Consider the following 72,089-nt stretch of genomic DNA (forward strand, 5'->3'; position numbering starts at 1 on the left):
CAATTTAGCTAGGAATGACCTAGCAGGAGAAGCATAATCAGCACCCACCCGCGATGCCTACACTGCCACCATTCGCCTCGTGCAGACCTCTGTAGAGCTGGTGCCTGAGTACCAGTATTCTACGTGCACAGCTATARCAGCACAGGACTCAGCCGCAAAGGTAGCTTAGACACTTTGAAATGTCTCTGAAGATGTAGAGAAGTACCCAAAGACTAGAAGGAAGGGAACAGTGATCAAAGCACTGAGGTGTCTCTTTCCTGCCAAAATCAGTTCAGGCCTCTGAAATCATCACCAACACCCATGTGCCTAATCTGCCTTCACATGCTAAATGCTTCTGCAACTCTGACCCAAAGTGAACATCTAGGGATGACATCTTCACAAATACTATCCTCTTCTTCATCTGCTGACTCTTTTTTAAGGGGTGTATTCTCCTTAAAAATGTTTCTTAACTTGCAGGAATATAGCAGCATCTCTGTAGTTTGCCTCACACTACATATACTATAGCAATGAGATTGTAAAGCCTTCAGGCTCTAACCACAGCCCCCAGTTAACATTGTATAGGTAAATGTACCTTAGAAGGAAATGAAATAAGTTTTAACCAGAAGTTATCAATACCACTCTGTCATTTTTTTTAAAGGAGAGATGAGTAAACATCTCCATAATTTGCTTCTCACATTGCTTTCCATGCTTTTTCATGAAAGAAACTTAATATTTGGCTCCTAAAGTGGATCCTCTCTTTCAAAAAAGATCTGAGTGGCATTTTTCTGAGATATACATGCTGGTCCATCACCACTACCACTGAAGTCAAAGGCATGGGAAGACTGCTGTTGAAAAATCCAGCCCAAAAGGCCTTGCCCTTGAACTCCACATGCACAGGTTGTGCAAAATCAGGGCCCAAATAGCAGAACTTCAAARTAGGAAGGAAGTAGGTAAAGAAGAGACAGCAGTGGGTTTTGACAAAAGGGGAAGTATCAGTCTGTAGAGAAGCTACTAATAGAATTACCCAGGGAACAGCCTTGGCCCAGTCTTGTTTAATGTTTCCAAAAATGACTTTTATACACAAAGCAAGTGTGCTGCTCATCTTTGCTCATGGCATAAAGTAGAAAGGTCCYATTCTTCTCAAAGAGGCTTGCAAAGCCAAGAACTGGTGAAGCAGAGTGACTGGAGCAACAGAAATGGAATGAAATTCAAAGCTACTCAAAACAAGACCATTTATTTRCAGAGTAACAGTGAGAACTCATTAACTGGAGATGACTGAAGAGGAGAAGAAGCAGGGAGTATTAGTTAATTATAGGATGACTTAAGCTGCTAAGTGACGCAACTATGAGAAAAAGCAAATGTGATCCTAGGATAAGCCAGTTAAGGTATTTCTAGAGGAGATAGGTAATGGTTGTCTTGACATAAAACAGTGATGCAAAATGGAATAGTAGTAACATACAAATGGCCATATTGATTTAGACCAAGGGTCCTCTTAGCCAATTATTCTGTTTCCAACAGAGTAGGAACAGGAAGAATAAGAATAGGACAAGCACATATAAGACTTCCCTTCGATACTCTCACAGCCTTGAAACATTTTCATCTCAGGGGATTTCCTTAGCTAGTTGTGGTTTGRCTGTTAAGTAACCCACAATGGATGTCTCTTCCAAATGATTCTCAGTCCACCCCTGAATCCACAGTGCTTTTCATCAAGAAGTTTCTCATGTTTACTGCTCATCTGATGAAGAAACACTGCCTTTTTTTGTTTCAAATCAAGTTCCCAAGTGTTTCATTTGGTGGCCCCTAATTCCTGCGCTGGATGAAACATGGAACAGTCGACCTACATCCACCCTTTCCATGCTACTGAGGTTTCATAGACCTCTGTTATATCTTCCCAAGTAGCCTCTCTTGCAGGCTGAGCAGGCCCCCTGTATTTGGTCACTCCATATCTGTAATTGTCCCTGTTGCACTTTGCTGAACCTTACCCAGTTTCAACATACCCTTTCTAAGCTAAGGAGAGCAGGACTGCACTGACATGCACTCAATGTATGGTCAAGCCATGGATATATACAGTGACATAAAGATATTTTGTTCACTGTTCCTTTCCTAATAGTTCATACATTTGATTTGTGTTGCCTTTTTTTTTTTTTTTTTTTTTTTTTTNTTTTTTTTTTTTGGCTGTTGATGAACATGAAGCTGACATTTTTGCATGTTTTATTCTGTGATGCATGGCCAAGAAACATTAGCTTCATCATGAGAAGGTACCAAATCAGGATAAGATAAAGAGAGAAATTGAGAGTCTATGAGYTGAGGTTAAAGGAAAGCTTAGGATTCATGTCTGTACACATCAGTGAAGACATCAGGCAAGGAGCAGAGTTATATAGGTTAAAAGACAGTGTTAGGAAAAAGATGTGAACAGATGGAAATTAGGCTTGGATAAGTGCAGGGTGATGGTTAGAAGAAAGTCAGGGATTGAGAGACTATGGAAGAGACTTCCAGTAGGAAGGGGGTGAAAAATCAGATTAGTTCTGAGATAACGCATAATCAGTTTATAGTGGGATGGTTGCCTGCAGCAGCAGGAGATTCGTAACACAGGAGTCCCCCCCAAGAAACAGATTAAGTAATGTGTCAGTGCCTCATGCTAGCTCCCCCTGCGGCTCTGTTTAGGCCCTGCTGGGGCAATGTTACTTCCTTTTCTTTTAGGATGGAGAAAGTTCCTTTAAACATAGACATTCAGAGATGTACTGGAAGCGTTCAGAAAGAGGTGGAGAAGCCAAGGCAAGCCGGAAAGTTTGCTATTAGTTAAGCAGGGAGGCTTCCCTGTTTAAACAAGCCATTACCAGACTGAGAATTATCTTGTTAGGTCTATGGGGTAGGAAATGTATGATAATCCTTCTACCTCAGAGCAAAGAAACAGAAGGAGAGGCGGGTTATATAATTGCTAACTGCTTAAAGAATTCAATACTTAATAAATCCTTAAACCATTTAAATAATTATTTACGAATTGACTAATCCTCTCATTTATTACTCCTTGTGTAGACAAGCTGTGAGAGACCATAACTGCTAGGTGGGTCAGATAACAGAAATGTGGAATTAAGCACTGGATGGACAAACAAAGCATTTTGGTCTGGGATGAGCAGTTTTTTAGCAGGTATTTTTTCCAATCTCAGGATTTATGAAACCTGAAACATTAAGAAAAAAAAAAAAGCCTCCACTAGTCCTCAGGTCCATCAGATTCATTGTTTTTCTTATCACTTGATATGCAACCAAAATACTAGAGGATATGCTGGAGAATTAGCAAGTAAAAGGTAATACTGTATATACGAGCATAATGCAAGAGCATTTCAAAGAAGTGTAAGGTAACTTTGAGGTATTCTTTTCTCTTGGAAGTTCAGAAAACTGAGAGGAGGTTTTTCCACATGCTCAAAGAGAGCCTGTGTCACAGGCAGGAGCAGTAAAAAGGTGAGACCTTCCTTACTAAGTCTCCGGTAGTGATGTCCATTATGATGGTGGTTTCTTACAAGAACAGTCATTCAAAAGACTGAGACCAATCTTGTAAAACTCTCTTTACATCAGCTGTCAAACAGCTGCCAGTTTCTTTAATGTCATTAACAACCTCAGAAGACTCATACTACTAACATGGGTTAAAATGCTGTTTTCTGTTACCAGTCTCCAAAGTCATCCAGCCAAAATCCAGACCTAGCCCATAGATGGTCTGATTATTATTACTATTAAATAATCTTAATTTATGTAACTATTACATAACACTAAATGCTGTCCTCCATATTTTCTTTATATAGACAGGGAAAAAAATGTTTTAGAATTACCTTTTTTAATGTCAACTTTTTGTTGTAATCAAGAAAAGATAAAGAACATTCTAATAAGTTGTATGGAARATATCCATTTAAAGATTGAATAAAATTCTTTATGTGATTACTTGGTGTGCAGGCACAGTGTTTATATAATTTTTTCCCAACAAAATGTTAGCCATTAATCTTTTGCTAGCCAGAGAAGCACSCAAATGCTAGTTCAATATCCCCTCTCTCATTTTCCTCCAAGAATTGCTGCGAGATGGGTCACAGAGAAGGCTAGAGAGTTTCACAGGTCCCACTTCACACCACCTAGACACCTCTCAGAGAAGTCCCAGCTTCCAGGCAATGAAAAGATATCAGCACAGAACAAGGCAGCCTAACTGAAGTACAGTCCTAGTAAATTAAAATCCTTGAAATCTTGTGACTGAAAAAAAAAACCCAAACCCAAAACACCTCATGAGTTCTGCTTTATTCTCACTGGGTCTGTGTCACCTCATCATCAAGTATAACAATAAAATCAATTCATTATGTTTCATTGAAAATAGCCTCAGGAGAGAGATCAAAGAATGGAAGGAAATGAAAGCTGACTGACTTTATCACCTTTGGAGTCAGTCCCAAAGATCTCAAATTAATTTAGATTGGTGGGGCAGTGCATAAACCTGGCAAGTTCTTTACCGGTGCAGAATCTTAGTACAAATTAGAAGCTCTGAGGTCCCCAGGGTTTTTTAGCAAGCCAAACTTTTTTGTAAGCACTAAGTACTTCTTCCTTTGGTCATTTCAAGTTTATTATGGGAGGCCAGGAGACTACTTTCACATTTTCCTCTTGAATTCTGTAGGGAGCCATCTCTTTCTCCTGAAAGTAGCAGCAGTGACATTTTTGCATGGAAATGCCTGCTTCATGGGAGGCTGCCAGTCTTTGGCTTTTTCCAGTCCCAGCATCAACCCTCACTGGCCAACCACTCCATAACAATGTCCTGAGCCAGAAACAGCACCCACAGGAATCTGGGTCTACTTTCAGCTACTCTTTTTCTTTGCTAAATATCACAAAGCAGCCTCCCAAAGTTGCAGTTCAGAAGAGCTCGTCAATGTTGTTGCAGTCCAGAAGCTCACGGGGAAGGAACTGTATCCCCAGAGGCTGCTCTCATGGGGATCAGGGCTTGTCCCACAGCTTGTGCTCGCAGCAGAGGGGAGCACCGAGGATGGCCCTGTGTCTCGCTGCCCTCCTACCACCCTTGAGCTACCAAGGCCAGAGTAGGTTGCAGAGCTCCATCTCCCTTCTGATTATTTTTATTCCCTTTTTTAGGGAATTGACTTCAAATGTTTGAGAACAGCCCACTGGTTTCCCTCCTGCTCTTACCGTGTTTCATTTTAACGCTAGATCACTATACCCTTCTCAATCTTTGTTTTAATACCCAGGTGCTGGACTTCCAGACTCAAGATAAGCTCTGTGCAACTGCCCTGACTTATCCGAAGCCAAATTTCACAGCGTACATGGCACCACATGCCAAAGAGACAGGCAACTTCCCACTAGACACTTTCCTTACCTTGTTTTCATGCCAAGTGGCTGCCTGATGTGACGTACCCAATTAGTCAGTGGATCCCGTTAGTCCCTGTGATTCAAAGCTGTGTCATCTGCAGCTGCAGACATAGACTGTTGGCTTCCCCTCGTCTGCGTGCAACTGGCTGGACAGCGCGAAGATATTAAGCACGGCCTGATTGCTTAGCAGCCAGTGTTGTGGAGTCTGAGCCCACAGAGTTGGGGAATTTCCTATGAAATGAGACACACCTGCTGCCATAACACCCCCTATGTGAGCTATAGGATATTTTGAGCTCTCTATTTCAGACAGGAGGCAGGCTTTCAGGAGGCTGCCGTTCAGCTGGGCGTTCCTTATGGCAAAAGTGCCTCATAATCAAGCCCCCACCACTGAAACCAGTGCCCTATGAAAGGACTCTCTTCATAGCTACTCTCTGAACCTCCAGAAAAAATGAATTCCTTCATTCAGCCTCAATTCTACATTCATCAAGAGATGAAGCCTCATGAAAAATTAGATTTTATGGAACAGTTCCTGATCTTCCAACCTAACTTACTAACCAAGGACTCCCACAAGAAGTCCCAAAGGGATAGTGCATAGTTTGCAGATACTACTGCATTAGCCCRTTTTGAAGACTCAGCTCTGAAAGGAAACTGAGCTGAAGAATTAAGAAAAGATGCATTTATTGCCATCAAAATGTAGCCTCCTTACAAGCAGCTTAAAAAACACCACTTCTGTTTGCTCACCTCCTCACCATACTGGCTCACTGCAAGGCAGCTAACATTTGCAAAAGGTCTCATTGCCTGCTATTCCCAAAGCACGCTGGAAATGTGTTGTGAATCAACTTAGGCATGAAATGCATAAGCTAAAAAAAGAAACCCTGTCCCTAGTCCATCTCCTAATCCACAGGCATTTAAATTTATATTCAAATAAAAGAAAAAAATACCTTTTTTTTTTTTAGTCATCTGACAGCTGTTGGTGGACTTGTGAGGAGTCAGTTGTCTCAGCATAGTTCTTGATGGATAAATCCACACAGTCACAACCACTTCCRTAAGTAACATGCAGGGCAGCAGGAAAGAGAGACAGAAGAACTTTTCAACTGTTTTTCCTGGTCRTCAGTTCAGTTCAGTGTCAAAGTAGTCTGAATTTTAGATACTAAATAAAAGTCTAAAGAAGAGATGCTGCTTCTAGCAGATGCCAGCTTAGCCTGTAAATTGATAAAAGGCATCATTTTCTTCTGCTATGAATCTGGCACCTTTCAACAACACTAAATTGATTTAAAACCTTCCAAAGGAAAAGCCTCAATGTTTAATTTCTCTGACTGGCATGAGATTTTTGGCTCCAATTTTATTTTCCATAATATCCAGCTTATTATTTTTAACACTTGTTATTCTTCAAAACGCTATTGTAATTAGATCATGACACTCCACAACTATCTCAAGACTGAAGTATTCCCTCTCAATTAAGACAGTTTATGTGTAAATTTCRTAAGATTTTTAACAATGTTATCTTGAAAGTACACAGTATTCAGAGCCAGTGTGGAAGGAGGAAACTCATAGAAAATAAAAAGTAATTCAAACTTCTGCCCAAAAATTTCAATGAAACTCTTTTGATCTTCCAGAAAACTTACTTGATTTTATTTACTTTCCATTCTTCTCTGCTTCCTCTGCTCAGACCAGGAGGGAAATACTGAAATACCACGAGAAAAATATTTTTTACTGTATTTCCAGATCAGAGGGGATTGAAAAATCAAAAAGACAGCACTGTGACCTAAAAGTCATCTCAGTTCATTAACCTTAGAAAAGTTCCCTGGTTAAGGATAGTTTGGGGATATATTATCTAAAATGTGGAGCTGTCCATTACGGTCTGATACAAAGCCACAAACTCACCAAGGTTTACTCACTGCTAAAGCCTAATTCATTCGTCCTAAAATTTCTTTGATTTTAGCCTCAGCACCATCAAATATTTCTCTGTCTCCTGTTTTTTCCAGAGTAGTCATGGCCTAGCATCAGACAGGTTTGCTTCCTTTTCCTGGTTCAACTGATCAGCTGAAGCAACCTCAGCAAAAGCAAGTGAAATAAGAGTTGTTTTTTAAAGAGAAAAGCTTCATGTTCAACCCATGCCCCTTCCTACGTATCTGCCACCACTCTGGTGTCACTGGGACTGAGTGTCACCTCTCTCTAACTGCTAGCTGYCAGCCTTGAGGGTCCCTTTCCAGTACCAGTTCCCAGGGGTGCATCCTTACAGTGGCCAACGCTTCCCCCCCAGCTTCCATATKGGCCAAAGAGCCCCAAAAGACTTGGCTTGAGAAAGCTGCATGTCCAGGCCTAGTCACCTAAACACATCTCTCTGAATATGGGAGCAAATAAAAATGGGAGGTGAATCTCAGAGCTGCTGTCAAGCACAGTTAAAGAAAGAAGTGCCAGAAAAAGAAATATATACATATACATATATACATACATATATACATATATACACATATGAAAAGATATCAGAACCACTTCCAGTAAAGTTCCCATTGCCTTTGCATGCTGCAAGCCAATGATGATGTGATGAGTAGTGTTATACAGAAATCCCAATCAATAAGACAGACAACTGAGTTCCAGGGGTGGTTCCTTTGACCACATGCATGTTATTGGGATCCAACCAAAATCCTCAGCTGGCTAACTGACCTACCTGATCCAGCTGCTCCAAATCTCCCACAGAGACAAACAGCTGGCCTGGAAAGGTATTATGTAAGATGTTTTAACTGCTTTTTGAGGTATAACTTATCTCTTACTATTCTGGGCAGGACTCAGAGTTTCTAGTCATATGCTAGGCTTTTTTTTCTCTACACCTAACCTRCTCAAATTGACATCTAAGTCACAGACTTACAAAGTGGACTGCATTTCCTGAAGTTTCAGATTTTACACCAATGTTCCCAGCTTGCCCATCTCCGTATGTCAGACACCGCACCTCACAGCAAGGCCTCCAGAAGTCAGTGTCAGAGGAACCCAGAAGGACTACAAGGACTCTTTTAACATGCCAAGGAGAGAAGCATTACTAAAAAAGCTAACTTTTTTTCACCATGGGTGCACTCAGCTTTTAGGAGAGGTAAGTAGCCCAATCCAGTCTCCTGAGACATTTAGAACTGCAAAGAATTTAAGGCATYTGGCTTTAGAGCAATCACCAAAGAAATCTGTGGATCTGGTGGTGTGTTTCATGCTGATTGGCAGATATCAAAGCAGATAAAGATAACTCTCCCTTTTGACACATGCTGCAAGGGAAAGCAGCTTTCCCAGGGCTGCCTGCAACGTCACGTCCTTCCCCTCCAAAGCAGGTTGCCTTTAACATCAGGCATCAGAGCTGCCCCACTAAATTTGCCTCCTCTCCCCTAGTTACTGTATCCTCCCAGGCCAACAGGGTCGCCCTGGAGAGCAGCCCTGAAGGACTTCCATGATCAGGCTGAACTGATCTAAGCTCYCTGCAGTGCAAACACGTACAGCATCCCTGCCCTCCAGACAGTGGTCTACACTGGCTCTAACGCAGCAATATGAAAAGCAACCAGGTCCGTTCCTTGTTACCAGACATGCTACCTCACGCGTATCTTCTGCATTTCTTAAAACCATGGGGAGTGTTGATTCAGCCCATACCTGATACAAAAAATCCTTTAAGCATCAAAAACATACTAAATAAAATGCCCAAGAACATTATCCAAACATTAAGGAAAACAAATAGTTCCATTTCAGGCAACTTTGAGGCCCTTTCCTGTGAGAMACAGGTTACCCAGGGCAAGCTGGCATCAGAAACGAAAGCTGCTCAGTATTTCACAGGATCAGTTTCCTGAACAATTACAATTTTCCTTAGGCTAAAGCTRCCTCTGAAATCCCCACACATTTTACCTCAGGTGTCAAAAGGAGTATCCATTACAAGGCACTCCTGAAGGTCCCATCTTAAAACTCTTTTTTCTAGACCAGTCTAACCTCTGGGAGCAGACACACACTAAAGCATTAGTCCAGTCCTCCGCTGAACAGGTTTGTTTCCTTCTTTCACTAATGCACAAGTCCTAACTGTCAACATGCCGCTGGTAGGAAAGATTATGAATGAATGGTAGTACCAGAGTTACGTCTGTTCTCGATAGCACTGGGGGAGTCTTCAAAATGCTGGTCCTGTGTCTCCCAGATTGAGCATCCATCAGAGTGAATCCTAATTCCCACCTTGGTTTTCCTCTTCTAGGAAACCAGTTCACACTGGGAGGGAACAGCTCAGGGCTAAACACTAGTTTCCCAGTGTGAAACTTGGAAGCACTTTTGGTTGCTTTGAGTAAGGCAGAGGGGTTAAATGTATGTCTGGTATAATTTAACTAAACCAAAAACTGTGTGAAAAAAAAATAGGGTAAAAAGTCCTCGGGGATGAAATTGGCTTCTTGCTTCTAGAGTTAGAAGAGTTAAAAGGGATGGTCTTTTTCACTTAAGATGATAATACACCCAGTATGTCCCAGGGCCAAAATACTCCTTCAGTTCCCGCAAATATAAGATGGAAAGAATTTCAAGAGACATTATCAGAAAGAATTCACAGTGAGATAAACACTTACTTCTTCCATTTGTTTCCATTCAGACTTGACTTGTCACTAATAATTATGACAGAGGACGTGATAAATGTCCGTTCAACGTTTCTAAGAACAATATACTTTACCCAAACACAAGAATACACAGGAAAAAAAGCTAATCATAAACTAATTATTTCTTTCACTAATCATTACTGCTCTGAGTCATTGTTGCTATGAATTGCCTCACTCTTTTTCCTTCAGGAGAGAAGCAAAGGAATATTTCAACCTTGTTTTGTTCCTTACCTTACATCTTTTTGTTTTCATGTTCTTATGTATTTTAATTCTCCCTTTCRAATTTATGTTGATATTTCAAGCCTGTTTGAATGTTCCAACCTTTATAAATCTAGTTAATGATTAAGAGCAGCTAAAATAGCAAAATGGTGAAYCTGACTGTGGTTTCATACACCTAACAGGTAGTTCCTGTGAAGTTACTTTTTTTTCAAGGAGCTGCTTGGATGGAGTTTGAACAAGAATTCAGACTCRTGCCTTTCTCCTCATGCACCTACCATTTTCCCTGTGGACTGTATTTTTCATTCTGCCACAAAGATAACAGATATTCTTATTCTGAGCCTGTGCTTCACTTTCATTTGATGCCTCACTGTTGGGTAAAAATGTCCTGAACAGACCACTCTCCTACCATTCCTGCATGAAAAATGAGTATGATGGCCTCAGAGTCTTGACATTTCCTCTTTCCAGGAGGAATCAGAATTGCAACGATAGTCCTGAAGAGCAGKCAGCACAGGTTAAGAGAGAAAAGTGGTGAAGGAAAAAGCCAAAGACATGCAACTGGAAGATTACAATTGTTGATCGCAATACATYTTAAAAATTCAATTTTTTACTGAGTCAAACTTGTCTTGAGAATATGAAGGCTCCTTCGTGAACTATCAAGGTTCCCTCATCATTGGAGCTGTGTGAAACAGCAGAGCTGAAGTAATGCTTTGGGGTCTTTTAATCCCCAGGAGAGTGTCACAGACTCAGAATATATGCATTTCTTCTGAGTACTTTCCATAGAGCAACATGGTCTTAAAAACCCACTCCCATTCAGTCCGGAAATGGGATTGCAAATCATGCTGGACACYTTCAGGTTTTCATGCTGACAAGCAAGGGCTTCTGTATAGCTCAGGATTTCATCTGAAGTGCCACAGCCTGTCTTAAAAGACAAATTCCAAATCTTGCAAGTAACTATGTAACTCCTGTGGCACTGAGTGTTCTCAGCTTCTGTGGGCTTGCTAAAAGGTACAGGATTCTCGACGCTTTACAGTAGGATCATGCAGTATTTTCAGTACTTTACAGTGAGATCTGAGCAACCTGCATGATTTGACCCTTGACAGAAACACAAACATGCTGTTTCTTAGGTAGGAAAGTCAAGTCTATCATTTACTTAGAACTGAAGAGGGGAAAATGTGAGAAGTTCTGGATATTGCACTATCTCTTGGGGTAGGGAGGAACAGCAAATGAGCAGGGGAAAAATTAACAAATTGCTCTTTAGAAGCTGTACAATCTGACAGTTACATAGCAATTTGGAGTTATTATCAACAACCCTATCTCCTTGGAGACTGGCTGACGCTGCAGAGAAATATTAGATGGGAAATTAAGGTTAACAAAGGGTTTCCTACTGTTGTTCCTAGTAATATAAGCACTTTACACATCAGTTCTAATTCTGTTGAACTGAGAAAAAGGAAATGGGAGAAAAAAATTAAAACAGAGACCCTCAGAATGAGCTAACARAAACACTCATTAAAATTGGAGGTACTACATTCTGTATAGACTGATGATCACACCACTGAACTACTGGTGCAGGCTATTTGCCTTACCTGTCTTGTTTAGAGACAGTCTTTTGCATATAATTGCTTTAAAGTTACATGTGTTTGCCATTAATCTGTGCTCAATAACCGTTTTCAGCAAGGTGTTGTTTTTATTCAAGTAGAAACATGGCATGGTAATGCCCTTGGAGATCAGATAAATTATTTATCCAAAAGCTATCTCAGACCTTACACTGAGAGGCAATGGGCATGCATGTCAAGCTGTACTGCTGATGCAATGCTTGCTCAGCACTGTTCAGCACCATGTACGCCAAGCATTTCAACTGAATATAACTTTAAATCTTTCCTGATAACAGCTGTGCTGTGTTCTGCTTTCCAGCAAGGCTCTAACACAAACCAAGTGGAAAACACAAATTCCCATATCTCTTAAATCAATAGATATCAGCAGTAATGGAAATATTTTAAGAGGTCTGGGGATTCATTTCCAATTAGAGCCAATCTTTTCAGCTGTTTTCCCAATGAATTGCAATATTGCCATCTTACACTCAGTGGTTCAGAGGTTGTATTGCCAAAGCCACATTACCACAAGTGGTTATAATTCGCCAAGTTCTCACGTGCTTGGAAAAAATGGTGGCTATTTCAAAGTAGAAGCCGCACAGCTAGTCTGCTCAGTGGAGCTTTCATCAGGAACTCAAGAAACAGCTAACGTTTCACAGGTTAGGCACATGACTGAAGAGAACGGGTTTGTGCCCTTCTCCTGATGCACACAGGGAAGAACATACCCGACCTTGGACACTGAACACTTCTGTTGCACCAGGGCCAAATGGACTTCAARCCTTAAGTTTCGAATTCTGCTCGGACTCTAAAATTCATGGCTGTCCTGGGAGATCCCTTTGCGTCACACACAAACAGGTTTGCAGAAACCCAGGAGGGTAGAAACAAGATATTTGCTTCATTGGAAGGAAATAGGTTTGGTGCAACCTCTGCTTTACTGTGTGCGTAGCCATTGCTGCCATGCATTTTCCTGATCCTTTTATTGCACTAGCTTTTCACTTCACCTTGGTTTTGGCCTAAAAAAGAATTGGAGAAGGGTGCATCTGTCTTCACCAATGCTTTTGACACTGTCTCCCATAACATCTTCCTAGGCAAGCTCAGGATTAGACGAGTGGACAGTGAGGTGGATTGAGAAGTGGCTGAAAGGCAGAGCCCCGAGGGTCATCATCAGTGGCGTGGAGTCTAGTTGGAGGCCTGTGGCTAGTGGCGTCCCCCTCCCCCAGGGCTCAGTACTGGGTCCCATCCTGTTCAACTTCTTCATCAATGACCTGGATGAGGGGACAGAGTGCCTCCTCAGCAAGTTTGCTGATGGTACCAAGCTGGGAGGAGTGGCTGACACACCTGAGGGCTGTGCTGCCATTCAGAGAGACCTGGACAGGCTGGAGAGCTGGGCAGAGAGGAACCTCGTGAGGTTCAACAAGGGCAAGTGCAGGGTCCTGCACCTAGGGAGAAATAACCCCAGGCACCAGTACAAGCTGAGGGCTGACCTACTGGAGAGCAGCTTTGCAGAAAAGGACCTGCGAGTGCTGGTGGATGAGAAGTAAACCATGAGCCAGCAATGTGCCCTTGTGGCCAAGAAGGCCAATGGTCTCCTGGGGTGCATCAGGAAGAGTGTTGCCAGCAGGTGGAGGGAGGTGATCCTGCCCCTCTACTCAGCCCTGGKGAGGCCTCACCTCGAGTCCTGTGTCCAGTTCTGGGCTCCCCAGGACAAGAGAGACATGGAGCTMCTGGAGAGAGTCCAGCGTAGGGCTACAAAGATGATCAGAGGGCTGGAGCACCTGCCCWATGAGGAACGGCTGCRAGAGCTGGGCCTCTTCAGCCTGGGGAAGAGAAGMCTGAGGGGGGATCTKATCARTGTGTACAAGTACYTGAAGGGAGGGTGTCAAGGGGACRGGGACAAACTCTTTTCAGTTGTCCYGTGTGACAGGACAAGAGGCAATGGGCAGAAATTGAAGCACAGGMAGTTCCGCCTGACCGTGAGGGGGAATTTCTTCCCTGTGAGAGTGACRGAGCACTGGACCAGGTTRCCCAGAGAGRTTGTGGAGTCTCCTTCTCTGGAGATCTTCAAGGCCCGCCTGGATGCAACCGTGTCTAACATGCTCTAGGTGGCCCTGCTTGAGCAGGGAGGTTGAACTAGGTGATCTCCAGAGGTCCCTTCCAACTTTACTGATTCTATGATTCTATACATTGTGGTATACACGGGTGGAGAATTACACACTACACATTTTCAGAGAACAACACTAGCACTTAGCACTCTAGAGTTAGGAAGTCTAAAACTGTCTTGAATTTTTCTTCTTTTTGGACAGTGTGATTAAACAGAATTGTGATAYAGCAGAGATGATGCAGAGATTTTCTTCATTAACATATCTGACTTCCCTGCTCCCTGCCACTCACTTCCCTCTTTGCTAATTCCTGTGTCCACTCAAAACTGATTTTCCCCTGTTCAAACTCTGACACTGCATCTCTCTCCTCTTGTACCCTTGCAACCATCACCTCTGTTTGCTGAGGTCCTTATTTTACCCTGTCATAGCTGGATGAGACAGGTTTCTCCTCCATACTGCTGGGGTGCCAGGAAAAGACCAATGTCAGAGATTTGTATTCTTAAGAGACCTGAAAGTTTCTTCAATGAATTTCTGCAAAATGCAGATTCCAAGTGGCTTAAAGCTTGATAAAGCCTGGAAAGACTTTCATAGGGATGGRAAAGAGATATCTTCAATGGAAAAGCAAACAATTCCTATAGTCATTTGAATCTCTGCTACAAAGCACATGGAAATGACAGCATTCCAAAGAGAAAAAAAATCATTAAAATGTTAATATAATCAAAAAAATCTTGATTTCACATTGAATTCATTTTGGAGGGGGGGGGACTTTCTGGCTGCATTTGCCTTAACACTTACCTTAAGACAGCAGGCACATAGCATTAAAACATAGACAAGCTTTGAGAATGTGAGTAGTAATTAAAAATAGTCTTGAACTGCCAAGTATCACAGGACTTCAATGATAATCAAAGCTATCAGCCCCACCTGTAATCACATCTTTTAAAGAATAGAAATGAACCAGGCATTTCAAACCTCGTTATACTCATTATTGCTTCACTCCCCCCCCCTTCTGTCTGCCATTCTTCCCCAGCTCCTCCCATCCCAGCTCCAACACATTGTTAAARGACCACGGGCAGACTCAGGCTTGTGGTTGTTTCTGAGGACATGTATGCAGAAGATTTCACTGTAGCTGGCGGTTAAACGCTAAGGCACATTGTACAATTACATGACATTATTTTCAAGCAGCTATGTAGTACTCTGCTCTTTCTGAATCAGCCAAGAGTTTCTTTATCTAAATCCGTGTGAGAACACAGGAAACTGTGTTTCCCCAACTCCTGAAATATCTGCCTCAGGAAGGAAGGTATATTGTCTTTCTGATGCCTCTGTTTTGCTTGTGAGGTGGTTCTGTGTGCCTGTTTTGCAACAGCACTATAAAAGCAAACCAATTCAAATCTGCTGTGGAAATGCCATGTTTGCAAGACAATGTTTGCATCCTTTTAACTCAAGAATGACTGGATCTCGAGCGTATCTTTAACATTATCAAAACCTCCATGATCTAGGGAGCTGCAAAGCGTGATCTGTTCGAGTTGCAGTGCAAAATGAACAAAATGAAAATGATTCCCTGAATTTCAAATCGCTACATGTTTTTGTTTCAAGAAAGGGAAATATACTTCCTGAAAGTCTTTCACTAAGTCCAGGACAGAAAAAGAAAACCAACTCTAATCTTTCTTTTAAGTATGTGAAAAATAATATCTGCAGCAAGAGGTGATTTTTATGACCTTCAAAGCCACGAAAGCGAAGCTGAAATAATAATGATTACCCAGACTTCAATCTTCTACATTCTTTACCTTCTTGAATCCTATTCCAGGCACCAGGAATTTGGTCTGACTAATAAAACATAAAGATATTGAGATTTATCACAGTTAGAAAAGTAATACTGGGCAAGCGAAAGTCTCTGACATGATAAATTTCCTAACACAAATGTAAATCATCTTAATATTCCTGTGAAGTTTAACTTCTTGGACGTACTTCAAAATAGTTTCTGAAAATTCTGCTCTTCTTTCTGTTTTCTCCTCCTCCTCTACAAATACRAAGACACAGCTCAGAGAAGCACTTGCATATACACTTGTATGTAAGCATGCAGGAAAGCATGCTGGACTGTGGGTTTGTTTCCTAGCATGCTTGAAAGTGAGTTTGAATGCTCCCCTTCCAAGCATTGCTTCAGCCTCTGAGGGGACAGTAAGGGGACAGAAAATCACCCAAGGAGCAGGGCAGGCGAGGCAACTGAATCCACCAAGGAGACTTCCCCCCATGTCTGCTAGGAGCTTATATGTTTTCCAACTCGGATGTGATCAGAAAAAGGTCAATGGTCAGAACCAGTCTTCATACCACGAGCGTTAGGGGCCCTGAGCCACAGGTACCATCTGCAACCCACAGTGGCATTTATTCCTATAGAGAAAACACAAYGCAGCTGGAAGCAACAGCTCAGCTTTGTGCTGACCAGTAATTCGGGAAATTTTATCCTTACGTGTCTACAGCTCTCATATTTATTAGACTAGGAGATTCAGCGTGTTCTAACAAAGTTAATGGGAAAAGGTAATACTTCAAAAAGGTGACAAAGAGATTCCTCTTCTTGAGCTCATAAACAAATGGAAGAAGTTTCTTACAGAATACCTTCTCATGCATTTTAAGCTGGACAGATACTTCCCAGCAACAAAACTAAGCCTACAGATATCCCCAGTGGGCTCTGATATTTCACAGCATGCGTTGTCTGTCTCTCTCAGCCTCCAGCAAGGCAACTGAATATTTTTTTTAAATTACACATATCCATCTTTATACATAGTTAACATGGGCGCACTAGTATAAAATGGAAAAATTCTCTAAAACATTCAAAGTGGTGCTTTCGGGCCATGTATGTTATCAGCTAAGAAATCTTCCCCACAACAATTTATGATAAGAAACAAAGAACAAAACACCCTCTTAAAAGGCTGCYGAATAAGGTAGATAGGTCTCTCATTCTGGACTCCTTAATGTGTTTTTTATATTTTCCCATGGATACATTTGTACTTTATAATTCAGTTTCCCTGCTGTCCAATTATCTGCAGACAATTTAGTCTTGGGTGGATTATAATAGGTTTTGCTTCAGTTCAGCCAAGACAGACTCATAGATGCTTGGTACAAGGCCAGTAGCAAAGGAGTGGCAGATTGCTGAAGTATTTTCAGGGTCACTTTTTATCCTGAGCTTCCTACAGTACATCCGAATATATTATAACCTTAGCTTTTTACGTTCCGTGCATATCCAGGCCTGAGGTAGAAATATTTACTTCCCTGCTTGTTTCAAATTCCTTTGAGATATGAACAATTATTAGCTCACCCCTTGCGCAGCGTTCAGAAATATTCTACCTTCCCACTCTCAGTCCCCCTAACATCAGTCTTTCTCTCATTTTTTCATGACCATCAGCTAAAGACAATGCTCTCTACCAACTACATTATTTGATGTGCAAGAGCTGAGTTTTGATTGTTTTATTTTAACCTTTTCACTTAGCAGGACTCTAACTTAGGGAAAATTCTCTATAAGTGCTTTTTAAAAGGCAAGTCTATACGCYGCAATTCAACTAGTGTGATACTGTACGTGCTGGGGAATATACTGAAAGTACAAATCGAATGTGTCGAGAGCTCGGTTATTACAGTGCATTAATGCCACAGACCTTAACTTCTCTGCAATTCTCACATGCAGCTTCCTGTAATATTATAAAGTCCCTATTGTCTTCTACAGAACAGAGTCTGGTACTTTCCTTCTTTTTAAAATATACTTGACATTTATAATACCATCAAAAGCTCTGAGGTTTTCTGACAAAAGCTCTCCAAGCCTTGCTTCCTGTTCTGATCTACAGGCAGACGTAAAATTCACAACCAAGCCATATGTGCACCAGTCAACCCTCAGTTTCCAAAAGGTTTGTGTGAATTTTTTTTTTATTATTTTATTTTGCCTCTCCTAACATGTTTCATTAGCCTCTACTCAGTCTAAAAATAACCAGAGTGGTCTTATCCCCCTCTTAGGGTGGAGGAAAGCTTTCAAATTATTAGCTACCGAACATTTACACACTGCTTGAATCATATTCTCCAAGCCCCTGAAACCACATAAGACCCTTTTAACTGTCTGGTTTGCTTTTTGCCATCATTTCTGCATCAGAGCTAAAACCTGCTTCCTTGGGATGCCAGTGTGATGCTCAACACTGAAGGCCAGCAGCTCTCATCCAGGTGATGGGAGTCGTAATCCCRGTGCTCCCTGCAGCCTCTGTAGTTCTGCCGAACCGTGGGAGCGGGAGCAGCCCGCCCAATACAGGCTCTGATCCTCCCACAAAACTCAGGACCAGTTTCAGGGGGTATTTCCAGACTTTGAGTCCCCCAACTGGTGAGAGCATCCAAGCATGTAGGTGTGTAGGGTGACAAGAGCTTTGAGGTCTGCCAGCAGAGAGATGCTTGGAGCCTCCCACGGAGAGCAATCAAGTTATTCACAAACAACTATCCTGGAGAGCAATATTTCATTCCATTTACATGTTTCTCAACATTTCTTATTTTCCTATCGTTCCCAGAGAAATAACTCTGGAATTATAACACTCTTTGGTGGAGTACCTCTCCCTAGAGCTAGGAATATGTTGATTCTATGAATAATGGAAGGACTTTGGCAATAGCTTCCACCGGATAATATCCATTTCCTCCCACTAAACAACTCAATTTCCATCATAAAATATCCTTAGAAGGATATTTTTCATTTGGAGAGTTGTGCTGCCTCCATGATCAACCAGTCAGACAAGTCTACAGTTTTCTTCCTTTGTCTCCTAAATCTTTTTAGCCTAATAAACCCTTATAAACTAAAGGCATAACCAAAAATCCAATAGCCATAACAACATTACATCCTTCACAAAGGTTTTAACTTTAAGATATTAAATTAATGTAGTCAGTGGGCTAACACCAGCTATGTTGGCTTTCTCTTTTTGGCTTCTGGCAGTTATTCTGCCTACCTTAGTGGGACTGTTTACATTGTAGATGGCCTCCTAATTACTCCTCAGAAAAACTTAGTAGTTTATCTTGGTCCACACCCATTTTTTCCAGCAAACAGCAATGCCTTTCAGTGCCTCTAAGTGACTGTTCTGTGATAATTACACTTGTTTTGCAGAAGTTTATGGGCTGCAAAGAGCTAATGATACTCAATTCATTTCTCTTCAGAGCTCATCCCTAGGTCCCAGGGCAACTAACAAGCAGCTCTTCCACACATCTGGTTCCCAGAGCGTTTTTTCCCATGGCCCATCTGAGAGCCACGAGGTATGTAGTAGCAGAACCTGACTTAGCTGGTGCTTTGGGCTGCAAGTCGCCCTGCTGCAGGGTGCTGCTGGTTGTGTCACAGAGTGAAAAGCCAGCTCTCAAAGGGGCTGAAGAAAGCGAGCTACTCCCAGAGCACACGTCAGCATCAGCATCTTCCGCAGTATCTAAGACAAGACGCCACACTGCAGCTGACAAATATGGTATTCCTGTGAGATACAGAGGACTTACTGTGGCTCCAACAACCATTCAYGATCCGCAAGCTACAATTTAGGAACCTTAAACTAGACTTTAATAATACAAGGATTCCTTACACAGCGTAAATTTTTGTCAAAGCTATTTACCTTTATGGATTTGTAGGTGAACAAYTTTTCTTAAAATCACTGTTCCCATTCTAAAGCCTTGTTTCCAAGCTTCCCATCAAACATTTGCAAGCTACCAAAGGAATAAAGACCCAAACCCTATAACGTTAAAACTCTTAAGCAACATGATGCTTGTAGAGTAAGATAATCAAGAAATTCCAAAAGCTTAGACTTCTCAGTCCTTCATSCCTTAACTTCTCTGTGACTCTAATCAGAATATTACATCCAGTTCCTGGACAAGCTGAAGACAGTCACATCAAGACTTCAAACACCCTCAGCACTCTTCAGGCTAGAAGAAAACTGGAAAAAGAGGAAGAGCTTTAATACATGGGAATGTTGTACTAGTACTAGTCCAAAGAATAAGTAGGTCAGTGCCATTCTATCAGTCTGATACTGACCTTAGTAGAATAAAAACATGACTGATGAAAGGGTAGAGTTGCACAGCTAATGACAAGCAACAYGGATTTATGGAAAATAAATCCCATCAAATAAAATTGATATCCTAAGATGACACAATTTTTCATAGAGATAATAGGGGYAGTGGAGTTGCTTTACCCAATATGAAGTATTTTGCTTGGCACCATATAAYATTTGGATCAAGAAAGTAGAAGATTGTAAAATTAGCAAAATACATGATTAGTGTAATCAAAAGTGATAGTGTCAAAATGTGACAGGCAACAACCATCAAGTATCTGTCTTAGGGGATGATCCATAGGCAGGGAATCCCCTTAGGCATCCATGACACTGACAGATCACAGGTCACGATGGACAGCAAACTTCTAGTCCTGAACTTTGACTAAAATACAAATCCAATCTTTAGATGTTTGAACAGGCCTTTATAACATCTATGCTGGGAACCGTAAGCTATTGCTTGTTCACCACACTCAGATCTGACGAGTGACATCGAGATTAGGGAGGAACTCCAAGAATGACAAAAGTGTTGTACAGATGTGCTTCGTGAAGATTCCTAAAGATTACTCGAAGAAGGTTAGGGGAGAAAACCACAGCACCTCCTCAGGGAACAGAAATTTGCCCAGTCTAGCAGAAAATATTAGAATAAGTTTCAGTGGATGAAAGCAGAGTTTGGGCAACTGGTGTAGTACCTACATCAGAGATGGTCACTTCAGACTCTGTTTATAGTCAACAGACAAAAATAGACTCTTGTAGGATGCAGTTCACCTAACCCCTTTTCAGCTGTCTAACTTAGGACAAAATATATCATAACATAAAACTTCCTTCACTGACCAGAAAGAGAATCTGGGGAGAAGCAAGCTTGAATCTAGATACCTATGCTGTAAAAGTTTGAAGCTGGGAGAGATGAAACCCACCTAGCCTGGCTGGAAATCAGACGCATTTTTAACAGCTATTAAGCACTGAGACAATGTACCAAAAGGTAGAGGAGATTCTCCTTCATCAAAAGCATTTAAATCAAGAGTCAGAAGGTACATTGCTGTTATGACAAGTCCCACAGCCTGTATTATGCAGATGTCATGCTGGGCTGTTGCAGTGCTTCTTTCTGGCCTTCCATCAATCTACACTTGGCTACATTTCTTGCAAGGCAAATTTAATTCTTCACATGAGCACGTCCATTTATTCACTGTCTATTGCTGTGTGACAATGTCTATGCAATACAGGCCTAAATAAACACTGTGTGTGCATGTGGGCACATGTGTAGGTGCATGTGTATGTGTGTACACATATGTGTGTGTAAAGATGTATACACACATACACACACACACACACACACACACACACTGCTTTTTCACATTTATGCTTGGATCTCAACCGGCAATGACCAAACTAGAGACATCTGTTCGCTCCAGTACATTTGGATCTAGACTCTTGGAGTCTTTTCTTCAGCAGTTCATTGCTTCAGAACAGTAGCAGTTTCCACCTAGAAACCTGCAGTGGTGAAGTTTTGTGACATGAAGTTTTGTGACAGGGCTTGTTGATCTTGTTTACTTGTCCCCTGTGAAGGGACTACCATTCCCTCCCTGGAGAGTCAGGAGCAACAGCAAAATCATATCAAAAAATTCAAATTGTTTTGCAAGCACTGTCAATTTAGGCTCAGCAGTTAGACACAAGGTCTTGACAGCATTTCTTTGTGATTTGTCCATGTCCCTGATAAAACTGAGATTTTTCAAGATGATATCTACAAAGACTGGCCTATCATCTGTTATAGCACCATTCACATCAGCTGCTTGTTTTTCTGCTCCTGAGGTTCTGTTTTGGCATGAAACAGAGGCCAGATGAAAAGTAGTAATTAGCTAGACCAGTGCACTTCTTGTGTTGCAACTTTGTGGGAGGGAATGCTTACTCTCACTATTGTAGATTAGGGAGAATAATTCTCTGATCTCTGGTTTGGGTGGAGCTGCCATAGAATTACACACCTCTGCTTTTGGACACTCAGCCAAGGGCTATTAAGGTTCGATGTGTGACTGAAAGGCAAACAGTCAGCTGTCCAACCTGTCCAAGCTAGCATAGGACTGGGACTCTCTCTGTCTCAGCATCCCAAAGAATTAAGATAGCAAAGAAAGTGGGAAAAGCAGAGGGTGATGTGACTATTTTCAAACTACCAAATGAAATCTGTTCTGTAGTACAGCACATAACTCAGATTCGTTGGGTCACTGTCACATCAGATAAGAACAGCTGCTGGCCAAGAATCCATTGTACTAACAAATGTTTGAGCAGCCACAAGGAGAGGATAGTGTTACCAAAAAAAATTGCTAGGAACAGAGGATGTCTGGTGGCTTTCTGCATTGCCAGGTGACAGAAAATACTTTATTGCAAGCTGAGAAGTTTTCAGGCTTTTTTCCCCTGTGTTTGCTCTGAGCCCAAAACTCCAAATCAGCTCAAACACCTGTTGCATTCACCAGCTCAGTTCCTTGGAAATGTCAGGGTTTGGCCAAAGGGCTCATTCATTTCGCCTGTGCAAGGTGCTTGTACCATGCAGACCTTCTCTATTATCTGCACAAAGATGAGAGGGAAGCTGTAGCTTAAGTAAGCAGGCCTCTGTAGGAACAACATAGACATGTGCTTTCATCTGAAGAACTCCAGACATTTAGAATCTCGTACTAAGGCTCCTAAAAAAACCTCTTGTGAAATAGGTAAGTATCCTTATGGCTTTGGGGACAATGTGTAGAGGTTTTGGAGTCATCTGTTTTTTTTYCCTTTCACCAACTTATTTCAGTTAAGAGTGAGCTGAACATGAACAAATACTGAAGCTGAGACCTTGAAACTGGAACACATTAGTGAATTTAGCAGCTTAAATTTTCCAACAAATGCAGTTTTATAGCATAAAGTCTCGACGGCTGAAGATCTCAGACCTAAAAACTTTGGGCTTAACCTATGCCCAAAGGTCCCTCAGCACCTGATAGACTTCACAGCTGCTRTGTTTTATTGCTAGAACCAGACAGTTCAAACTGAGGACATCAGCCACTTTAATAAAAGCACAGCAAAATATCCCAACAGTGACCTATTCCAAGTATCATGTGTTATGGGCATGCCTTATCACAAAGTCATGTTTGAACAGGTCATTAGACTGGAAACAGCAGCTTGCAACACCTGGTTGTAGAAAACTCAACCATTGCACTCAGAAGCTGAACCCTGAAAGTGAAATCCACWGCACATCAACCACAGGTTCCAAAAAATAACAACATTGAGCAATCTAAAAATAGAGGATGGAGAAGAAACAGGGGGAGGRATAATCCCACAGACTTCTCCTCCAGACAGGCTTTTATCTTCAGAAGAATTATTAGGAATTGGGAGAAAATCTGAGCATATATATAGCTGGTCTTATTTTACAAGGACCTATCCATGTCTAAAAGTAAAGTACCTCCTAGAAATCCTTCTGCTTTGCAAAGYCTGCAATTATTTGCTTCTACTGGTATCTCTAGAGGGTTAAATTGTGGACTGCAGCCCACAGAGGGTGAGAGTGGATGGGGGCCAGTGCATGTTAAGCACTGTGATTTTTCYGAAACAAATGGAAATGTGGTGGCCAGTGTTATAAATGGGGCYTGAGCTCTTCAAACCAGAGATATAATAACAAGCTATGGGGAATTTCAATTYCAGGACTGAACTTAGATCCTAAGTCACCTAGGTCTGAGGCCCTGTGTGTGCTTGGGAAGCCCAGTTGCCCCACAGAGCCAGCACAGATTGCATGGTGGCTGCCTAGGAGCATCCCACTCTGGAGAGGAGCCAAGGCCACCTCCATTCCTTCACAAATTTAAAGGGAAGTTTCTTCTAGGGGCACATCTGTCTTAGTAGTGAGGGCTTTGCCACACACATAYGCATTATGAACAAGTCAACAACATTATGGTTTCACCAAGAATCCAGCAGATACAGATCAAATCTGGAAATGCCAAATGTTCCAGGCACATGCAGTATTTCACAGGTGACTACATAAGCTGCTGCCAGTACTGAGCAACTCCACAATAACCATCAGTAGCCAAGGTTTCTTTTTATACATGTTAGAAGTACTACCTCCTTAGCACTTGTAATACCATTATAAAAGAAGATGTGCTCCACATGGCACCTCGCCACATTGATCAGAAAAGCCGCCCRTATTATCTCTAGCATCAGACTTGAAAGAGAGCATCCAGAGCCCCAGAGCAATCACTTTCAAATTACTGTTTGGAGTTCTCATAATCAAATGGATCTGGCTTTGCAGGGAAACAAGCGCCGAGGGCAYAGGCTGTGTGACACCTCACTTCAGGTAAGGTCTTCGGGGATTTCACTAGAGTGGAAGCTTCCTTGTTTGGCCAGTGGTTTCTGTCACTTGTGTTCAGGAGCACAAGCTTTGGTGTGGGTCTTGAGACCTGTTCTTTAGTCTGAATAGTGATGCATGGGGTTATAYCCTCCTTTAGAGGACATACTGGCTTAACATATCTCCATTTCCCAGCTGCAGCTGCTCTTCTCCAACTCTGTAATTGTTTTTCAGCTGAATCAGCTCCCTGAGTTGGTTCCCTGAGCAGCTGCCCTGCATGGTCAGCACAAGGGTCAGAACACATAGCCAGAGATGCTTATGGTCTRCAGTCACTATGCATGGAGCCACAGACAATGCTGGGTTTTGGCTGGAGCTGCCAATTTGCAGAGACCAATAATATCTCCATCCCAAAACTCAGCACTTGGCTGCACAAGTCCCAATTCCAGTTTCTCTTGAGACTGGCAGAAAACCACCACTGCATTTCATGCATATTCCTAGCAGCGTGGTGAACAAATGCTCTCCATACATAATCYGAACTATTAATTTTATACAGGGCTGTTAATATATAAATTATACATATTTATACAATTATACATATAGCTACAAATATGTCTAATGCTTGCATTATTTTGAGTTCATTATCAGTTATGGCCTAAATGCCACCAGATGTGACATACTAGCTGAGAAGTTGCTTTGCTTGGACACGTGTCTGAGAACACACTTCCCCAGCAATTTTTACTGCATTTCTGCACCACAGTAACTTTCAGATCCAGGGATATCTCACCTGGCCACTGGTTCAAATATCTGGTTACTCTCCTCAGCTCTCTCTTCTCTGCACTGACTGGCTGCTGGCTCCAATCTTCTCCCTTCAAGTCTGTCCTTTACCACCTCTTTCTCTACCAGCCCCTTATCTCTCCTCTCCAATCCTGTTCCATTTACCTTCGTTCCTCTTTGCAACTCATGTCCTTTGAGTTTTATTTCCCCTTAGCTTCCCTCTTGATAAATAYATCAAATTCAAATATAAAATACTTAGATCATGACACTAGTTGCCAACATGCTACTCAATCTATTTTTTATTTTCCCATTTCCTACTCTGTTTCCCTCAACAAAGGGAAACAAAGGGAAAAAAATCTTCAACAAAGATCATAAATGCTGCAAATCAGAGACAATTTCCTGTAGTAGTTTTCTCCAACACCCAGCCCAGGAGGGTCCCATTCTTCTGTATACAATGGTGATTGATATATAGCAGCATAAAACCCTTGAAAGAGAGAAGGATCACAGGAGCATGAATTAATTAAGGGGTCCAGAAGCTCAGCACCCCTTGACATATGCTACCTCTCAAGTATTCTGTTTTTATCTGTACTCCATATTATTTAAAAGATTTCTTTCTGACTGTGTCATACTAAAAGCAAGTCAACTGTTTCTCCTTATATAACTAAAAAATGTGCCTTGTTCAAATATATAGCTAAAGTGTGTTTCAGAATTGTTCATATCCCAAAAGAGCGTGAAGGAATATAAATTTCTCTTTTTATATATTTAAATTAACTGATTAGAGAGACATATTTTCATCCTGTCTTGAGAAAWATGGAAAGTTAGACATTTCCTGACTTCTCATTACACCATTTCCTATCTATATATTAGAATCCATTTTCTTCAGAGCACTGAAGAAATCATTTTCAAACAAAGTAACTGCATCTTGGCCTTAAAGATCACACTTTTTAAATTCTAACACTGCACTCCCTTAGAAAGAGAGCTTTCCTTGGTCATATCTCCAGCAGACACAGAGCATGCCAAGTAAACACAGCTGCTGTCTTCTCATCACTTCCCGTGCCAGTGAAGTTTGGGGCAGCTCTGACAGCTGCTGAGCACTATTTCATTGTGTCTGCACCGCCAGCACGGCGGAAAACCTGAACACACAGGATCGGAGCACCTGCCTTCGATGGGTGTTTTTTCGACTGGGTAAACCGAATACTTAAAAAGAAAATCCAAAAAAAAAAAAAAAAAAAAAAAATCTAAGCTATCATGTGCCCTGCCAGGAGCACTCCCTTCATGCAGCAGTCAGCAGGCATCGCCCAGGGCTCTCCCGGGGCAGATCTCTGCATGCTCGCATGAGAGGAGTGATGGCTTATCCGAGCGGAGCAGCCTTCGGGGCCGGACACGGCCAAGGCTCTGGCAGCGGGCTCTGCAGGCACGGGTGTGACAGGGTCCAGGCTCTCCCCTCGCGCCGAGGGTAGGAGTCACATTCCAGCAATTAGCACGGGAATGCGGAGGGAGCAGGGCTGCCAGCTGGATTTCTTCCCCCCACCTGCCAGAAACAGCTTTGTATCATCACTCAGTTAACTAATGTGCAAAACACAACTGCATTCAATTGCCTCTTAAAGAATTATGAGGCTTCACACAGACAAACTAGGAGGATGCACAGCAATAGTAGTGAGTAAGGGAGCTGTTGTAGGGAGTCAACCTACGTTATAGGTTCCCTTTACGTGATCAGAAGCACTTGGAAGACGTCATGACTACTGCTATTACCATTTCTTAGCAGAGCAGCAGTAACTGACTGTGTGAATACTTTCAAATCATTGCACATGTACATGTACATTAAAATAAATAAATAAATAAAAAGATCTAACAACTTACCTTCAAATTAAGCATATTTGGAGAGGGTAGGCTCACATGGTTTTTTCTGATTTTGCAAGAGCCTTAAGGTATCTGCACAGTTCCTCAAGTGGCTGGCAGAGAGTTTCTTAGAGTTCTTATAACACATCATATGTTGATGGCTAATGCAGATGAAATAGGGTTCAGGACAAAATATGAAACTTTAGGGAGAGACATAGCAGCCTTCYAAGTTATACAAAAAACATGTTTTACTGCAAGTGGTCAGGTATAAGATATTTCAGAACAGGAACATTTTTCATCGGAAAATGCCTAACATCTTGTGAGCACTACTGATAAAACCTAGCAAATTAGAAGCAGTTACATAACAATAGATGCTAATAAAAACAAGATGTTGGTTGGGATGTCCAGTCTGTGAAATTCCTCCAATGACTGGGGGTCAAAAAGCAATTACCAAATGTACCTTTGAGGAGAAAGTGAGTGAGAAAAGGTGGGGAAGAAGGRAGGGAACCGCTTTGATAACAAAGCCTAACTAGTGCTTTAGGAACTACACAGTTCACTGTTAGTCAATTTGAAATACATTAAGAAGTCCAGGTTTCAGTCAGCTGAGGTGCTAAACATTAAATCCCTTGAAACAACCTACAAGTTGCATTTATGGGGTTTTAGATATTCCCATTTTCTTTTTGTGCTGTAGGTTTAGAGAAAATAACCACTAGCACTTGAAGGGGAACATACAAAGGTGACAGATTTCTTAAAAATTCTTTTTGAATATTTTGAGAAGAGTCAGCATTGATCAGACTTCACATTTCAAAGGCTCACAGAGGAAGCAGCTTTGGACACAGATCTAAGGAAATAAAGTTAAGTTTGCAATGCATATGGCAGTCCATTAGCATTATATTTTCAACACTTGAGTGAAGTCTGTGATTTCCTGCATGTTGGCTGGTGAGCTACAGCACAAATTCATTCTCACCCAGTATTTATAGCTGCCAGCATTCAAGATTCAGTTGTGATCTCTACTCTGTATCTCTTCACATAAAGACCTATAATTGGCTCTCAGCTRAAGCAGAATAACAAGGTTTATTCTCTCCTTGCATCTTTAGGTTAGCATCTCCTAATCAGTTCCTGCAAGTTACAACCCTGGTGTTGCTCTGTTAATATATAAAGGAAAGAGCTCAAACTATGGATCGAACAAGCAAATGCCCCTCTATCCTCAAGAAGAATTCCATTCTACATAATTAAAATATTTAGAAAGAGATAAAACTGCATATTTCACACACATATCTCTTCTAGCTGACCTTGGCTGCCAGCACTGAAGCTGCTACCACAAGACACACCATTATTTCTAGGCCAGTTCTGCTAGGCTAAGTGCCCAGTACAGTGCTGACAATCTTTGAAAGGATTTCAGGTAGCTAAAGAAACTACTTTAACMCCTTATCTGCCAACAAATGTAAAAAGAAAAAGAAAAAAAAATTACTTTAATCAGGGGGATAGGTGAGAGGCTGGGATTTGTAGAACACCATTTTAATCCTCCATTCACCACAAGCTCTGCAAATCTGCTTGGAATGAGCACAGATKTTGTTTCTCCTGATCCTGTCTTCCTTGTGCAGTTTTTTCTGCCCTAAGAGCCTACAGGCCTTACCTGGTATTCACATTTGTTACATYACAGCTTATTACGGTGAGAACATGATCAGTCAACACCTCTCAGTCGATGGTAACCTGCAAGAATCCCAAGAGCAAGAGAGCACTAGTCCATCACCCCACCAGTCAGTAGGACATTGGAAAGGGACRTATTGATGTTCTGAGACCTTCTCACAGAATGGTGTTGGGCAATCCTTTCTTGTTATACCCATTCCCAACAYAATTAAGAAGGTGAAGATCTCCATGCCAGGTCAGATCAAAGGTCCACCCACTCCAATATCCTGYCCCTGAGAGTGGTCAGCAGCAGATGTGAATGTGAAAAGAGCATAAGGAACTGGCCAAGGACTGAATAATCTCTTCTCTGGTTTATGCTCCCAGCTTGCAGCAACTGGCCATTTAGAGACTTCCTGAGCTAGTGGTTGCATCCGCACTATTGTGTTTAATAGCAACTCTATCTTCTGGATCTATCTTCTATTAATTTGTCTAATCCTCTCTCGAATCCATTTATACTTTTGGCCTCCACAACATCCTGTGGCAATGAGTTGCAAARTTTAATTATGCATTGTGTGAAAAAGAACTTCCTTCTGTTTGTTTTAAACCTGCTGCCTGATCATTTCATTGGGTGCTCCCAGTTTGTGTCATGTGAAATTCTGATTATTTCCYATTCATCTTCTCCACAGCATCTGCAATTTTACATACCTCTGTCATCTCATATGCACCCTCACTCATCTCTTTTCCTGTTTAGTCTCTGTTCTTGACTCTGTAACACTTCAATACCCTATTTGAAAACCAAACAGCATGTGATATTTAAAATATAGGTGCGTTTTGCAAGTAAACAGTAGCACAGAAGAGATTATGATTTTCTATTTGGTTTTCTCACTTTTATTTCTACTGTGTCTTCTTATTCACAGCTAACAGAGAGCTTTGCAAGAAATTTTCCTAATGACTCCAAGATCTTTCTTATAGTGGTAACAACTCATTCGCAGTTCATTATTCATCTGTGTGCTAGACTTACTTTGCTTCCCACCTCTCCTGTGCATTACTTGACATTTATCAACAATTAATCATCTCTGCCATTTCATCACCTGGTCACAAAACATCCTGAAGCCCTCCCACAACTCTTTGCTCAGCTTGACATTTCACTATCCCGCATAATGGTGTGCTCAGCAGTTTCTGTCATCAACTGCATCTCATGATCATTCTTCAAATACATTGAATAGCATCAGGACCTTGAGGGAAGACAGTGGTCCCAAGCTTTTCCAGCTTGGGAAAACTAAGTGCTATTCCTGTGCCGATGGCCTACCCTTTAAATCAGTGRTTTGGCACTGAGGAGACCTCTATTGCATTCCAACTCTCCCAGGAACTTCAGTGAGGAAACTGGCTGAAGGCTACTGGAAATCCAGAAAGCTTAAGTGGTCTCCCTTGTCCTCATGCTCACTGACTCATCTCTGTTTGTGAAGCACAGCTTCCTCCAAGAGTAATGTGGCCACTATTTCCCCACATCGCTCCATGTTGTTACTGAGTCTATCACAGATTCTGTCAACTTAACCCTGTGAAGAAGACAAATCTAGTTCCTCTGGTCATGCTAGGACCCTTTCAAAGATTGGCACCACCAGGTTTTACTTCATTTATTTGGCAAGCAGTCCTCTTTAAGCTCACACATCAGTTAAAAGTCCAGCATTTTCATTTTTTCTTTATTTTGGGGGCGGGGGGGTGAATACTAGCTGGCCCCAGCCACTTCTCACTCTGCTCAGCCACTGGCAAGCATGTGGCTTGCTGTACAGATCACACCAGAYGAAGATAAAAACAATCAAGTGCTCAAGGAGTCTGTAGGCAGGAGGCCCCCACTACTTATTTCACCCTAAGGATAAACAACTTCAGAAGACACAGACAGTGTTTATCTGTGGCTGCATGAGACGGTTGGTCCAAGAAAATCCTGCTCAGAACGCCTTCCTGTCAAAGGCTAGCATAGGCTAACAGGGCACAGCTCGTGAGTTAAGGGATGCCCAAGGCGAGGAGTTGACAGCCCAAGTGGCCCCAGGTGGCTCCATCTGCGGGGCTTCCACCGCCCCCGCAGGCTGATTTCACGTCAGGCCTTGCTTGACAGAAACCTCCAGCAGGAGACCACAGGCAAACAAGTATTCTCACCTCAAAGAGCTCCTGGACTCATCAGTGGAGTGAACTGACTGAGTGGGTTGGGGCTCATTTTGCAACTAATATGCTCAAGAGCTGTAGGGGCTGAAGGAGAAAGAGGAGGAGAAGTTCATTATTGCAGGTCAGCTATCACTGTTGGGACTGCAACAACTTCCTACCACTCAGACCCTAGACTTTCATTATGAGGAGGCCAGCATCGGGCACTGACATGTATTAGATGGCCCATCTTATTCCATCAAGAGGGCTCAGTTTCCTGCTGTCTCATGGTGCAAAGTCTTAGGCCTTATTCTCACTTGTCCTGCTGTGTCTCACAAACTGGTGGGTGAATGGCCCCAAAGGCTGTGGAGATGGCACAAGAGAGGTGTTTAGCAAGGTGATTTACCACATACAGAAAAGTTTCTCTGAGCAGGGACAGGAAGGAAAAAAACCCAAACAGCAACCATCCTCTCGAGCTCTCTAACTTGATGGGGTGAAGGGGGAAGAAAGGGAGGAGCAGGAAGTGGTAACTTATTTGGACTCCTGAGATGAGACTCCAGCCCTCGCAGAGTTTCATTGTTCTTCACTTGTTTTTACCTGGTCAAAAAGACCCAACAGATCAGCCTAAGATTTTTGCGCCATCTGTGCCACAGTGGCAGACACCGGGTGCAACTTCAAAATCCAAGAGAAAAGAAGCTCTTTTCCTCCTGGACTCAGCCTTTCTTCAGTGAGAAATCCAGCCTTCCTCATCCTTTGAAGCCAATATTTCCACTGCTTCATCAGCCAAAAAGCAGCTCAGAAGACCTGCAGAGCTTTTCATTGACCCCTCTCCCTTTCCAATGCCTATACAYGCATGCCTGCGATGTTCTTCTCCATGTTGAGATGCACTCCTCCGACTTCATCAAAATTGAAGGTGATCGAATATTTCATCAGGAACTCACATATTACCATCAAAYTCCACAGCTCCCTGTCAACCTGGCAAAGCTCATGTGCATCCTTTGGGCAGTTGCCTGTTCAGGTAAYGTTGCTCTGGGGTACTAAATAGGAAACACACTATCTGAAAAGGCCACCATCTTTAAGGATGGCAGGAGCAATTGTAGATGAACATACAAAGAAAGGATCCTCAACTGTTTATATCCGAAGTTACAAACAAGCTCTTTGCCAGATTCTTCACTCTACAACCTAATATCTGTCAGAAGCCTCCTGCAGTCCTCSTGCAGAAGTACAGCACAAAGCCCTCATCGCTTTTACCACCATTTCAGTGCTAAACCACCCACACAAGAAGTTTACTAGGAAGAAAAAAAAAAAGAAAAGAAAAAAAAATTTCTGAATGCCCCAGGGATCCAGCAGCAAGTAGAAAAATATARAGTAAGATGGGGCGCTGTCCCTGCCTCATTTTAGCTATCGTTTTGGCACATGCCAGAACATTACCCCGGGCAAAACATCACCAGGTAATGAACAGGGATTTGCATGCAATTCCAGCAGTGGGCATAACTACAAGCACTGTTCAGTGCAAGCTTTTCCTTCTCAGGGTCTTCACAAAACTTGTCTGTGCCTACCAGCTGCACAATAAATGTCCACAACATCTAATACCATTTGTACTTTTAACTGGATTATCAATTGACATGACCTAATAGCTGATGTTTCTGCACAAAAGCTTGCTTATTACACTGATGTAAAAATGATCTACAGCACAAGGATGCTTTGAGGTTTCTATGCTTGATCAGCAGATTCAAATCCATCGTTGCCAGATTGGCATAAATTGCTATCCAGTCCCTTCCCAAGAGACAAACTTTGACTGTCTTTCCCAACAGCAGTAACTAGTCATGCACGAATTAGATGAATATCCTTCCCAGCAAGTTTGCAACCACACAAATACAGAATCTTCGGATTTAATCATCCTCCTATTCTAGAAGTCAAGCTTTTCAACACATCATTGAAGATATCCTTGGTTGCTTGCTTTTCCTAGTTGCACAAAACTCCCCMAAAACATACAGGGAAGAAAAATAGCAAAGCTAAAATAACGATGAAACTAAACAATGCAAGGAAAAATATTTTTAAAATATTTTTAGATATTTCTGGTTTTATAAGCAACCAGATTGTTGAATTCTTGCACTTTCTTTAGGCCCTCCTCTGTTCACTTGAAGATCAAACTGGCATTTTTTTGCCAGCAATTCATTAGAAGCCTGCTCTCTGCCATCCCTCTCCCTCCCCACCTGCAGGCAAGCAGGGATCTGGGCCTCACAAGACTACTGTGGCGTGGGTGTTGCTGGCTGTCTGTTTTGGCAGCTTCTCCTCCTTTCTTCCAGCTCTGTTTTGAAACACAATCTAAATCAAAAAAAATAAAAATAATAATAAATAAAAAAAAACACGTTCCTGTGCTCTCTACTCACATCAGCATTCTTGCCTCTGCAGAGTAAATTATAGCTGCAAAAAAGAGCAACGCTGAGCAGGTTGGCCTAGATAGCGCAACCATTTGGCAAAGAAAAAGAAAAAAAAGTACTTAGAGAAAGTGTGTCCTTCAGGAGGGAAGGAGGGGCGGAGGAAGACAAGARGCAAAAAGGAGAGAAAAGAGGGCCAAGGAGACTTTGTGAACCATCTCATTTAAACAAGGGGAGTGGAGGAAAGAGAAAAATGTCTCTCCAGAGCCAGCTCCCTCCCACATTCAGTAGCATTAGGCTCTAACAAGTAATTTGGACTAAAAGACTAATTCTTTCCTGGAGTTTGATGGATGTTAGCGGTCCATTTTTTCCCTCCTTAACAATGTATTACATAACATTCTGATACACTAATTACCATCTCATGTCATAGCAATTTTATTAAGAGCTTATACTTACAAATACCCATTCTGAAGGGATTTCAGGAATTTTGCAATTTTCTCTGGACTAGGCTTGTTGAAGCCTGGGCAACAATGTTTGATGCTGCCTAAGGCGGCTTCCAGTAACAAAGTGTCTCTGCACAGCATCTCTTACCAACTCTAAGAGTCAAGCATGGATTCTTCTTGCATTTAGTCTCGAACTCTTGTAAACAAGTTACTTTTAGCACACTATGTTGCGATAAAACACTTACAACACAGCCCTGTTCAGTTACTGTACCTGATACCGTTCCAGCTCCACAAGCAATTCCAAGAGAGCGAAATTCCTTTATATCAAGACACGGAAAATTTGTTAACGATTCCGCAGYTAGTGTTTGCTCGTTAATATGGTATCGTCTTGCCAGACAAGACCCGGTACCACGAGGTATTTTTCTATTCAAAATTGCTAATGCCATCAGGATTGTCCAAATGGGATCGTCATCATCAGAAAGATTACGCAGTAACGAAAGTGATTACGACAACGTCTGAGTAGGAGGATTACTGATCACAAGCAGAATCCTGGTACAAATCTCATYCCCAATATACAAGAAAGGACACAAAACCTTTTAAACATAATTTATATACATTTATGGCTTTATACAACAAACTGTAAGGGATTGTTCTCTTGTGTCTGTAAAAGTACATCAGGCACTTTTTTTTTTCTTTCTGAAAATATCCATGTACGAACTTAAACTCTGCAATGTTACGAAGAGCAGTGAAGCGCAGAAGGGCTGTCACACAGCTCACAAACTGAACTAGCAGTATGTATATGCCAAATCTCTCATGATACTGCTCGTTTGCGGAACATCCTCAAAAAGGAGGCCAGTTTTAATGCCAGGTAATGTTCTTTTTGTTTGCAGAAACCATGCAGCATTTTACATAATGATTAACCCCCCCCCAAAAAAAAAAGAGAGCAGAAGAGAGAGAGAGAGAGAGAGAGAATACCTTATTTAAAATCAGTCATAAATTAAGGATTCTAAAAATTTCATAATGAAAATAGGAATTTCAAATCAGTAAAATAATAATAATAAAAAAAGTACTAACATACATCCAGTGGTTTAACAAGTGCAAATTTTATACTGTTTTATAATTGGTCCAATTTTAACTTCTCCTCTTCTTAGGGATGCTCTGTTGACTTAAGCCAATAATAAGCAACATGATTTTTGCTTTGAAGTGTAGGCAAATTGTCAGTTTATCAAAGCAGAGCTTTCCAATTAATGCATCTACTACCTAAACATATATCATATAGCTATATTATGGAAACAAAACATCTTTATATTTAAAATATCTGAACAGCTCTATAATACAATAAATTTTTAATAACAGTACAAACCAGAGAAAAGTCAAAAACAAGGCTGCATAGGTAAGATCATCTGCACAACTCACAAACCAATCATTTACAACAATTCTGACAAACTAAGTTACTCCAGAAACTTGGCATTTTTACTGAAAAAGGATTTATTACAAGAGGTCACATAATGCTTGTTTTCAAGACAGACAATACGCCCTTCATCAGACTTCACAGTATTCCAGAATTACAATTGAAAAATATTAGAATGGAACCACAGAGAAGAAAATAAATGTGACCACATAACCCAAAACATCTGATTATCTACAACTCTTTTTCATAATAATTAAAAAGGGCTTCCTACAGATCGTGGTAATTAAGGAACTGCTACATTTATGTTATTCATAGTTATAAACGGAAATGAAGAAAATATCTGAATACAGGAAATTATACGGTAGCAGTAAATAATAAACAGGCGGTATATTGTTAAATGTAGCATGTTCAGCTGCAATCCCATTGAGCTTAAGGTTAAATACTGCTTCCTTTGTGCATAGAGGTGAATTTTTTGACTACTTTGGCGTATGCATATCAGTGCCCATTTGCAAGCAAATTTTTTGCACGTGCAGCAAAAAGAAGGATCTTCAGAAACCCATTTGTGAGCCCCCTGCTTGTTCCATTGTCAGCATATGCAATCAAGTCTAGGAGACTATTAATTTTGGTGGTGAAGATGCTAATAGAGGTATCTGCCAGTAAAAGCAGGCCGCTTTGCGGAGGCTACAGCGCTAAGAACATTTCATCTTGCTCAACAGAAGTTCAAAGAGAGATTTCACAGTGGGAGAGATCCTATATCACAGGACAGCTTAACATCAACTTCTGCAACTGCTGACAAGCCTAATAAGATATCTAAAAAAGTAGGACTAGCTGTAATTAGGAGTGATTTAAGCCCAATAGGGAGCTAAATGCTAGCACATCGATAAATATACTGTAGAGATTTAGGAAAGTCGTACTAGGATCATTAAATATATGGCTTATTAGTAAACTTTGCTTTCTTGGCACATCACACTTCTTCCTCCACAATACTCCATCACTGGAGGGAAAATAAGTTTCAGTTAGAACATTCTCCAGTTGCGGGCCATTTAGACAGAACAAAAATCAGCAAAAATACCTATTTCTCTTCCTCTTCCCAACAGCCAGTCCTAGCACAAAAACTCTTCATACTGTCAGTGCATAAAAAAAAGCTTCAAAGATTTCTGTAACACAAACGATGGGCAGTAACCAACAAAAAGACAAATGAGGCCAGTATTCCACACACCCAGGAAAACCACATCATGYAATTACAAAAATACAGAAATCAGTTATCCAAGACCCAAATCCTGAAAATGCTCAGGTAGTTGCCAGTGTGCCGACTCAAACAAGAGCAAAAGCTTTTCACAGAAGCAAGGCCTCTGTCAYAAATTCTATCCCCTATCCTAAAGTCCTTATATTTGTATAACTTTGCCACTTACTTTTTCTTTCCTACTTCAAAAAAAAGTGATGTTCTTGCCCTGAAATAGGGGGTCACAGAAATTTCTGCCTCCCATTAAGAAGTAACACTTTCACCTCCTCAAACATCCTGCGTGACAACAGACACATTGACAGACCCTAAACCTAGCACTAATTGAGACAAATGACAGTTCTGCCACTAATTTTACTGAAATTATGAATTTTCTCCAAATGGCTCTTGAGTGCACAAACATTATGAGACCTCCATGAAATAAATATAAATGTGAAGCATTGTACAAGCATCTAACAGTGAATACTTAACACTTTGTGGTAGTCAGAGTTAAAATGATAATAGAAGCAGATGACATTTCTAAAAATGCATATATAAAACTGATTAAATATTTTCTAAACATAAAATTGTCTATATTTATACATCACACAACAAAAAAGGGACAGAAATGTTTTGTATTCAAGATACTTATTAAGCTTTTCCTTTATTAGCACTCCCAAGTGCTAGGGAAATTTATAAAAACGCGTACTTAATCCAGTTAAAATACTGTACAAAATGAAGAGGTTATGAATGCTGCCAGATCTCAGATTCTGTAATTTTTAAGTTGCCTATGTAACAAAAGTAGACTTTAATTATAAGAAAAATAGTTTGGAAACTATTCCAAAAATTATCTTAAGTCCAACAATAAAGTCATTAGTCTGACAATGAAATCCAGATATATTCTTGTATAAATTTACATGAATACAGGTAACTTATCAAATGGATTTAACCTGCTGCTTGTTTTGAATAGTCAGTGAGTTTAGTAGGATCATATTTAGCAGGCTAGTCTGTTCCCATATGAAATGTGTGGCAATTTTGAGTAAAATAAAGCAGTTCGCACTGCTGCAAAGCAAGTCCACAGTTATCTCAATTCATCAGAACACAGGTAACATCAATGAAGGTTAAACTTACTTAGGCCATGAGATCATCACAGTATTCTTACAAAAGTTTATAAACTTTTCTTGGACCAAAACCGATAGTCTTAAAAAAACAATTCTTCTACAGATCAAACTGTACAAAACCGAAAGCACGACATGATGTAAGAGTCTTTGCTGTGATTATATGGTGTAGTGAATTTGGCACTTCAGAGTAATGAAATTTCCAATGGTACAGTTCTTATCTACAGCAGCACATAACCTGCAAACCTTGGGCAAACATCCTGTACAGGAAAATACTCTCTCTGCTGCCAACTCTGACGAAAGGAAGAAAAAAGAGAAAAAAAAAGACCCCCCCAAAAAAGCTAGTGCATGTGCACAGCTTTGTCAAGAAAATTAAAAAGGAAGGTGAAGGACATCTTTGTACTGCTTTCTCAGTTCCTGCTGTCAGACAAGTCTGGAGAATTTAACTGTAGCCTAGGAAAATAAAAATAAAAATACAATTAAATCAACATCCACACCAAAAGAGGCTGCCAATTAAAATATGTTCAAACTACCTTTAAGACAACTTAGAAGGGAAATATGTATTTAATAAATGTCAGTTACCAGTAAGATTTTATTTAAGATAGCAATGGCAAAACATCAGTGCTCCATATAAAATAGCAGAAGTTGGTGCATGGCAATCCTAACGCAAACCTGATTTACAAACTAATGAAGGACTGGAAAGTGAYTGACAGAAGAGGCACTTCACATGCCAGCGTGGGAAACCACCCAGATTTTAAACGTTTGACATCTCTTTTCCCTTTAAGCTGTTTTTCAGGTTTATCATAAAAAGCACAGCTTACCTCCTACTACATCCTAGCCTGACACCCAACTGTGTGTGGTTGTCTTTACGCTGTGCTGAAAACTTTGGTTAGGCAATACACTGTCAAAGTTAAAATCTAACGTTTCTCCATCCATAAGGTCATTACGAATAATCGACTCCATGTCACAGTCCAACCGCTCAATTAACATGTCGTCTAAGTCACTGGGAAGCTTTTCCTGGTGGAGAGAAACGATTCCCACCCTTCCATAGCCGTTGCAACTGTTAACAGGGGCATATGGGTTCATAGCATTCATCTGCATCGGGTGACTCATAGGCACTTGTAACGAAGTCTTCACCGTCGACAAGCGATTCAGACCTGACGTGTGTGACATGGTGTTCACTGTGTGTGACAAGGCACGACCATTAACTGCAGGTGTTGGCTGGTTATGTCCTTGGTGAGGACGGGCGTTAGGGTTCATCATTTTGTTGTGGGGTGGTTGACTGCCGTATGTTGGCATCACCGAGTTAGTGACCATCAGCACACTTTGGCCCAGTGCCCTGCCACCAGGCTGGGAAACACCCGTGTCTACTGATGCCAAGATATCATTGTGTGGAGGAGAATCAGAAGTCAGTAATTCCTTCAGAAGTCCTGCAGGACAGTTGTATTGGCTCATTGCTCCATAGCTTGATTTACTGTCTTGAAGCGTCTGCATAGCAATTTGGGGCAAAGAGTTCATGCTAGCTTGAGCATAGGTAAATTTCCTGTAGTCTGGATTTGGTGAACCTATACTTGTGGTTGAGGATGCAAACGAGTAACCTGGTGTTTGCTGCATCAGGGTAGCAGATGAAGACTGGGTTGACACAGTCATTGATGTATTAGGTGACAAGAGATTAAGGTTATCCAAAAGATTTTCCATGTTCTCAGAATTACTCATCTCTGAAAGGCTGGGTAGAGTAGAAGTCATTTTGGTGGCGGATGATGGGTATACCATGGAGTGCACATCCCCATCTCCGAGATCATCTTGCTCAGGCAAAATAGGGGAAAGTCTTCCACTAATTGTACTAGCGTTAGAGCTAGTTCTAGGTCGAAATGTACTCCAGTTATCAAAGTCATCGTTACTGTGAGAGCTGGGGCTCGCTGGCCACTTTGAGAACTGTGATCCAGGGCTGTCACCATTTCCCTCTTGACCAGACTGAAGGGATGCCTTTTTCTTGGCAGCTCTGCCTCTGCTTTTTGCAAATTTGCTGTTGTTATCCATGGACGCTGCTCGTCTCCTGGGAGATTTGCCACTCTTTCCGCCCTCAGGATTGAGCATCCACCAAGAACTCTTCCCTGTTCCCTCATTCTGCACTCTGATGAACTTGCTGTGCAGAGAGAGGTTGTGACGGATTGAATTCTGAAAAAAATAAAAGTAAGGTGTAAGAACACGAGTTTTATTTCTGCTGACTTTCAAAGATCAGCCTATTCTGATGGTACATGCGTAAGAGGYACTTCAGCAAAAAATAACTTCATGACTGAATCCTTACACACAGCTCAGTTTCCAAACACTCTGCTCCTAACTGTGATCCCCAGTTAACACCACACTGCTAACTGCAATCTCCAGTATCAATCTATCTGTATAAAATGAGTTCCTTAACATGCTCAAGATTACATAAGTTTGAGGAAAGACTTCCACATSAAGTCTCATAAAAAACCTGCCGTAAAGGACAGGCCTTCCACACAGTCCGCTTAAACCCTTGCTTACATGATTTTAACTCTTTCAAAGTGTTAAGAGAAGAGAAATTGCTTGTCTTCTGGGCATGTTGATACTGATTTGCCTGTGTAAACATAACCTCCTTTGATTTGAAAATGTAAGCGTAAGCATGAAATAGTAAAATGTGCCAGTCTGGAAATATATTTATCATCAACTCACCACTTGGAATTGGCTGAAATGAGTTTGCAGAGTTGCCACATAATTTGTCTGTCATGTGGCCTGATCAGATCTGACATTTTGAAAAAGTTAAATAAAATACTGGAGGAGATGTTCTGAAATACACATGCCTCATACAGAAGACAATATATATCAGATAGGCAAATCTCACTGAAGATATGGTTATTAGCTTCACTCTAATGAGTTCAAACTGATTGCATTTAGACAAAGCAAAGTTCAGGAATGCTTGATTCTGTTTTATGGATCTTATAATGGGATCTCATCATGTACATCCCTAAATCCTGCCAATCCTGCCTGTGAGTGTTACCACGAACTTCAGTGAGGTTCTGATTAACTGTGCTATACGAGAACATACATACAGAAAATCACCTGAGGATTAAGTTCCAAGTYGTATATATAAGCATCACAAATTGCCTAAGAAATCATGAGGGAGAAGGAAATGCAAACAACAGACAAACTGCGTTAAAACTCAGTCTTAAAAGCATCTTTCCTCTTCAAAATTACTATATTAATATGCAAAATTGGCTCTTTAATAATGAGGGTAGAAGATGAAGGTATCTTGTCCTAAGACTGACTACCAAAGCTTTTCATTATGTCACAAGTAATGTTACATGTTTTGTTCTTGAATAATAAAAAAAAAATCCAAAACCTCAAAACCAAAAATTAAAAATCCAAGCGCAAGAGCTGCCAGGTTAACAAGAGACTATCCTTTGCAATATCAAGCTGCAGATAAACATTGGTTTTGGTCATGTAATTTCTTGCAGAACACAGGTAAAAAACACAGTATCTACAGAAAAGTTGTCCCAAATTTTGAAATAACAGCTAACAAGAGGCCAGAAGTTCGAAGAGTGTGGAAAGAGCCTACTACAGATATTGGTAGGAGGGCAATAGGTAGCATAATCTACAAGGTTTGTGCTAGGACTATGATTTTTGAAAAATAGTAGAAGGGAACCACAAAGCAATGCATGAAATTGGAGGTATCAGCACAGGAGTAGCTCGATTCCATTTGTAATCATTCCGAGCAGCTTCTCAAGAAAAATCTAGGGGAGCAGAAATGGAAAGATAGATTCTGGAGGGCAGAAGAAATGTCCATCATGACCAGAAGTCTTGCCAATCACCTCAGAAACCAAATTGGCTGCCAGATCAACATAACCCCATACTGCCTCTTCTTCCTGTCTGCTTTCCTACCATTTTCCTCCAATCTATCTTCTCTAAGCTTTTATTCTGATCCCAGGACTCACTACATCACCGAGCAGCAAAACAACAGGATGAACCAACTCATAAMGATTTGCCTGCCCTGTGACTCAAACCAGCTAGTTTTGCTGTATTTCCCAACCCCAAGTTCCATCTGTAACAGCAACATTTCCAGAAATGCCTCTTCCTCCGCCTTCCCTACTCTATCTGTGTATTTGCATACATATGCTTTCTCAAACACATGAAAAACAAGCATTATTCAAAATCAAACTCCATGTGCGACACTAATAATTTGACAAAACAGACGTATTTCCCCATAATGTGAGGTTTCATTCAAAATTTCAGCTAGTTAAAAAAAAAATGAATGCTCTACTGTACGTATTTTTTTTACCTCGGGTATTGCAATCAGTACTGATTTCCAGTGTGTGTGACAGTACACATGCCAAAGGTTTTGTCTCTAAAACTCCTAAACATTTTTCTTCAGAAGATCATCTTCCCTCATTCCCTGTATATTCAGCTGACAGAAGAAAASGAGCAACAAGAAGGAGTCATGCCAGGTGAAAACAGTTATCTCAGAGAGCCTGACTGAAATTAGAGACTGGAGGYTCAAATTCCCTGCAAGGGTCACACTAAGCCAGAGACACTAGAAGGCGAGTTGGCCACAGCAGGCTTGGCCATGTGCAAAGGTCAACACAAACTGTCACACTGAGGCCTAAGAAGAAACCTCCAGTAGATGAAGGCAGGAAGAACGTGGTACAGGACTGTAAAGCCTTATAGGCAGCAATGCCCTGGGAAGCCTACCTTGTTCTCCATRAGTGCAGCCTCATCCCCCAAATAGGGGCTCAAAATGCTCTTTGATATCTAAAGGCAGCAGAATGCGGCCTTATGTCAGCTCAGGCTATTTCCAGCGCAGCAAGGAGTCCAAATGTGCTCCTGACTTTTGAAGCCTTTCCAATCTCACCTTCACCCTCCAAAGAATTAGTTTTAACACATTATCCCAGTTAAATAAATATCAGCAATAATCTGAACTCCTTACTCAATTTTGAAAGGAAGCCAATCTTTCTGATGATAAATAATTAACATAGGACTGTATCTCTCCATTGCAGATAACTATGCAATCAAAATCCCGTCCTCTATCTAGCTATAGGACACTAGGGAAGGCTTGGAAATTTCATTTTCAGGAGGTCCACCCCTGCAGGATACCACTGTCTGGGACTTCCCTTGCTTAGGGGAAGTTTACGGGTCCTTGTCCATGTGCACGGCTCAGATCGAACCTCTGCCCTCCACCACTCCTGGTATTTTAGGTACTGGCTAAGAAAAACCGAAGAGACCTTCCTTGGCAGTGAAGATGCCGCTGTCCGGTTGACCGTTCAGCCTYTGCAACAGGCTGAGCTCGCTGCTCCGACGCGCCATCGGCAAGGGACGGCGCAGCGTCAGGAGGGCAAGTCCGAAAGTCCATCTTTGGACTTCCCCGCGGCAACGGAGAGCAGCAGCGCTTCCAAAGGGCCGGGACGCCTCGGAAAGGCAGCCCCGCGCAGCCCTTTGTTTTCACTTTCGGGACGCAGCTGAACGCAGGCCTGACACAATTCCAGATTTAGAAATGTCGCAAGAAAGTTGTTCTGCGCGACTGCTGATTAAAAAACCTCCTGCGCCAGTTCATTTTTTATTGTATTTTGTAAACATACCCTGTTGGCTCAGACACACTGTTTACTATCAAAATAAGCATCTCAAACACACAAAACATTAAATGTAGAAAATAGCGTGCTAATATGCAATTCCTTCTTCTCTGCCAAAGAAGTGTTAAATATTTAAGAAATTACTGCTATTCCTTACTCATCAAAAATATTATAATCTGGTATTATTGTACTGAGGACATCTGAGGTCGCTCTTTGAGTAACAGAGCTGTCTCCTAACTCTGCCAACAATGCAAAAAAAAAAAAATTTTCCTAACAGGAAAAGGTTTGCGGCCCAGAGCTTGTTACATAAATTCCTGTTTTTCACGCAGCCAGCAGGACATTAAAGAAGCTATGATTTACTAACTTGGAAAAAGTGTTGAAGAGGTAAATCTTGTGAAAATATGCACCGCTGTTAATGATGTTGTGTCTACAAACCTTTGCCAGACGCAAACATGACCTGATAAAAAAGCAGCGTTTCAGCAGTGGGACTTGGCAGCCAGATGAGCAGCGCGGCCGCCAGCGGCCCCAGCGCTGCCGGGGAGCACCAGCCGCCGCGCCACTGCCGGGGCCCCCGCCGGCCGGCAGAACCCTGCAAACCACCATTTTCAACAGGACTTTGGAGCAAACCCTCCAACGCCCGAGGCGGATGACGCGAAGAAGCGGCGGGCTGCGTTGGCGGCCAGCGGCGGTGGCCGCGCGGACTGCGCCCAGGCTGGGCTTTGCCAAAGCCTCGCTGCRACTCCAGCAGGACCGCGGCCACCTGGGTCGGGCTTCCTGGGAGCCAGTTCATACATCTGCCGTAAAGTTCAGAAAGCCGCTGCTCCTATTTGGCCTGCGGAAGAAGTGCCATGCTTCAGCGTGACAACCAGGAATGGCGAATATACTTATCCTTCCTTGCTGATTTAAGAGCCAAAATATACAAAACCAGGAATTGCTAAACACAGCGTGATGAGCAAATACCGGCTAATGAAACTAATGAAGCCAACAAAATGATTCATTTGAAACGCTGCATTTGTATCATTCACCTCRGTTTCCAACTTTTCCTAAAGCCGGACCAGACTACTGCAAAAACACCCAGCTTGGAATTTTTCTTCTAAATGACAAAATTGACCCAAACTGCTTTGCATTTTAAAGCATTTAAAGAAGTAAATGTCTCAGCCATTTACTCCCTGGATGCAAGTAGCTTAGCTGATATCTAACACTGTATTTAAACCCAAGAGGTCATTCGTATTAAAACAAGCACCTTGACTGCTGAAAAAAATCATATCCTTCTTAACACTAAAATAGAGATATGTGATTATTTTTCAGTAAACTGGTTTCCAGGCTATTTTATTTCAAGAGAAACACAAGAAAACACACTTGTTTTATGAAACTTGATGACATAGTAGTCCTGCACCTAATTAAGAGAGGTTATAAAATTAAGTTGGTCACCTTTCTTCCACACTAATATTTGGAGTATGCACAGGACAGGGAAGCAGAGGAGAACTGCTGTTTAACCTCCCTGCAGAGTTCTCCAAGGAGGAGGCAGATTGTGGGTCTGCAAGACCCATGTCTTAGGAAAGCACCTAAGATGATTGCCCATGGCTTCTGCCACTGCCACACACAGGCACCAACAACAAGGCAGTTGMGAGCCTCCTTCATTTCTCTTTCAACCACAGTGCTGCAATAGCTACCAAAAAGGGAGAGCAAGGAATGGACTCAACCCTCTTAACCCAAATTAATAACACAGGCAGAACAAGTTGGCCTCTGGAGGTGAAGGCAGCAATAAAGAAGTGGGAGCCCATAAGGTCAGAGAAATATTTCTTCTATGGTACACAGGTCAAGGGTTTGGTATTAAAATTAGTGTAATGATTGCCCACCAATTTTTCATTCAGAAGGTAACTCCGAAGTCCGTGGCTTCCTACACCTAATCCAAGGGGACAGTTCATACACATTGCAAGCCAGCTAGCACTGTTATCAGCTGAAATGGCTGCAAGTACCCAGTGGCATTAATTATCTGTCTGTAGCTCTCACACTTTTCCAGACAAAATATGAGATAGATTTGGCAGCCTGAGAGAAGCTTTCAGGGAGTCAAGATTGCTTTAGCCATAATCTGTATACCTTACAGTCCTGGTAAGTAACTCAGGCTCAGGGACTGCTGGGAGAGAAGTTCAGAGACTCATCAACTAGCAACGTATCAGCACTGCAGAAATTTGTCTGCTGTGATCTCTAGGGGCTGGCACACTAGTCAGCCAGGTTAGTCTTCCACATTACTGACAGCTTGCAGGAGGATGCTGGACCAGCCAAATCACTCTGTGGAGAGAGCACCAAAACAAAAGCTTGAGAGCAGAGATGGGAACACCCAAGGATTTCCCTATGTTGTTATGGAGAACACCACACTTTTCTCGCAAGGTGTGTCTAATAGGACTCCACAAGAGTTCCAGATGTTCAAATCGCCCTCAGTGACAAGCACTACTCCAAAAGCAAGTCATAAAAAACTTCCTACAAACTATAGTAAGGGCTTTCAGGAAGTCCACCACCATACTTCTTCAGGAGGCTTTGAGCAGTATCAACTAGACAGCAGCAGGGGCTAAGTCTAGCAAGTGGCATCACGCAGCATCTGTCCAAAGTTAAGCTAGACCATGCCTAGTGAAACAGGTAAGACTGCTCTGAATAGTGATGCTGTCTGCACTTGCTCTACTGTGGTTTCCAGCCATCCTGCCAAGTGTGCAGGAACAGGGTGAGGAGGTTAAGAAGGAAAATGAATATTGATAACCCCAGACGTGCCATGATTTTTTTCGGTACAACAGTCTGTTGTGATAAGACAATCCTGTTTGTCTGGTCTAATGGCTATGAGATATGAGAAGTTCACATGTACTTACATGCAATGGAACACAGGGTTGCCTCCAAGTTACTGTTCTATGCCCAAAAATGTTTGGTCAACAGATAGCACACGTGTTTATAAAACAGTCCTAACTGTACTTCTCTATCAGGAGCATTCCTGACACTGCAATGTTCACCAACACAACCACACATCTGGTCGCAGTGTCAGGGGCTTCAACTGCTAATAAAATAGCCATCTTTGCCACCCAATTGCAGTGTTCTGATTACAACCCAGAAACCTTCCCTCTTGTCAGATAAGAGCATGGACAGAAATCATATCACTTAGCCTCAGGTCAGAGAGTCATAGTCAGAAGAGGCTGGCATTTTGCCACCTGCAGCTGCATGAAGGTGGAAGGGCAGGATTTCCTCCCAAACAGGTCATGCTTTTTTGGGTCCTTTGTTCTGAGGGGGGGTGCTTTTGTTTGACTTCATTTTTGTCCTGTGCTGCTACATGGTCCAGAAGCGTCAGCTGGGAGAAGTGCAGAAACACTTGAAGCCTACTAGAGGGACCTTATACTGTTCCTCTGTGCTTTTTACTATGGGTAGTCTCGTACCTAGCGTTTGTCCCAGAATACTAGTCACGAAACATTATGCTTCTTCTAAACATGCAGAGACCTTCATAGATGACTTCTTTTGATGAGATTTCAGTAATACATCCCTTGTGCCCTGTTTGAGTGTACAAGAATGAGTCAGACTGTAAGTTATCTACTATATGGTCACTATACATGCCTCTCCTGGACAGAAGAAATCTCTTGTGTTCATATTTCAGTGGCACTAATCCAAGTCCTGCTCCTTCTGCAATTAAGTCTGCAGATTTATGATSTACTGCATTTGCTCTTCATAGCTGTAGAAGATCGAACACTTTGGACACCAAAAGGGTTGCTCCTTCTACCAGTTCAGAGTTGCTGCCACACGTGGCACAAGCAGCTGGAGGGGATTTCACAACCCCCTAGCTTTCTCCTCTGGAAAATAATATGTAGTATCAGAAAACACATGCATGGCTCCAGCAGGCACTGCTGTTTAAGAGACTTGGCTATGCATACCTACATCTCAGAACTGGGAACTCTACTGACATGAATTCACATAATTCCCAATGGCTATCCCCAGATATGTTATTAATCTCCTTTTAATTATAGGCAGATTCCTTTGAAGCACTTTACCATGATGGCAATTGGGACATCTCCAATGGGACGATAACACCCACATACCTTCCCTACACAGGGATACAGAAAGCATGAGTGTAAAAGCATGAACAATGTAAAGCATAAAATGGAAAGTACTCAGGGCAAGCACACACATCTGGAGGCCATTCCAGATGTCATATTCCCAACCAAAACTTTTTATGAACATCCTTATGCGTACTGTACTTCCAAGAAAAGGCAGAGCCCCAAACAGGTTAAAGAGCATCTATATCAGTGCTAACTATCTGTTTTATAATTACATTTATTTGTATAACCACTGTACAGACACAGTACAATATCAACATAGAATATACCAAATACATAAACATTTGTTAGCATTTCAAAGASGAGGAAAATAAGTGACACAGATTAGGAAAAACAATACAAAAAGACACATATGAAAATCGTGACGTTTTTAAGAGAGGTTTATCAAGTGGAACTCCCTCTCCAGTAGTAYCATTTGAGAAGCCGAGACAGCCAACAGGCTTGTCAAAAAGCAATTCATTTTCAGGCGTGAAAGGAAGGCAGCAAAAAGAAGGCAACACAGCAATATGAAAACAGAAAAGCAAATAGCAACCAGTATAAAGCAAAAGTTGAAGTGCAGAAAATAAGGAAAGTTACAAACACCAGATGAAAAAATCCACAGCTGGTAGGGCTAACTTCGTATTTAGTGATCCAGACAAATCCTAGTATTGCCATTACAAAACTGAAGCTATAAGGCTGCTATTATAGCAGAGAGAAAAAGAGGAATGTTCAACAAATATATGGATTCGGTATTTGCAGAAAAACAGGCTGGTCTGTTTTTCACAAATATGGAACCTGTATGTATGTGTGCATATGTATACATGTATATATGTTATATATACACACACACATATATAGACACACATATATGTGTGTGTATATATGGTTCATCCTATCATGTACATCACATGATGTATGATATACATATGATGAAGAGGAAGCATTTCCCAGGTTCATCGGTGATACAGGACAACAAACAAAATCACTAAAGAGGAACACGTCAAAGGTGGCACCCCTCGATAACGGGAGCCTCCTCATCTATCACTTTAAGCATTGCCAGATCTCTGGCCTGTGCTGCAATTAAAGCAAGCATGCAAAAAGAGCAAAGCAGGATGATCTACACATGACCTGGGTGGCCTAACATCAATCCCAGGTGATATAACAGAAAAGCTGATAAAAGATTCAATTAATAAACCATTAGGGGTCAGCAATATAATTAATGCCTTTCAATACAGTTATACAAAATATAGGTCATCACATGTACAGAAAATATTTTTTGAAGAGATTATTAGTTTGCTGGAGAAAGGTAACTCTAGCATCTACAGATAGGCYGGTGTCACACTGAATGGCTTTACAACCGAGATTAGCGCTGTGCAATACCACTAATGTGCACAGATCACAGGGGTTAAAGACAATCATCAGAGTTATCTGGAGAGAAATAGGCAGTGGGGAAGGCTGCAGAGATTCGTTACAGACAAGTAGCTCGGTTACTCACAACTATTCTCTGCAAGCTTTAATGCAGCAACCAAAAACGCAACGATATAGGAGCACCATGCTAGTGCTGTTTGAAACAAAGCTGTTACTGAATGCAGAGTACGAACCRGTCACCGTAAGGTAAATATGAATCACAATTATAAGCAAAGTTTATTAAAACAAATAAAAAAAAATGGACTAATAAAGTAGCAGTTCATCTGTACAGTGCCAGAATGACTAATAGTTTAAAATTTTATTCTGTGTGTATATTAAAGACAGACGAAGGGGTGTTTATTTTTTTTCAGCCAGTGGGAATAATTATGATCAGTGGGACAAAAAATGTTAATCACTCATTTCCTGTTTAACAGACAGCCTGTTTCACCTCTGCCACTCTCCACGGTTACACCCAATTCATCACAAAGACTACAGTACTGTTTATAGAGAGCTTCCCCCTTGCTTCTTGCTAAATCTAAGCTGCCTTTTATTTACATTTGTTAGCTCTAACAAAGAGGTAGAAATGTGTGTACATGATAAATATATCAATGSTAAGTAGATAATCACAAAAGAAGCACTAGAAACACGTTCTCACCAATAAAAAGCAATAAGGTGAAAAATAAGCCAAAGTCTTGGTGTAAACCACTAGGGTGAAAAACATACTGAAGTCTGAAAAGAAGGCTCAGGTTTTGCATGAGCCTTTGTGGGCATTTGGAGAACTTCCAGGAGAAAAAGCAAAAAGGATAAGATTAACTTATCCCATTAACGCTTTAGGAGTAAACAGCTGGAAAGATGCAAGCCTCTGCCTGACGAGTCACATAAACTTAACACGTTAAAAGCCCTGGATAACGACCAAAGCAGTCATTTGCTACTTTCCTATGTAAAAGMACATGCAGACGTGACCCTAAACTTTTGGTGTCTACTGGCTGCTTYACCAGGGAGCCATGCATCTTTTCTTGATCTTCACAGATCAAGACATAAAGACCACTTGCTTTCAAAAGGATCAGTGATAACCTGGAGGGTTAGGATGACCATCACAAATTGATGGTTCACACACAACGTACTACCATTAACAGTGGAAAATTCATATTAAAATCGAAGCTGGCAAAGCATGACATGCTGACCACATGGACCAAGTCCATCACCCATCCCTGGTGGCTGTGACTGCTGGCCAGGGCTGCAGAGGCTCGAGGACGGGCTTCATCTGCAGCAACTCTCCTGACCCGAGCACGGTCCTTTCCCCCGTCGCGGCCGCAGCAAGGAGCGGCTGCCGGTTTCCCCGCCGGGGCCGGGGCCGGGGCCGAACGCGCCTGCAGCCCCGCGGAGGCCACCCGCGACGCCCACGACGCAGCAGCCCAGCAGGCAAGGGCAGCACCCAGAGCCCCGTGCGTCTGCACGAAAGCCACCGAGCCCATACGTACTCCTTACCCGGGGAGGGGGGAGCAACTACCAAGGGGGATGCACCGGTGCAATAAACGTGGAAAATCGTTTATGGAGACTCTGTGCAGCTGAAAAATACGCAACACATCTCCTTGTTACACGRGCACCGGCCTAGCGGAGGGAGCGTTTTCTTTCCCTGCAGCAAGCGAGCGAAGGAGTCAGAGTCTCCGGACATGGGTGTCACTAAATACCAGCTTTTCAGAAACAAAGAGTCAATGAAAGAAGCAAGYTTCCTTTGCAGCAGGGTTAGCTGTGCCCCACAGGAAATCCCTGGCTGAAGGAAACGGCAATTCTTGTAAAAAGAAGGGCAAAACCTTCCCTTTACAGACCGAACAAGCTCTCTCGCTGCAGCTTTTCACGACATGTTTGATCTTTATTTTCAATACATAAAAGTGCAAGGATAGGATATCAAAATTTAAAGATACTCTCCAAAACTAAGAAGGGGGGGGGAGAGGGAATAAAGTTGAGTGGGGGTTTTTTTGTCATTAGTGGATCTTTAGAGATTCTTTACTGCATTTAGTAGTAAAGATGCTGAAGGTTTCATATATGCAAGGGGACAATGTCATTATAAAAAAAAAAACCCTCTGATTTCAGCTAATGTTGTAAATATCAGATGTTGCTGTAGCAACCAATAGAAATTGAGAGAAGACAGAGACACTTCTCTTTGGTATCTTTTGTATACGAGCACAGTCCAGTGTTTGAAGTCAACATTTTTACTGTTTTTTTCCTTCTCAGATCTCCCTGTATGTGTGTATCATACAAAAAGAAAAGAAATTCCATTTTGTTTTAACAAAAAAATAGCAGAAAAATAGATTTAGTAAGCTTTTCATTATAATTGCTTGAACAGGATTAGATTKCACTTTTCTTTAAACTACTGCATGATCTGCAAATACATAGTTACAGAATATTGCCTTATGCAATCAACATTCATTCATTTTTCTGTGTTCTATTTTTTCATACTTGTTCTTTTTCCCAAAATTACAAGAAGCAAGTAACAATTTCCAATTACACCTTTTTGTGTCTCTTAAAAATACAGTACATATACTACATGTTATGCTTCCACAGAGCTTCTCTGAACATAGTTTACCTTGGTACATTTTTCCCTCCACCACCGTTACAGAAACGTGTCAGACCACAGGCACTCTCTTCTGGAGACCTCTTTCTAATTAAAGGTTGCTCTCATGGCCTACTAGATTTAATATAGCATAATTTATTACTACAATGCTTGCAAAAAACCTCTCATCCAGATTTCATGATAGTCTTGAGCCTGCAAGTATCCTGTGTTTACCGTACCCCTCTCACCCAGGTAACTAGCTGGAGGCATCTGTCTTTCAAATAAGGTGTGTTCTGTACTGCTTTTAGTTTATTTTTCCTCAAATAGGTCTCTGATCTTGGAGAACTGATGACAAATGGTTGTAAAGTCAATGCCAGTGTCTTGAACGCTGTTTCGCATGATGTTCTTCGGACTGAAGTTTCAAGAAAGTGGCATTCGTTGCTGCTTTTTTATGACATCTGTTCAGCATTATAAGGCTATGATCACTAAATCTTGCAAAATGTGCATCACCAACTCCAATTTATCCMAGTTTCAACAGACTATGGGAGGTAGAATATTATTTCTTAGAACAAGCTGTGCACACAGAGGAGGGATATCTRAAGGATAATTTCTTCTCTCACACTAGTTTTGGAAGCAATCCCACTCCTTCGCTGTTGTAGGTTGTGCTCCGTATTAACAGACCCTTATTAAATCAAAGGACTATTTACARTTTACATACTGGCAAGTCCACATTCCCATAGAATGTCATCTGGCAGCAGTGACTTAAACTATTGGCTCTGTATTTACTTGCTTTCCTCCTTCCCAAACAAGAGTAAAAAAGAAAAGGGAAAAGCATGTTTTTAATGATATTAATAGAGTAAGTGCAAGAGTTTTGATGCATGAGCATTCATCAGAATACACAAGTATAAATATTTTTTTTAATGAAAATAATTACCACGAGGAAAATAAAAAGGAAAACAAGCCACAACCCTGTGACTTCTAACTTTTGCATATGCACCTGCTAGTATGTGTCCCATGCAGTTCTGTACCTCCATAAGTCTGGTGACTCCCCAAAGTGAGATGCTGTCATGTAAAAATAACCTTTGCTAGGCATTTTTCTGCTCCTGTTCCTATTTTTCTCCCTCTAACCAGGCCTTATCTGTCTTCCCCCCCTCGCGCTATTACTGTCCRTGTGATATAACCAACTAGACTGGCCTGAGCAGAGGTTGCTCAGAGCAAACCTCATTCTTCTAATGACTTGGTGAGAACCTGGCAGGAGGCGGCTCTGGCTGTACTGGGGACCCGCAGGTGCAACAAGATRGGTGCTGGGGAGGACACCGCCATCACTATCACTTCAAGCACTATCAGGAGGAAAAAAATGATTATTCAGACAGTATTCAAAGAAAGACTGCGAGTGTGAAACAGTTCCATCAAACACCTATTGATGTTCTCTACAGACCACAGGCCTTTGCTATATTTTTAGAAAGGGACTACAGAATCTCCCCTGTATCTAAGTGACTCTAGGAAATCAGTAAGGGGCTTAAGCCAAGGAGGTCGGACATCCAAAGCTATGCTAAAGCATCGGAGGAGAGAAGAAAATACTGTTTTTGAAAAGCCTCCCATCTCGGCTTCTCCAACCCCACAAGCTCAAAAAGCTCTTCTCAACTTTCCAGCTAGGCTCCCTCTTCCTTGAGGTTACGGGCATTGAAGGGTGCAGAATTCACCACCCTTCCTCCCATCCCCGCTCCGGGAGAAACCCCTGTGCAATGGCTCCATTCGCAGCTCAGGAAGATGCACAAGCTCTTCCCGGAGAGCATTCGCGCTCATAAAAAAAAAAAAAAAGACATGGACAGGACACAAACTTACATCAGATTAAAAATAGCAGGAATGTCAGCAGTAGGAGCTGTCATTCGCAATAGCTATCAAGACACAGGAAGTTATTTATTCTGTAAATCACATAAGGGCCTCTTTAAAAACAAGGATGAAACAGAAAAAAAGCAAGCGTGTTTACTTAAGCTTGTTTTTCAATATTATTTATCTAGCTAAGTTTGTTTATAAAGTTTTATAATAATTTGTCATTAATATATCACAGGATTTATATCCATGGATTCGTTCAATTGTTGGCAAACGTTAGGAGGTACTGAGCCTTCATCACCCTCATTTTATTTTGGAGTTATTTTCAGTTTTGAAGATATTACAGGAATGTTTCCACATTTTTGTTTGGTTTTTAAAAGAAATTAAAGTCTTCCCCCTGGAAAGTCAGGTGTTTTCAAGTATTTTGTTTGTTGATCATTCATACTGTCATAAATTACTCGCAGTATTTGGCAGGGCATACTTTTTTCTGTTAAAATGTTTGTTTTTACTTTTTCAGTTATTGTTTAGACCCTGATCATAACATGCTTCAGGTTGTTTTGAACAGCAAAGAGGAAATAAGCAATATTTTAACTTATATCACCCTGTAACAACATTAAGTGCCTACACAGCAATATGCTGCCTATTCAGTATTTTCAGCTTTCTTCCTGTCCATTGCTGGCTTACGACAGCAAGAAGGTAATTCACAGTTTTACACAGCTTTGCAATACGTAAACACKGCTGCAATTTGGCTTGCAAACACGGGCAGAACCAAACACAAATAAAAAGGAGTAAGGAACAGGACGGATAAGGAGCAGAATATAAAGCATTCACTGAAGACTGATTTTAAAATCACAGACAACCCAACGTAGCTCTTCCAGAGCCAGTGTATGCACATGGGTATTGCACATAACACACGTCAGACTGAAGAGAGTARGAAAGAAGAAACATTATAGTTTCATTAGATGCTTTTCTTTGGCCATCTTTGGGAAAAAATAATACATCTTCAGAATTTAAGAGCCTGAAATTGCACATAACAGATTGATGCTTCAAGTCCTTCAAACATACAGGTGTAAATAACCAACTCCTTTGGCTCTCAGTAGGCAGAGAGGGTGGCCCCATCTAAAAACACTTCCTTTGGATGACTCTAATACAAGTTTTAAAAGATCTCCTTCTCTAGGAAAATGCAGACTTCTGACTCTCCAAAATGAAGGCGCCTGGCAAGATAACTCCCCCTCCCCATCAAAATCCGCAGTCCACCCAATCGAATCACAGTTCGCTACAGCGATCCAAAAATATCCTTCATTTGGAACTGGAACACATTTACCAGCTTCTGTGCAGCATATTTTTGGCAGACCAGCAACAACACAAAAATCCCTTCCCCCTAGCTCCTATATTTGAATGATTCGCTAAATAAAAGTGCAAGAAAACTTGCAAGAAAGAGCAGACCTACAAACCTGAAAACCAAAAAGCTACTGGACCTTTTCCATCTGTACACTTACAAAGCTGACACATCAGCCTCTGAAATACAGCTCCTGGAGACCAAGCTGAGCCAAATCATTGCCGGCTGTGCAATAATAGTTGGGGCAAAGATCGTTTTCCTAGAGCTATGATCGTGTCCATCAATCCATAAATTTTCTTTCTTCCTCCACAAGCTGTAGATATGCCAGGCTCGACATCAGGCATCACCATCCACTTTTATTTTACATTAAAGYATGCCAACTTGAGAGAGCTGCATCAAAGGAGTCTCTCCAATAGACCAACGTTGTATTGGAGCCTCTGTCTGACAAAGCTGGTATCTGAAGCTTCAAAAAAGCAGTGGTATAAGCTGAGAGCAAACAAAGTAATTGCAGTTTACCTGCTTCAACATTTGAGCAACAATGAATATATTCACTTCATAGTGCTTGGCCTTAAATAGTAATTGGTGAGCTTACCTACACTACTCCCACTCCCTCCTTTCCTCTCCCACCCCCTACATACTGCTCCTCTACCAAAATAAAAATATTAAAATCAGAAAATTGGCAACAAAATAATTATCTGCTCATAGGGAAGAGTCTTGATCTCAGCATTTACATGCTAGAGGTTGTTTCGTCTAAGCTCAAGTTTATACCTCTTCAAAAAGCTACAATTAAAAAACTGCTCTGATTTAACTAAGTGCTCCTCATTTATTTCCAAAGGAGAGGGAAGCGAAAGAAAGAAGAACATTTCTTCTAGGTATGGTGCTGTAAAAAAGTGCTTTCCAAACTCAGCTTTGGCACAGTGAGCCAAGGATCTGAACCTAGTATCTCAAAGATATTGAGGCAGCCATTCCTATTTATCAAAGATTTTTCTCCCTAACACACTTCTTTTAATAAAATTCTCATGGCAGCAACTGACTTCCGCTTAAAAAAATATGTATTGCATGGGTGAGGTTCAAATAGTGGAAACTGGAAAAACGGATGTGGGCTCAATTCTTCTTTTTTCCTCCTCAGTTAATTAAACAAGGACTCCTGATGTACTCCTCCACAGCTGCCTACTTCCTTTAAAGAGAGGCCTCTCTTTCTGGGACATCTGATAAGGAAGCTCCGAGTTATCTTGCTCCTTGTTTGTTTAACACCACCAACGAGCTATCCCCCGCACCCTTCCCCCACGCACATATGTGTGTTCAACACATTTATTTTCCAAGGAGAGCATTAGCTGAGTAATTYCGACAGCAAAAACTACAAATCTCCTTGCTCTATTTTTTTTTATGAAGTGATATTTTAAACAGGATTTTTTTTCCAATTTTCACCTATTTCAGTCAACCTTTCGTTAGATATTCAAACATGAAACTATTCAGCAATAGACACGATCAAACAAAGCATTAAGATATACAATCAGCCCCACAGAGAACTACAGAAAAGTCTGTAATTCACACARACTCCAGCTGCAGCAATTTCTACACATTCTGGCTGGCTAATTAAAATTGCAGGAACATGTTTAAATTGGGTTTAAGGCCTGTTTACTTTCAGAAAGAAACTGTGAGAGAGCAGCAATGACAATGTGCTTGCTTCCTGGCACACCGCAATCTTCTAATGCCTATCAGCTTTCATGACTCSTCTTCAGTGTTACCCAAGACTGTCACAGAGGTTACCCACCTTGCAAGCAAACACCAGATCCATCACCTCTCAAGTAGCCTTAACTATACAGAATTTTATTTTTAATCAAGTCTATTTTTAATTTTTCCAAAGATCTTGGTCACCCTTTTGAAAATTAATCCTTTCTACTGTAGCTATTTTCAACTTGAAGCCCACGTGCACTTGAGGCCCCTGAACCCTGAAAATCAAGTCTTCATAATGCAGCTAGGAAGGTAAATTTAGCCATAAGTCCTTTCCTACAATTACACCAGTGTTCCTTCCTTAAATGTGTGTGTACCACCAGTAGAAAAAAGGCAACTTTCAGTTGTTGACTGTAGAACCAGGCCAGAGAGAGAACCACCTTGAATTAAACTCACCTTCCAGACTTTGTCAAAATGCTGATTTACAGGATAAGCCTGAAGGAGGTTAACACAACTTCTTGAAAATATTAAAGGGCAATAAAATATAGAACATTCAAGAAACCCACACTACAGAAAATAAATCACTATGCAGTCTGTGCAACATGGAAAGCTCTCCTGTAGCAGAGCTCTGGGACCTGGTAAACTCAAGCAAGTATTTTCGGATGTAGCCATGCAGTTGTGAGGCAGAAACACAACCCGGTGAGACCGTAACCAGAAGTGTCAGAAACAGGTAAAGGCAGAGGTCTAACTGCAACCAACTTATTTAAATTTAGAGCAGAGGAACTCCTGGAAGAGAGTCGTGTTGTCCATCAGAGAAGAAGGCATTGCCATCCTTCCRCACTCTTGCGAGCTTTGGTCTCGGTTTTCCAATATTGCTCCTAGTAGTGGAGTTTGCATAGCAGAGGAGGAGTTGTCCTCATTTTAGTGGCCAGAAGGAGAGGGAACGATTCAGTAGCAGAGAACTGCACAGTTTAGAAAGGGACATCGAAAGATCAGTCAACAACACAGACACGGCCTTTGAAAATCCCACGGGCGTGGAAAGATGTGGACTTGTCAGCTCGGGCGTGGAAAGATGTGGACTTGGCAGCTCTAGGTCCTGCCTCCCTCCCCTCATTTCTGCCATGAGAGGCACTCCAAGCTCAATGCTCTTCAAGGGACTGTTCCTGACCATTCAGAGACCTGACAGGCCCTCACAGGCAAGGCATGAGATCAAAAAAAAAAAAAAAAAAAAAAAACAGGTCCTAGGTTAGGAAGTTCTGCCAAGTTTTGATGATTTCCCCCCACCCCACGTGCTCTATTGTTCACATGGAAACCTTGCACAGGACAGTCATTGAGAAACTTTGCCTTCCAACACTCCAGCAAGCTCCCTCATCCCAGGTGTATCAATTAATGTAGCCACAAGGATTTCACAAATGTACCAACACCATCACCACATGTTAAAGAGACTTTCCATATTCCACCACTTCAAACACCCTCTGATGGGCCATTAGCAGCAGCTACAGAGGAGGGATTCAGTGAGCGCCGATACAGTCTACGTCAAGGCGCCAGCCCGAGCTGCGTTTCAACRCACACAGCCCAAACGTCCCCGCTGCAGAGGATGCAGGTACCGGAAGGGAGCAAAGCAGGAAGCTGGGGAATGTAACCACTCCGATACTCCCAGGTTATCCTGCGTCTGCTCTCGCACACAGGGCTCCACCAGGGCGTCCATGACCCCCGGTCACGTGTTTTTGTCTTAGGAGAACTGGTCCAAAATAAGCCAGGAATAATAGATGWAATTAAACAGAAGTGAATAGACATCAGAGGCAAAATCCACAATAACAGCATTAACAGAGAGGATTTAAATAAATACAGCTCATATTATCCAGAAGTTTCATCACACCCGCTCTACGAGCCATAGCCCATAGTAGTATTTTGCACTCTTTAAAATGACATCACCAAAGGGTTTAATTGCACAAGGCCACACCAAGCCAGCCAGGGCAGGAAGCGAGGATTATCYACGAACATGCTTTGCTTCTCCAAAGAAACCTCTGAAGAGCATCCCTATGTTTTCAGCTGAACATAACCTTGATTTCCRAACACCGCTCACTGAGAAACGGGGCCGCTAACACAGCGGTTCGCTCCTGCACACGGTGCCCTTCCACACCTCAACTGCTCCCCTTAAATCTGCCCGTTCACATCCCRTAAGGACAAAACTCTTATTTTACCCAAGCCAACAGAATCTTTGCCACTTATTCCCTCTTAATAGCATTAAAATGCTATTAACATTGCCTTCCAATTACAATTAACRTTACTAGTTTTACTGCATAAGCTTGTAAAGAGATCTGTGTTATTTTGGTGGTTTTATTTCTCCTTTGCCTATGTCTCAACACATTTGGGGCTTTCTTTTTTTTTGGACATCAGCTTCTCATCCCCCTCCACAAAAAGAAAAATTACAAAAAGAAAAGGCAATAAAGGCAGTATACGGAGCACTACGCGCGTGAAGATTGAGGACCACGAAGACGCGCGCGGGTSTCGCGCGCAGGGGGCAGACGCCCTCGCGGGCGGTTTTGCCGCCGACTCTCGGGAAAGCCCGATGACAAGCGGCGAAAGCCAACCGTCCCTCCGAGACGCGGCTCTCGCCCGGGCAGCGTCGGGACACGCGGCCCAACCGGCGCGCGGCAAAGCCGGGGCGCGGGGAGGGCGCCCGGCGCCTTCCTCCGACCGCGGACGGAAAGCACCATCGCGGAGCCTCCAGCGCGGAGGAGGAAGCGAACGGCGGGCTCGGCAGGCGCTGCCCCTCGGCCGGCGCCACGYGCACGCGTTGCCTCCCGCTTCGAGAAAACAGGGAGGTGCGGGGACGGCTGCCCTCGTATAAAAGTACGTGCCGCGTACGTGTGAAATTAGTAAAGCGGCCGCTTCAAGAGTGCGGTCATCAACATGGCTTTAATTAGTCCCCATCTGCTTCCTGTTTTACACTACAGAACTGACTTTCACCTGTTGCAGCAAAACACCCCTTCTCCCTGAACGCCTTCACACGKGCACCGAGTTAACAGCACCCAAACACTGTGCCCTTAAGCGGCGAGCATCAGGACCCCCTGCTCCGAGTGCATCTGCACTGGTTATTTGCTCTTTACCATAGCTGGACCTCGGCAAAACCCACTGGACCAGCCCCACGCCGCGAGGCTTCACCGYTGACGCCAAGGCAAAGGCGCCGCGCCGCGCGCCGGCTGCCCGGAGAACTCGCCGGTCGCCCACGGCGCCCACGGGAGGATTTCTGAGTGCACAAYGGCAAGGGCGACGGCGAGGAAGGGACTCGCGCTCGCGCCATTGTTCGAGGAGAAGAAACAACACGCAGAAGAAAAATATTAGTTAGGGAGGAAATAGCTTCACCTTTGGATTTCCTGAACGTTTTGTTTCCTCCCACGCTTTTCCCCTTCACACGTCGATTATTTATTTATTTTTAACGGCGAAGGCAAGTGAAAGTTAAGAACGCTAGCGAAGCTACGTGCTGTCAGACCTGCCCGACCCTCCCGCACGGAGTCACCGGAGCTTGAGCGTTTGCCAGGCATGTGGTAGCCAGAGAGCAAAACAAGAGCAAGCGAAGCACAAGGAGGAAGCGCTAGGGGCAATGGCTGAGCGAAAAGCCCGGCTCAGCTGCCCCGTAGGACCAGCTTAGAAAAACAGAAGGAGCGGTGGGTGCACTAAAGGCACAATATATATGTAAGGACTATATATGAAGTTCGACTGCACGAAGCTTTCTCAAACTTAAAGCCACTCATTAAGGAAAAGAGGTGTTTTTAATATAACTTTAGCATAAATTCCTCTAATACCTTTTATATCAAAACAAACTTGGCATTAATCCTGCTTATGCTCCAGTTTGGAGCAGAAGAGTCTCTTCTCTCTTTGCAGTTAAGAGCTTCATCCACAACTGTTCTCCTTGGTGCATGAAGCTGACTGAGTTCTTAGATCAGAGTTTAATTAGAGTTTTCTCCAACAGCATCTTGCAGGTCCCTCCGGAGGTACTGGAGATACCTGTCCATAGATTTAGTAAGATTCACATTGAGAATGTTATTTTGGAAGCCTGAGAGGTCTTCTCCATTCATTTGAAATCTCCATAAGAAAAAGTATTTTTAGCATACTGCCGCTTGCTATCAAAACAGCACCAAGTATTATCTCTCTTTCTCTACATATACATATATATGTATATGAATAAAATGTGTGTGTACATATTGAAATTGAGAGATTTGTCCAGTATCATGACAAAGAACTGGAACTGCAAACCAAAAGGCAAGATTTTGCCTTGTTTTGAAGCGCAGATTTTCAAAACTTTTCACAAACTATTTTGCTATACCACCACCCAGCAAAGGTGGGATTTTGTCCACACACTAAGGGAGCTAAGAGCTAAGGAATGAGCTCTGCCACAAGAGGAAAGAACAAGTAAATAAATGAAGAAAAACAGGTTCCCAGGCACTAAGCTATGAGCAAGTGAAATCAGTGAGAAAGGATGGAGCAAAATGAAGACTAAATGTGACAATTTCAATTGTTTGCTTCAAAAAGAAAAGGTCGCTCACATCTTTCTAACCCAAATTGTATAATCAGATAAGAAAAAAATAGGGCACTGGCTTTGTTTTTTTTTTCTTCCAGTGTTTTTTTTTTTTTTAGATTTTATGTATTGACAAAACTAAAGAATTATTTTTTTTTTACTAGAAAATTTATAACCCTATGTTTTCACATCGAAGATTACACCACCACTTAGATATTTTTCCATGATATATCAGGCAACATATTACAAAACTTCATGCAGGACTGAAACAACAGATTGCCTCCAGAGCAAATGACAAAATATTTGCAGCAGAAATTCTGGCAACGTCGCRCACAGATGGGTTTCTGAAAAACGGGGTTCCAAGAATAAGTCGCCCGTGGATCCAAAATGAGAGTTCGATTCAAACACGACGTGGCTGCTCACTTCACGGGGCACTGCGGGGCCTCCCCGGGGCCCGTCCTGGGCGCAACCCTCCAAAGGCTTCATCGCAGAGGGATGGGACACGCTCAGGAAACGCAACCCAAGCCGCGTTGACCCAGGAAACGGCAGGCGACGGCGCGGCCGGCTCTCGCCGGGCTMCTTCCCCCGGCGTGCAGGGTAGTCCCCAAAGCTGGTGGCCACCAGCTGCGGCAGCGATGGGCGGGCGCTGCTCCAGGGCCGTCGCACCTGGGGCCGCCCCGCAACGCTCGCCCAGCCCCAAGAGCAGAAACATGTCACGCACTGAGGGCGGCCACTGGAGCGCAACGGGCCGAGGCAGAAGCAGATGTCTTGAGGCACCTCTCACCGGCAGGCGGGGAGAGCTTTTAAGCTGCAGACCATCTTCCCCGCCCTCCTGTTTCAAAGGACTGAATCCAAAGTAAAGTCCTTTGGATTGCACTCCCCACCCCCTTTTTTTTTTTTTTTTTTTTTTAAGATTCCCAGGCCCGGGGCAGCATTGCTTCCACGGGTTGGACTGGATGGTCTCCAGAGGTCCCTTCTGACCTCAACCGTTCTGCGACTCTGTTTCGTTTGCTTCTGAGCCAGGCAACCAGGCTTACTGTATTTTTGGTTTTCACTGTCAATAGCTGCCGAACCTATAGTGAATTTCAAGTTGTTTAGAAAAAGGAGTAAGAAAATGGGGGCTTGTTTAAAAAGACATAYTGAGCCACTATATGCCAAATCCCCGGTATCTGGAGTCTCTCCCTTAACATGCCTTTCACCACGAGCTCGTCTTCCTTGGCCATGGCCATCTTCATATATAAATACTATTCATAACAAGYATGCAAAGCAAGTAATGTTTGGTAGGAGACAAGCATGCATTAACATCGTTGTAGCCCGAGACAAAAATGCTAGTATCAAATTTTTGAAACTYGGCACTCAAGCGAGACCAAACCTTTCAGTTAAGACTATTCAATAACTGGCTTGCCATGTTTTGCATATACAACTTAAAACTGCCATGTGAAGTTGGGGAAGGAGAAGMGAAACAAGAATGGGATAATGAGATTTCATGATAACAAAGAGCATTACAGTCTGATGCACATAAGCAAACAGTGCCCTTCCCTCTCTCCCCCTCCAGGTTTCCTGCCACATATGAACTTAGAGAAACTATTTTGCTTTATTCTTTATTTATTTTAGCATGGGAGAGGACATAAAATCAGAGCTTGAACTAAAAGCTTGGTCATACTMAATAGAGCCCAAAGGAATGCGGTAAGATGAACAGAAAACAAACCCGACACCTTACAACATCAGCAGGTACAGTACACACCTATATTTTTGTTAAAAACCCAAACACAGAAGTTTATTCTTTGTTTGATACAGGGTAAGCTCTCAAGTTATTATCCTGAGTTTTCAGGGAAAATAAGCAYCGCTGTTGCTACCACAGCAGCAGCGACAGCTGTCTAGATTTTACTGTTCTCAACATTTAATTTGTTCAAATGACAACTGGACCAAAACTTAGCTCCTGGCCTGAGAGAAAGTCATCAACAACACATCAAGCCCATGACTTAAAATCCAACTACTCTTCAGCATTTTACTGCTCTCCATCATATTCATCTTTCTCTGACCAAATCTATTCGTTCATCTAGGATACTTAAGTGCAAATTTYTGTTGTCTTCAACACACTGAAGACTTCTTTAAACTTCACTGCAATCCCCTCTTAAAAAACACACACATCCCACCACAAATTAAAAGGCTTGAAACATTGCTCATCTGATGTAACTTTGCTTTGAGCAGGTCAGATCACTGGACAGGATCTGGAGAGGTCTGCATTGCTGCCAAGAGGTATACCTAAATTCATAGGCAAAGCACTCTGCCACAAATATTTACTGTGTCATTATTTAAATAAACATTTATTGGATCTATTAAACAACCGGCTTACTCAGGACTGAAAACACTACATGCCATTTCAAAGTTCAGTCAAACAAAAGCAGTCAAAACTTTTATCATAGTTAAAGATTTTCTTCAAAGAAGATCTTTCTTTTCTCCCCGTTAAAAAAATAGGCAGGCTAAAAGAGAAGAAATATTCAATAAATATACAAGCCAACTGAAAACTGGAAACAGATATTTCAAGTCACTCTTACAATCTAGTAAGTACAGGTTTGAGTTCCCAAGTGCAAGGAATATTCAAGCACTTCCTTTTACGCTCGCCCCTTTTGTAATCCACGGAAAGGGTAGCGGAGTACTGCCAGCTGCAGAGTAGTAGTTCAGCCAAAGTATAGGAGCATTTCCATTTCAGATTGCTACATACCCACGCAACTGAAATCCAAAAACCACGCTACAAAACCATGCTCAGCTTTGCACAGGGTTCAAATAAGGAATAAGGGAACTACAARAGCATGAGAAAACCTTATGCACCTGAAGGCCAATAATAAACAACCCACCTGAACCCCATCTGATAAATTTTCTCTTTAGAAGAGAAGCCATGGGAAGGGCTATCTAATGGTAAACCCAAATAGAGTAACAAGTCTGCAGTCCTGCTGGAAGCCACATAAGTCTAAACACTGCTTCAGGAGCTATGGGCTCTAAGAGATGCGGGAAGAAAGATCTCTGTTACGTAGAAGGCAACCCAGGGAAGTAAGACCTTATTGCATGCTGCTTCCTTCCTTTCCACCTGCAGCCAAAGTTCACTAAAGCTGGATGCACTTAAAAACTATGAAACTGAAGATTATTTCCTTCAGTACTAGGAATGGCAGAACACAGGCTCCTGAAACATGTGCATATGTGGAAACATCACCTGTCAGAGGAGCAGCTTTATACTCAGTGTGGAAAAWCCTGTTTCTAGAGGAGTGCAACATGTGATATGTTACATGCTGAATTTCTAATGAAAGAATCACGTCTAAAACCTTTCTTAATTTTGCTTTTGTGCATTACAAGAACAAAAATCACAGCTAAACATATTTCTTGGAAACTTCAACCTTAAATACTAAGAACCTTTAATACCTTCAATACAACCTTTAATACTAAGAACATTAAAACTAGCATTTCTGAGCCATCATTGTAACAGTACTCTTAATGAGAAAGTACCACTACTTGCCTGTTCCGTCAGAAGATAATTCATAATGGAGAACAATTAGTATGAAAGAAATCAAATAACTCAAAGCTAAAATTTAAATGTTAAAGAAAAAGCTGTGCCCATCTGGTTACTAATGTATTCTGAAGTTTCATTTCCTGCTCATAAAACTCTTAAGCAGAGGAACAATGAGAGGTCCTTCTACTTCCACGTAGAAAAATTATTGTTTTTAAGACTCATTCATCAACTTTAGCATCACTTTTATTATATCTGAGTCCCTTACAAGAACACTTTTCTGCTTTAGGCCACAGATTGACAAATAATCCATTATAAGAAGGAAGAAAGAAGCATGCATTTTATATATTATTGCCACAGCTCAAAGTGGGGAAAAAAGTCTTCTACCAAGTTTATTACAGCTATCACTCACAGCCACCCAGTTATGCTATCTGATAGCCACTTTTCTTTATGAACATAACCACAGACAGGATAGGGTTACACCAGTGGTCCCCAACTTCAGCTGGTCATGGCAKCACGGAAACCCCAGCAATCATTACTTTTCCTCTCCCCCCAACCCAGACCACAGGCAGCCTCTTGGTGCCACGAGCAAAGGCTTATGTGGGCAGAGCATTGCCCAAAAGACAGAGACTGCGCACGCTGGAATACAGAAACAAAAAATTATTCCAAAATCCCCGTGACAAATAACCTTGTGCTATTTTATTTTCTATGGGTTTCATCTGAGTGATGTTCTTCAAGAATCCTGCCAGAACTGATTGAGAGCAGCTTTGCAGAGATCAAACCACCCCAGCAACTGTTCCTCTTCCAACCCAAAGCAAGGCCCAGTTATAGCTTTTTCAAGAATTCAGACCTCTTCACCCGAGGGAGGCTGCCACGCAAGATTACTCACAATTTTTCTGTTGCTCAATTTTACATGTTTTCACTGTAAGCTWTAAACCTGACTGTACCCTTTGAACTGCAAGGTCTTCTCCACAAGGAAGCTATTTATCCAAGTCCACTCACATAAAAATTTAGGTCTCCAGGTCACAGATCCACCATTAYTTTCTTGCATTATTGATTGTCTTCTTAACATAGGGATTACACCCCATTCCACTAGGTCTTCTGCAGAGGCAGGGGAAAGCGTGGCCTCTCAGGCAAGGCTTTACAATCCAAGATAAAAGGATATAGCTATGGACAACCAGGGATGTGGGAGCAGCACCCTGAGAAATCAAGGAGGGGACACTCATCTGCAAGGGCGAGTAGGAGCACACCAACAACCCAGTCTACTGTCAGGGTCTTTAAAACACTATGAAAATTTTAAAGAGGCTTTTGAATGAAAACATTTGAGGCAGCTTTGCAGAAGGTTTCTTCCAGGAGCAAGTGTCCATCCAACAGGAGAAATTGCCAGCACTCATTCTGTACAAATGCACCAAATAGGCAACAGAGACAGGTACAACAGCCTAACTAAAGGCAGGCTTGAACATCACAAGGTGAGCAAATATGATAGGAAAAATAACAAAAGGATGGTTAAACAAAGCCCCAAAAGTAAAGACAAGCCACCCAGATCTAATATTACAGATGAAAAGGAAGGAAGGACAGTTAGGCAGGACATGGTACAGCACAGCATGGGATGCAATCATTGCAATAGCACTCTGAATGGCCATGGGCAGGGCAAGTCTCCTTTGCTTGAGATTAGAGACAGTGCAAATGCACAACAGCTTCTCTTCAAAGCTGCACATCATCCACTTTCATGACACCATTCCATTACGCTCCTGTGGGCCTGTCCTCCTTTTTCACTATGAGACCAACATCTCCCCATTCTAAGAAAAAAAAAAGGAAAGAAAGATAAAACTTTTTTTTTTCCTTTCCCACCCTTGGTGGGTGACCATTGGCATAGCTTGAACAGAGAGGCTGGAGATTCTCCCACTTCGGAGATACTCAACACCTGACCAGACATGGTCCTGGGCAACCTGTTTTGAGTGGGAGGCTGGACTAGACTATCTCCAGAGATCCCTTCCAGCCTCAGCCTTTCTGTGATCACTCCCTCAATCCATCTCCACTGATGGTCTTTGCAGACACCCTAGAGGCTCTAGCAGTGCCACAGATGGGTTGACTGAGTACCCTACCCTGTCTTCAACAGCACTCTGATCCACGATGCTTCTGTGCTCTTTTGGCATCGTGGCCCATGGCAATTCCAAAGAAATCAGATTACTAGTATTTTATAAATAGCAAAAAAAAAAAAAAAAAAAAAAAAAAGCTTTCAAATACTTAAGTGAAAAATAAGAAGAGGCCAAACCATCTTGGATACCTGTGCATTACTGTTTGGCCTTTGAATGTCATTTGGGCTTTTACAGACTCTACCCCCTGGAACAGAGCTAGCCCAGCACAGCTTCTGCTTACACTGCTCTAGAGCAGTTTTCAGAGAGGCAATGGATCTTCCTGGCAGAATACAGCAGCCACACTATACTCTTGTATGGCCTACTGGCCAGTGACTTCTCCATAGAGCACCAGACAGACTGAGGAGCAGATGTGCTGAAGAGAGAGATGTTATTTTCCACTCTATTTAGGAGACCAGTGTTCAGATCCAGTCACTGTAAGCTGTGTTTCAGCARCTATAAAGTCTGCATCATCTCAAAAGACCTGGACAGCTATGAAACATGCATCTGCCCCATTCAGAGACACCAGCGAGCCTCTCCTTGCTCCCTTCACGCCCCAGGGATGTCCATCAGCTGCAAAACTGCTCCAAGAGTGATCAGAGGTGTGTTACCCATCGTGGTGTATGGCACTTTCCCCTTCAACCCAAAAGGAAGGTGTTAAGAGGACATTGCCTGCTGGGTGACATTATTCCTGTTACTTTCTAGTTKCAGGATAACTGAACAGTCACAGGCTCTTGTTCTAACAAAAGACTGCAGAGAAAGTAATATACCTCAGAGAAGTAACAAAGTAAACAACTGACACTTCAGATAAGAGTGTAAAAGATAGCAAGTAACAAGAATATGTTAATATTCCTGATGTTTATTCTTACAGACTTATAATTTTTTGTGGTAAATGAACTCCTCTCCCCCAAAGAAATTACATGGGCAGAAAAARCAGAAGTATAGCACAGGGACATCCATTGATAAAAACAGAACAGCAACTCAGAATACAGCTCTTAACGAAAGAAGTTCAAATAGACATCAGCTTTCACAATGGACTAATTTCTTAATTTATTTTTAAAGTAAGACCATAAGAGAAAAATTTAAGTGAATTGAAGTGAATTCACTTTCAGCATTTAAGTGAATCAGAATATCATTTTGATTAACCACGGTTAAGCCTCCATGGTATACTAGAGATTTCTAAAAAGAAAATTCCAAACATGTTCACAAAATCAGACTATTCTGATTTTCTGCCAGATAGGCTAACTTCCAAGAACAAAAGTGTGGGGAAAATGCTAGCATTGTGWCAGAACACCATCCCTACCTCTCACTCCTAAAAGGAGACAAACTGAGGATAAAATGAGAGTTGACAATTACTGGATAATGGTGGATCTTAAAGCATATCTGCTCCAAGACCCAATGCGAAACGAGTGATATAAGCTGTAGAAGGTGGATGAAAAATGCTAAAAAAGCATCATAATTTTCCTAAACATTTATCAATGGCAAATRCTAAAAATAATGAATGCTATGGCTGAAGGCATTTTTTCTTAAAGAAAAATCCTATTAAACTTTAAACCATTCTTTCACTACCAAAGTTGGGAGAGGGGAGGAGGGAAAGGTTATGATAAATTCACTCTTCTCATTTCTTTTTCATGGGCAATACRGAGACATCTTTAATATGCAAACTGTATAGGTTACACCAATCTATGCCCAACATTTTAACTATAATCAAATTAACGTCGTCTCAAGCATATCCAGTCCATAAATTTTTAAGCTGCTATAAAGCAAGAGTCACTTAATGTGATTTTTTTTTTGTTTGTAAGGAACCAGGCAGTACTAGATCGTGTAAACATGGCCACCTGGTCCTCTCAGAGAGGTCTTCACATATTGTGTACAAGCCAGTGTGAACATTTGTTACAGTAAAATGCCTGGCATATGGTTGAACTGACAATTTAATAATATCTCGATAAGGACGTTGCCAGATTTTTGGCGGGAGATAAGCATGTTTTATCATTAAATATTTGTACTGTAGCAGCACCCAAAGACCTTGATCAGAAAGGAGCCTCATTGTGTCAGGCACGGAGACCCAAAAAGTTGACAGCCCAAGACAACCAGGCCACATACAGAGACGGAGGAGAATATACTGACTGCAGAGACATAGCACCTTATGCCATGTGCTACACTGGCAACAAGTTTTCCTCTGTAAACACATCTGCATCTCCTCACTTAGACTTCTCTTACAAGTCATAACTGATCYTGAGATAGAATTTGTAAGATCTATTCTATATAAACATGCCACAGTACTGTCCAAAACACAACAGTGGCCCTAATGGAGGAGATAATCCAAGTGGGTCTTCTGGAAATATCAGCTTCGCTCACAGCATCATCCACTGAAGCTTTGTTTCCTGCAAAGATTCCTTAAAATTGTTGCACGTGAACATTGCTCTGGAATCAGAGTATTCTGACCATAAAATTTAGAGCTTACTCTTATTTATTGGAACATAATCCAGTGAAAATCCCTCTTTCCCCCATCCAATTCCATGAATATGACATTTGCTTCCATAATATCTTCTATCCTTAACGACCAAGTGAGATGTGAATAGAAGAAATGCATTAAGCGTGAAATTGGGTCTTGGGATACCTTAGTTCCATCCACACTGCTAGAGCAAAGTTGCTTATGCAGACGTTACTGATGATAGATACAGCAGTGCACAACCCATGAGAACTAGCAGAAACCCCAAAAGGACAGAAAACAACTCCCGTATAGTACAGCTGCCTAAACGYTACCCTTTAAACAGCATTTCCCACTCAGACTTCCTATAAAAAAACAGTTCTTTATTAAACAACRTGCCAGCAGACTGAAACCAACTATGACACATGGTAAGGAGAAAAGATGAGAGCAACAGAAGTTTCTATTCAAAAAGAAACTGTGCATRGAAATTTAGCAGCAAGACTACAAAAATGACAGACCCTGTCTCCAGTAGAAAAGTCTCAAGTCTGAGTCAGGTTAATCTTTAGAAAAATCACACAACATACTTGATCCAGCTTGTACATCTGCAACATCTGCAAGAGAATAACTGCTGCAGAAACAGGATTTTAGCACATAGATATTACTAAAGTCTGCATGCAAGTAAAACATCTTCATTTGCAGCAGGATCATTATTTGTGTATCAGCTATTCTGCAAGGACTTGTTTGTGGGCTTTTTTTAAAAATATATGTGCTAAATATATACACACATATTGCAYGCATATTAGCAACAGAACACTAATATTTTCCCAAAACATATATTTTTAGATGTTTAGATGAGACAGCCTGCAGACTTACATCGCACAGCACCTGGAAACTCCTCCTTCCTCCCTCTCTGCCCCCAAAGGTACAAGGAAGAGACAGGCTCACATAACTAACTTTCACCCAAGGTTCATACTAACACACAAACTCTAGAATATTTTTGCTCGGCACATGTTTTCAACTGCTTTTTGCATATCACAATTGCTCTGGCTTCACATTTAACCAAAGGTTTAAATTTAATAACCAGCAGTATTTTAGTTTTGTCTTCACAGTTCCCATTCGGGGCTGACGAGCGATCCCTGGCCTTGCTGCTCTTTGCAGACACGCTTGCACATGCAAGCCAGCTTTATTAAGCTTTCTTGATCCTGGGACTTGAGCTAACCTACACAAAAGATCACTTCTAAGAAAGCTACAGTGGTTTTAGTGAAAGATTCTCTAGARCACCAGGAACACTAGCACTTTTTGGCTTAAGATACCCAAACGAATTCATTTTTTATTCAATATTTTCTTTGTTTCTTCCTCTTAACAGGAAACACGACTGAAAACTTCATCAGCGCAGCAAGCACCTTCCCAATGAAGACTCTCAGCTCATCACGTTTAACAARTATTATTTCATGCTCACCGCTGAAAGTGTTAATACATAGTATTTCCTCATTTAGGAGCCCAGCRTGACCCCGTTAATATTATTTGCTAGTCATTTCATCTAACATAACAAATTAAGAAAACAAAAATATAATATTTACAAAGATACATGTGCAAATTAAAAATTGAAAGTGCTCCAGGTATCCATTTTTTTGAAGTTATAATTATGTGCTTCCCAGCAAATAAATGTGTACCCCTTGCTAGAATGTGACGGTGTTTCACTAGACAGACGCGTGTCTTGATCTTGTACTCGAAATGCTGTAGGCCACCTCCAAAGGAGATRCTGGAGTAAAAGGCCCTTAGGCTTAATTCAGTAAATGCCTTCCTTACATTATTAAATTAGCTTTAAAAATGGCATTTGGATGGGGTCAGGTACCAGACGCGTGTGGGGTCTGCGTGCAGACAGCGATGAACACACTCAGATGAACTGGTTTTTAATTCTGCCACTCAGCACCACAGTCCAAATTTCTCCCGTTTGGTCCAGCTCCCCGCCACGGGGTCCCACCGGCCAGGGCAGATCTTGAGGTGAAATATCATTTGACCATCAAAATGCCTCCCCTGCTTCCTCCTCACTCCAGGAAGCGACACTGAGCCTCAGACCCTGCCCGGGGCTTCTCGAGGTCTACAGAGTTAGAGGGGAGAAGGACGGGGGCAGAAAGGAGGAGGAAATGTATTTTGCTCTTCACAGTTTTAAAGGAATCAAAGGACTTCTCGTTGAATCAGGAGAAATTTCAGCACCAGCTTTGGCAAAGGACTGACTTCTCCTGCTCCCAAGACCACTTCCAACAGTAGCAAAAGGTCTGTACTCTAAAGAAAAGCCTCTGCCTAACCAAAACACAACCTCTTGGCTTCTGCAGCACTTTGTGACTTGCTGCTGTCTCTGACACCACCAGACACTGGTTACAGTAGAAATAATGCAACAAAAAACGAACTTAAAAAGCATCTTTGAGAAAAATATACACTTATTTTAGATGAGTCAGAGTATTGTGCAGTCTAAAGTAAAGCAAAGCTTGTAAAGGGATTTCATATTCCATTAAACCAAGTTATTTTCACTCCTTTCTGGTGACCGTGCTCTCCCCTTACCTTCTGCGGGAGGAGAAACAACAACATCACATGCTGTGCTGCAGGTCTGGGACGGCGTAGCGGYGCATAAACACTCCGTCATGTGTCTATCCTGTTTTCCATGTTTTCAACTTCATGCTATTTATTTATACTTCTTTGAAATTCCAATATAAACACATGTTAAAAACAAACCTCTCCAGAGGCTGCCCTTTCTGACAATAGCAGAGCTTCAGACCTGCTTACCCCTGCCTGCTAGAATAAAAGTGCGCCTTGCRTTTGTGTTTCTCCACCTCGTCGCGGTCAAAATTCTCGCTCGTTCAGACCGTCCRCAAGGCAGAAACGCTGGCCTTTAGCCGAGCCTCCTTGCAAACCTCTGGTTACTTTGGCCTCGGACGTCTTCCAGACCTTCTAGCGCCCTACAGCAGCCCGTGACTGCAAGGGTGGTTTGACTTCAGCCTCGCCACATAAACGCCTCTTTGAGAAGCTCCAGCCTGGCGCCACTTTGAAGCTGATGCACGTGRTAGAGGCCGAAGTCTCGAAGCAGCAAAGCCCAGGGAGCTCAAGCACCCGTGGGAGCAGAAGGTGCAGCCATCCGCCCACGCGTTTCTAGAGAAAAAAAGCACACTCAGACTCCCTGATCCGATCAGCATCCTGGCAGCAGACTCTGACCCAGACAAACTACGTGCGACTGATGTGTAGGACCAGCTCGAGGTTTCTCAGCAGTGTAGGCAACGTTGAGCCTTGCGGCAAGAACAAGCTGCCAAGCGGGAAGCTGAGAGCAGCCCCGAAGAAGGTGTTTTCCACCCCTTGCAGCACCACATCCACCAGCCCTCTGCCCCGTGCACATCCCCACACCAGCGTCGCCATCCCCCTCGCCTCCAAACCAGACACGGCCAACCGCACCGAGTGCCTCGCTCCTTCGCACCACAGTTATTCCTCCTCCTCCTTCTCCTGCTTACCCAACTGCAAGAACCGGTCTCAGCCAGGCATCTTTTGGGCCACTGCCGCCAGAAAATAGTTCCTGACAGGGCAACGCCGGCACCCCGCTGGCTTCACCCGCGCCACTGTGGGCACGTCCCGGGGGCTTGCAGGGGAGGGCTGAGGTTTGGGGATGCCTGGAGGTGCATCTACCCCAGGTCTGCAGGGACTGCAGTCAGAAAGTGTATTTCCTAAAAATGACAGTGCAAATGCCAAGAGCTGCAAAGCACGAAGCTCCTTCCGGGAGCAGGTTTTTTCCAGCATGTGTATTTTTATAAAGGAGGGAGGGGAACGGGAACGCTRGAGGCAGAGGGTTTCCAATTCCACAAATTCCCCAGCCCAAGAAAACCACTGGGCGCCGTCATTACCGAAAGGCTTGCTCCCGTGTCACGGAAAGAAAGACCACTCGACACCATGTCTG

At 42.1% G+C, this 72,089-nt stretch overlaps 1 protein-coding gene across 1 annotated transcript; it reads right to left on the reverse strand.

Moving 5' to 3' along the window:
• Positions 1 to 33,323: 33,323 nt before the first annotated feature.
• FOXO1 (forkhead box O1) lies at positions 33,324 to 39,509 on the reverse strand. Its single transcript, XM_085324975.1, has 2 exons — positions 37,925 to 39,509; positions 33,324 to 37,556 (listed from the first exon to the last, which is right to left on the reverse strand). Exon 1 carries the CDS (start codon positions 39,198 to 39,200, stop codon positions 37,938 to 37,940), a length of 1,263 nt encoding a protein of 420 aa, XP_085181101.1. The 5' UTR covers positions 39,201 to 39,509; the 3' UTR covers positions 33,324 to 37,556; positions 37,925 to 37,937.
• Positions 39,510 to 72,089: the final 32,580 nt, after the last annotated feature.

This window comes from Rhea americana, unplaced genomic scaffold, assembly GCF_003343005.1.
Source record: "Rhea americana isolate MKP2758 unplaced genomic scaffold, rheAme1 scaffold_95, whole genome shotgun sequence".
Classification (NCBI taxonomy): Eukaryota; Metazoa; Chordata; class Aves; order Rheiformes; family Rheidae; genus Rhea; species Rhea americana.

Coding starts and splice junctions, on each gene's coding strand:
- FOXO1 (XM_085324975.1), bottom strand. CDS start 39,200: ATGCTCAATCCTGAGGGCGGAAAGAGTGGCAAATCTCCCAGGAGACGA.